The 72,089-nt window shown below is 35.7% G+C and overlaps 1 protein-coding gene and 3 long non-coding RNA genes across 4 annotated transcripts; all 4 read right to left on the reverse strand.

The window, feature by feature from the left end:
* Positions 1-9,078: 9,078 nt before the first annotated feature.
* Positions 9,079-19,343, reverse strand: LOC126827554 (uncharacterized). Its single transcript, XM_050557025.2, has 6 exons — positions 18,620-19,343; positions 16,802-16,831; positions 15,843-16,208; positions 14,369-14,671; positions 13,825-13,894; positions 9,079-12,062 (listed from the first exon to the last, which is right to left on the reverse strand). The coding sequence occupies exons 1-6, from the start codon at positions 18,687-18,689 to the stop codon at positions 11,633-11,635; spliced, it is 1,269 nt and encodes a 422-aa protein (XP_050412982.2). The 5' UTR covers positions 18,690-19,343; the 3' UTR covers positions 9,079-11,632.
* Positions 19,344-23,821: 4,478 nt separating this feature from the next.
* Positions 23,822-28,877, reverse strand: LOC130013694 (uncharacterized). Its single transcript, XR_008788922.1, has 4 exons — positions 28,455-28,877; positions 26,465-26,488; positions 24,790-25,158; positions 23,822-23,998 (listed from the first exon to the last, which is right to left on the reverse strand). It is a non-coding gene; the product is annotated as an uncharacterized LOC130013694 (long non-coding RNA).
* Positions 28,878-30,391: 1,514 nt separating this feature from the next.
* LOC126827624 (uncharacterized) lies at positions 30,392-34,384 on the reverse strand. The gene is made up of 4 exons (XR_008788923.1): positions 34,058-34,384; positions 33,191-33,400; positions 31,471-31,540; positions 30,392-31,022 (listed from the first exon to the last, which is right to left on the reverse strand). It is a non-coding gene; the product is annotated as an uncharacterized LOC126827624 (long non-coding RNA).
* Positions 34,385-56,112: 21,728 nt separating this feature from the next.
* Positions 56,113-61,579, reverse strand: LOC130013623 (uncharacterized). Its single transcript, XR_008788823.1, has 6 exons — positions 61,516-61,579; positions 61,007-61,030; positions 60,403-60,756; positions 59,603-59,809; positions 58,958-59,027; positions 56,113-57,392 (listed from the first exon to the last, which is right to left on the reverse strand). It is a non-coding gene; the product is annotated as an uncharacterized LOC130013623 (long non-coding RNA).
* Between the last annotated feature and the right edge of the window lie 10,510 nt (positions 61,580-72,089).

Below are 72,089 nucleotides of genomic sequence, written 5' to 3' on the forward strand. Positions count from 1 at the left end.
TATCCAATGTACTCCAAATCTGATTTTCTAGACCCACAGGTTCACCCACAAGCATGCAAACAATTGACCTGTTTGGCTTAAGAAATGAAATGAAATGAAATGAGGTTTAAAGTCCTACTGTTCTGCTCCGACTGGGTTAATGAAGACGGGTATTTTGCCGGGGCAGCGGCACTATGGCCTACTCTGATATCGAATTCCAACTGTCAAGGGATCTTTTACGTGCACGCCAATTTATACACGGGGCCTCGGTTTTTCGTCCCATCCGACCTAGAAATTGATACAAATGTTGTATGAATGTATATACACCGATTTACATTCAATCGTTTCCGTTTTTACTGTAATTTCAAACCAGTTATGTTCAGCAAAATACGCCAGAAGTCTCAATCAAATTGCAACCTCTAGCGCCTGGTTATTTAGTCCATACCGGTTTGCGCATACTCTCCAGATAAGAATACGGCGTCACAGTTTGACATGACTTGTGGCATATGTCTAGCCTCGTTCTTCGAGTCCCTTATTACAATTGGCGCTCAAACGCATTATGGTACACGATTCGTGTACCAGTGGTAAAATGTTTATTTTGTCATAAATATTGGATATTAGAAGCCCATCTTTTCCCGGTAAGATCACAACATCAATGTTGATTTAAATAATTCGTGTTTTCAATGTCGAAGACTTTGGATAATATTGAGTTAGAGACTTAGCTACTTTAAAGCGGTCCAATGGGTAAAATGACCCTTTACTCTGATAGGCGTAGACACGGCACTGCACCATAATTTCCTGACATGGTTTAAGAATTTTAAACTTTTATTTAATCTCAATAATGTAACATATTTAACACCTAATGGCGATATTGTACAAAGCTAGGATATAGTGTACAATATAGTCAAAGTTAGAAAAAGTATGCTTAGCAAAAACTTCCGGAAATCACCCTTTTCATTAAGCCTTAATTAGTTTAATTGCTCACTTGGTTTTGATTAACGTACTCGGTTTGATATGCTAATGACGTATATGTTTTATCTACGTCATCAGTAAATGACAAAGATTTATATTGGTTTACATGATCAGCATTCTGGTTGTCATGGTTAACATATTTGTGAGAGAGATTATCATGCCATTCAAGGTTACCATGGTTATTGATATGGTTTCCAAAGTTAATGTATTGATCGCCATGGATACTGGTATGGTTGTCAAGGTTACTATATTGGACACCATGGTTATTTATATGATTGGCAATGTTATATCGTTGGTTACTATGGTTCTGATTAACATAATCTCCACACATGAAATCTTGTATTTTAAGTGATTGATAATAAGTGTTCCCAGTTGGTGAAAGCGATGAATAAGTATTGTCGTTATTATCGCCATGCTGCGTTTGGTTTCTATCAATTGTAGTGGAAGTGACGTAATTTTTCTTGTTGTTGGGTATATTGACGTCGAAACGTAGTGCAGTGGTCAAAACATTGGGATTGGAAATTCCCCCACTTTGTTTGGGGAGTCTGGAACGATTTGGATTTCTTTTCAGATACCAGCTTCTTGCTGTATACCTACAAATACACGTGAATGTTTGACTGCAAATGTAACCATAACATATGACGCATCAGAAATGTGAAATGAAGTGAGGTGTTGAAGGTCCTCAATCAATTCTTTTAAAGTTATATCAAAAATTGGCATATATTTCTCTCTTGGTTATTTATTTAGCCTAGCCTCCATTAATATGAAGGGTAGGGCCATGGGGGGGGGGGGCAGCGAGTGTTTGATTCTTCCCACCCAAGACAATAATACCCCCACCTACTCTATTGCAGGTCTTCCTTGTAACTTTACATCTTATATAAACTAATATTTAGTCATTTATTCACATGATACGACAATAATCAACTCTCTACATCATCAGAGAGCAGTGATTTTGAGCAAACTGAAACACGACCTCCATTTAATTATTTAATGTTAAAATGGATAAATAAGGAGACTTTATTTATTATGACAACGGTAGCTATGCCAAATCGAAACTGCGCTTTTCTTCAAACATTCACTACTCAAGAAATTATTTGATTGAAATTTTCAATGTATTCATTTTGCATTGTCTGTTTTCAAACTATAATAGCTAGAGCGAGAACTATCAACTCTTTATTTAAATCTTACATGATATACATCTTAAAGTATTTAAATAACTTGCCAGGGTCACAAGGAGTATGACCATAGATTCTCCTCTCGATGGTGTTACCAATCTGTTATTTTATAAAGAAAGATTATTGGGTGACATCTTACATCCTATAGAAGTTCAATGCGTACCTTATTATTCTGGTGATTATTACGAGAACCAACAACACTGCTATACATCCACCAATCCCAGTGATTACTGAAACAATACAACAATAATAATAAACACAAAAACATAATATGGAACATAATTACTATTTTAATTAAAGCAAAGTTTCGTTGACGGTTCTCTTAACGTTTTCAAGCAAATTAAAAGAGTAATTGTGTTCCATATTATATGTTTGTGTTTATAACCGGTGTCAATTGCTACATACCGGAGGGGGGTGGGTGGTGGTGGATGGCCGAATGGTTAGCGCTGCGTCTTAAGATGTGTCATTAAGTCAACTGGCGTGGTTTTGATTCCCCGGTTGAACGTGACAAGGAGTAGGGTCGCTTGTCCAACCTCGTCGGTTTTCTTCGGGTTCTCCGGTTTCCTTCCACTGCTAAAGACCCCTACATGCAAGAGAATTATTGAAATACAATTGAACCATATGCTGGTCCCGAAATGACCTAGTTTGCGTCGAGTGGACGTTAAACCCCATTTCTCTGTCTCTCATTTCTCGCTACATGCCGGTCAAAGAGCAATACAAATAGTGAACATATACTAATCATGATACCAATATATGAGAAATAATTTCTAAAATACACACCAAGCGATATCGAGTGTCCTTAAACCATAACAAGATAAACCATAAAAAGACGATTTTGCTGCATTTTCATAGATCGAAAACGATATTTTCAACAAGAATTGAATACCACATCTGTAAAAGTCATCTTAATAAAACTACATATCCAAAACAAAATTTATTTTTCTACCGAGAAGAACACGTTTAATTTGTGTTGTAGATTAATGCAGCGTTTAGGCGACAACGGTAACAATGAATGAATGAAATAAGGTTTAAAGGACAATATTGGTGTCAGTCATTATCACATAAAATTTCAACACAGAGATCATTGCTACGAAAGCTGAGTAATACAGGTTTCCTGAATCGGAAGTGACGAACGCCAAAGGAAAACACAAGTAATCCCTCTATATAACTGACTGATGTGACGAGAGATAACAGATACACGACCGAATTTCTGCTCACTAATAATTCCCTCGAAGACCATACTACTTCCAGTTTGTGTGTATCAGGACTTATATAGAATTGTTGCTCATTCAGTACTACTTAGATAGTGTCCAGCCAAACGAGAATTCGGGAGCAATCTAGAGCCGGCCTTAGAACCGAGAATTAACATTTAAGTTAATGCGAATATACAGTTTTAAAATGCACTGCGATACCATCGACTAACGCCAATGATAATGCTATCCATCCAAGCTGACTAATTCTACATTACGTGACTGAAAAGATCAAGAACACTATAAATGATACATGTTTATGTTACTTACATTCAGTGAAGTCATTGGATGTTTGTTTTGAGTTCATGGGTAATTCAGGGGACGTGCCATCAACATTACTAGTATTTTGTTGAGAAGACGATGGCTGCGAAGACGATGATGAGCCATTTGGTGATGAGGATACTGAAGATTCTGTTGTTCTTGAAGATACTACTGTAGATGGGGGTGGTGGCATAGATGCGGGTGTTGGTATCGACCCACATCTAAGATTCAGTAAAACCTCTTCTGTTTCATGGAAAATTAAAACGATTATTGTTAAAATTTAGTGATCACCAACTGCCAACGGTCTATGTATATATGTGTGTGACTGTGGTTTGCCTGTTACGGGTTAATTGATTCGCTTTTCTGAGGCTGGAATTTGGGGTAATATCGAAGCTCATGTCGAGGAGTGGCACGGGTCCGGTTTCCGACTTGTACTATTTCCGGTCCAGGGCTCTACCCGTGCAACGCCATAAAAACAGCTAGTAAACTATTTAACAAAAATATCTTACCTGAAGTTGCAAACATATGTAGACAAAATGTCAGCGAGGGTACCTTTAACTGGAGTTAAATGATATTTAAATGTAAACGTCTGCAAATTATTACATCCAACAGATTTCGGACCACTTTCTGTGTTGAATATCCATGTGAAATTACAGTTACCAGGTGGGAATAGAGAACTCAGACGAATATTAACTGGTGTATCTGGAGCATTCTCTAAACTCAAGTAACATTTACAGTTTTCAACAGCATCGTTTGGTCTAACACCAGATAAATATACTTGATTTCCTCTTTTAAATGAGTTTCCACACACAGCTGGAAATACCGAATAAATTTGAACATTATTAATATGGGAACCTATTAAATCAGACTTCCGCCCCTAAGATGATTTGCCGAATTATTGGCTTATGAATTTCTAAAATAATGCAATGTATTATTGCCGTCGCAATAGACATACTTTATAATGAACGAACGAATGGGTGGGGGTTTAACGTCCTACCTTTAGCTGTCTGGCATTCATTTACGTGCATGCCAAAATGTAATCGGTACCTCAGGCTTTCGTCCTATCTGAGCAACTAGACAGTGTTCTTGCCATGCCGTCCATCCTGTATAACTGACAATTAAGAGAAAACAAAGTTGTAAAATCTCGGTGGACGTTCTCCTCTAACACCGGGATCCAACTAGCGCCTTACCTACTGACCCACCGTGGCTTCTAACACTTTATAACTATTGCATGAAACGTACCTGTAGCTGAAGTCGAATCCGGGCAGTTAAAACAATCTAAAAGAAAACATAAAATACTAAACAATGGACTGTTACATAATTTGTGTATTTTCTAACATTAGTCACGGGGACTTGCTTTTCATTTTCCTGACTTGCGATCCAAAGAATAGTTATCCTTATAAAGACAATGTGTATGAGTAATATTATAATATTATGGATTTAAATAACCGTTTTTAATAAGCACAACGTGTGTTTACTAGTTTTTGCTAAATTTATGGCTTTCGTTTATGCATACATTAAATAATTAATTTAGAAACATAGAATAAAAACATATTTTATAAAGAAGAACTACCTATATATTGTGCACTGAGGAACAACGGTAACATAATCAGTATTCGTCCTTTTAGGTGACCCATGGCCAAGTTGACAATACAGGATAACGGTACAGCAAAACACGTACAGAATATACAACACTGAAAAATACAACATAGGATCACAGTATAATTAGATACACGATTTTATACTCTAGTAAGCCATACTGGATAACTGGTGAACAAATTACAGACATAACATACATACACAGGATTACAGTAACATACCCTTACCCCAGGATAATTGATAACAAAACAGAACCAACATCGAATGGACACATTAGGCGGCCTACTATTAGATAATATGCATATCCAGACTCTAGTCTAGAAGAGGAACAAACACGTACACAAAAACACCACCTAAATACAGTACAATTAAATATTGTGGATAACACAGGATAAAAGATGAAACAAAAACAGATACAGTATCCTTACATATACAACAGATTACTTTTACGGATGGACAAAACGGGTTAAAACCGTGTCTTAATCAAATATCTCATAAAAAAACGTGCTTTTTGTACACGATAATATATGAGCTTTAAATATAGAAAGAGCGTATGAATATTTTCTAACATGCAGAAAGCAAACATCCTGAATGTAGTAAAGATCCACCCTGTATCAACACATCGTGTGTTAAATACCCTGGTCAATGGATCGCTTCACACAAACACGTAGCCTTTTAATAAATATTAGATAATATATTAAATATATTTCTGACAAATACCACGAACGTCTTCCAACTAAATATTGTCTTACAAGTAGGAAACAAATAACGTATCCATCCTCCCTTTGTAAAGTATAATTGTTATGGCGTCTGCAAATTTCAAAACTACAATCATGGCAAATATCGCAGTTCAGCTGCATTTTCTTTTCATTGCTTCTCAGTATCTATATAAATAACATCAAAGATGTCCGTGTGTATCTATGTATGTATTGATTCTAAATGCCATTTGTTTAATAATATATCATAGGCATACAGGAGTTATGTCCCTTTGATATTTGGTTTAATAATCTGACATGCATTTATTTTATGAACATCACTTAGAGTTATCTTTCTTCAGTATGGAAAATACATACGACTGATCGACATTAAATAATTTTGTGTTATAGTAATAGTAAAAGGGCCAAACGTATCTGTAAGCATATATATTTATGTACCAAGATCGATTTTTGTGAAGCTGAATGTCGTAGTAGTAATTTTTTAAGGATACTTCCAAGTGAAGACCGCATGGTGTTTGTATATTCTGCATGTCATGTTTGTCATGACCATTCACAAGTGGTAAACATAAAGTTTATTTATATTTTTAGAAATCAGACAGCTCAAGAATTATTAAAGGCTATCGATTTTCGTCATCGAATACTGTATAATGATATTTATGTCCAAGAACTATAAAGATGTTTTGTAGTAATGGTCAAGACGTATTGTATTTGTGACAATTCCCAATGAGTTTGTATTTAGACTTAAACCCCTGTACGCAATCACAGTCATCTGGCTGTTACAACATATGTGGTATCAAATTAATCAGCATGACACTGTGAATGTTTTAGGCTATGATTCGGTTCAATTGTGGTACTATCGAACTTCTTTTATTGCTTTGTTTGTTTCTTCGTGATCGTAACAAGACTACAGTATCAATGGTATTACAACTTTATTGCTAAGCTGTACTGGCTTTGTAGGTTCCTCGTTCTCAATAATAATGGGTGCTAGGAATTTCTGAATGAGCTCTGATCCAACTCGCTCTGCACCCTAATTTATACCCCCTAATTTCTGCCAGGTCTTCGATAACCTTGACGTTAATTTTCATCCCATGGAATAAACCTCTTTATTTCACACGACTAATGGAGGGGACATTACCTTATTTGGTCTACCAACCATAGGTTAATTAGTAGGAGACTAATCATCGTAGTGCTTTATCTTAGGCCATGGGTGAATTTGTAATCTTGAAGTTACGGAATACGATAATACTGTTAAATATAAACGCCCACCAATTTGATTAAAATACAGATCTATGTTTTGTTTCGTTTTTTTTTTATATTTTCGATGGCCTACACTACATGAAGATCTGGCATGTTGTAGCGATAGGTCGCGTCAGAGGTCATACGAGAGACTTTTGAACCTATGACGTCAGACATTTGATTAATCAATCGGCATTGATGTTACTACTGGATTACCCACGGTTCCGTGCAAAACACGCCTAAAGCTCGCCGAAACAGACCGTTCCATTGGCTAATTCCTCACACCATTCAGAACACGTTAAATTTTGAACTATAAAAACGAAACGAAATAGGATTCGTGTTTTAATCCGATTGAAACGCCCACCAGTAGATTTAGTTACTGGATGCATCATGGGCGACATTAGCGCCGTTATTCGTTCAAAAGCTCTGAGAATTGGAACATGAACGAAGTGTCAGTAACATGAGACGGAATTCGATGTGTGGCCTATAGTTACTAATTATGCGTGATTTAGAAGCTTTCCGGTAGAGCAATGATACAGGCAATACATCTGGTTTGCTTCCTTATAACTACCAAAATTCCTGGAAGTACAACACAATCTCAAATCAGGGGTCTGTTTAACGAAATTTTTAACCAAGATAAAATCCAAATTTTAGTAATTTTATTGGATAATATAGATTGATTTTAGTGCTTAGCCAATCAAAATTGAAGTATTTACTAAAATTTGGATTTTATCTTTAGTTAAGTTTTCTAGAAACAGGACGATTTGTGGACTGATAGATGGACGCCATGATCTCTCAACAAAAATGACTGATACTTTGTTACAACCCGTAGACGACCATATTTACTTGAACAGTTCAGAAATATATTCCGATTTAAAATCATGATCATGAAGTCTGAACAATCAATCGTATAGAAAATGTTAATAGATCATACGCATATAACAGATCATAATGTCTATATACTCTATGTATACATTAGTCAAAATATGTCTATGTACTCTATGTATACAATTAGTCAAAATGTATAAATACTATGTGATTATAAATAAGGCATACTTTTAGAAAAAAAGGGGGCCATTTGGTTTCGCGTTCACACCTTATAGAATTATAAATATTGTCGATATTAGTTAGTTTGAATAAATGTTAAAGGAACACTGGCTTCCAGATAACTATACAACAAAACACGTGAGACGTTAGCTTGTCAACCTTGAGGTTCCGTTTGTATTCCTTTGTTGGCCGAGAAAGTTCATCGGGAGCCCCCGGGTGTGTCCCCCTGCAGGACAGTTGGCCTGGCTTAAGGGACAATGTGTAGTCGTTCGGATTGGACGAATACCTGAGGTCCCGTGTACACATTGGCGTGCACGTAAAAGCCCTGGCTCTTGGAATTCGCTATAAGAGTAGACCATAGTGCCGCTGTCCGGGCAAAATTTCCCCTCATAGCACACTGTATGGCATACGCCTGTCTTCGTTAGCCAAGTCGGAGCAGTACAGCAGGACGTTAAACCTCATTTCATTTCATTTTAGTTCATTTCAAACCACATCCGTGATTCTGATCAGAAGTTGCACTGGCTGAACTGAAACCAGATCCATGTCAACGCCATTTTGTTGTCTCGACATTACCAAGTTTGACAATGACTATTATGCATCTTATAGAATATCTGACAGAAGTTATTTTCAGCTATCACGACCATTCACGACTTGCCGTGGTTCTATTTTCTTACCCCCTTACGTTTAATGAAAAGGTATTTTATATGTTTCAATGGAACACACGACTTTCAAATACGGTATCTAGAAAACCTTGTTTTATTACATTAAAATGAAAATCAGAATAATATTATGTTATATTATAATAATATCATGTTATATTATAACAAAAAATAAAATCCATATAAACAAGTGATATTTATAAGCATATTTATGCTTGTGTTTATATCCCACATATTGGTATATATTTAAATAACTGTAAACATTATATAATAATCCATATAATAAATCAATTCATACTGACATAATTATATCATGTGAACGTGTATACACAATAATTATATCATGTTAACGTTTATACACAATTATTAAAAGAGGAATGCGCGTAGGAAAGCGTGCTCTAATTGTATTCGGGACAGTTTCCTCATTTGCCTATCCTTCTTTGAGTATTTTGTAATTTATTTCATAAAGAATTAACAACATGAAATTTTGAGGGTTTGTTTGAATCTTTTAAGACTCTTAATCCTGAATAATGACATTTTGTGAAGATAATGACATTTTACTTTTCATTATATATTTATATAGCGCGATAAACATGCCCAGATGTACTTTACAATAACATATAACACTATATGAACAGTATCAATATAGCATATAAAATTTCTTTTTTTTTAAAAATCAAATAACAAAAGTAAAATGTGTAGGGAAGTGATTTCGAGACAGCTTCCTTAGGAGCATTGTCACCAAATTTTAATGTGGACAAGATATATGTGCAAAATATCCATAGTTAATAGTTCGTCTCATCTTAAAGTGTAGGCTTATACCTTATGTTTATATATCAGGGATTGGATTTCACATCAATATATATCAAGTTTTATATCCATTAAGATTAACTATATATAAAAGAAGAATGGTAGCGTTAAACAATGGCAGGGGCGGATTCAGGGGGGGGGGGCCCAGCTACATAATTTTTTTTGTAAATCAACACTTTTTATGTGAAAATTTTCTCGGTGTGCTTTTATAGTAGTGTGAATTTGGATTCAATAGTAAATGTTTAATACGTCGTGCTAATCCGCACAGTATTACTTAATTCAGTAAACTATATTTAATGGATCTTAATCCACCTTAATTCCCCAACATTTATATCTACTTCATATTGTCTTATATATTTCATTAATCACCCGTCTCCAGTATTCTTTGTTTTAAACATTAAATTGAGCTTATAAATTATAATTAACGTCTACGGGCTATAGCGTTTAGTTACCGGGGTATATTGTTTGTATAGACGATAGATTTATAGAATTAATGCCCTAGGCGATACATGGGGATATATAGACCCAAATGAGAGAATTAGAAGAAAGCTTGCTACACACGTGTCTTGGGAGATCAACTTAGATCACATACCTAAGTACAGACCTTATTTACCTGTATTTGGATATTTGGAGACATAAGTTTATGTCAATTCCCATATCTACATTGGAGCTTATTTACTAATAAGCAGTGAACCAATAATTGTTATATTAATTGTCTGCTGTAAATTTTGTTGATTAATTGTTAACCAAAAAAATATAGAGGAATATCAACAGCCAACAACAGTCTTGTCTTCATTTAATCAACAACGAGAACCACAGAAGATACACAAGAAGTGCACTTGTACACTTTATCCTTTATCGTCAGATGTGGAACAGGATGGGCGCCCAAAACACGAGATAATGATATAGACATTATGTGATATCACAATTAATGCTTTGCATCCATGAAATTGAATCACAATGTCATTGTATTAATTCATAATAAAAATTGACGTCAAACGAAGTGTTTCTCTGTTTAAAAAGCTCAATGTGTATGTATATACGCCAAAATGACGATAGAGACCATGCGTGAGGCGGGGGGGATACATTGTCTCAGGAACCTGACAAACCCGATCCTGCAAAAATTCCTGGATCCGCCCCTGAATGGGCCAGTATAAATGTTAAGCCTCTATTTAAAATATTGCTAATATATAATATATATAATGTTAATATCTACTACAAAAAGCATAACACTGTTAAAGATTTTATTTTCAAATTCAGAAATCCACCTGTTCTTATTAATCTCGGATTAAATGATGAGATAAGCATTGATTTTAAAGCAAATTAAAAAAAATTGGGTTTTATATACGCACTTTTCACACCCTCTTTAACCAATTCGTGGTGTTATTTATTAATGTATATATGATTGAATCGTGATGTAAATATGATAATGTATTTGAATTTTGTGAATAAATATTTTACAAGAAAAAAGAGCGATGGATCAAACAAGTGTTCAATATCACGCATATGGATGATGTAGAGAATAATTAAACTACGTACTTCTAACAGTCAATATATCAATATACTTCTAATATATCAATTATATCTACACACCACTGGAAAATAATTATACTACACAACTCTAGAAGATGATAAAAGAAGTCAGTCCACGCATACCTATACAAAGCAATAGTATGGATCAGAGAATCAAATGATCAGTGCTGTAGAGGTCAACTGAACTACATGAATTTAATAATCATTGTAAAACAGACGTGGAACGAACACACTACTGGGAAATATACTACACTACCCTCTCAGATGGTAAACGCCAGGCCTATGCATGTCTCTTTGTACCATGTATACTTAATTGAGGAAGAATTAAATACGTAATTGATTGGAGCATATAATATCTTTCTTATAAGTTATTTGTTTAATTTGACATTTTATATCTATTTTTTCTGTACAAACGTGTATACGTCACCATGCGGTCCAACAGTATGACCCGTTGATGCGCCATTACTAGAACTACTTTTCTTGGCAGTTTTATTAACCACAGCATATTCAACAGGTTGATGAGGAACTGAGTTTTCTTCATCTTGGTGAACGTTATCAGTTTCACTGCTTGAAATATAAAGATCATTTTCCAGATATATCATGCCTTCGTGGTTACCTCCCTTTCTTCCCACCGGCTCGTCGTCATCAATACTTTTATAAAGATCGTTTTCTAAATAGATCATTCCCCGATTACCGACTTGCGTATTTTGGTTGTTGTGACCGTTGGCGTTGTTGTTGGGTGTTACAGCTGCATTTACATGATTATCTTGTGGTTCCAGTGGAGTCTCACATGGAGGCTTTTTCTTTCGTCGTCTTTTCACCAAGCTAAAACAAATAAATACTAGTATGATTTAAAGTATATTGTTGTCCTTAGAGTTAAATGTCCGCTTCCACCGAAGATGATATCGCAGACAAGTCTTATTTTTCATTTTTATTATCTTAGCGCACGCGCAGGGGTCTTTCCTATGGGAGGAAACCGGAGTAGCCGAAGTAAACTCACGAGGTTGAGAAGGCACCCCTATCTTCAAGCCACATACGCTCACACCAAGGTGACCGGCCAGGTAGAGGTCGATGCGCAGCACTCTAGACCATCCCGAACCCCCCACTAAAGTATACGGCCCGTGGTTGATATATTACGAGTATAAAATGTTTTTTGTTTGGTTTTTTTTTTTGGGGGGGGGGTCTGAGTGGTCTTGGTCCGAGTGTCCTTTGGTCCGAATAGTCTGGATACCGTATTTACAATAAGTGATTGATGCATTCCAATCCCGTAGGAGTTAGTACACTGTATGGCGTCAGTCGTTCTTCACTCGCCCAGTCATTACAGAAAAGTAGGAAGTTAATTCCCATTCCATTTCTAATTATTTAATTATTTTTTCATCAAGAGATATAAATGCGATATCAAGGAATAGGCAACATTACTATTTATATTACAAGTGAAATGGGGTTTTACGTCCTACTGTTCACTCCGACTGGACTGATGAACACGGGCATATGCCATACAGTGTGAGGGTAATTTTGCGGCACTACGGCCTACTCTTATATCGAATTCCAACTGCCAAGGCAGCTGTTACGTGCAAGCCAATGTGTACACGGGTCCATGGTATTCACTCCCATCCGAATGACTATACGTTGTTCCTTGGCAGGCTCTGGACCACTGACAAGGAGGAACCACGTCGGAAAATCCAGATGAACTTTCTCGGCCAACGCAGGAATCAAACAAGGGACCTCCGGGTTAGTGAGCCGAGGTCTGACCCCCTGAATCACCGTGGCTCCCCATTTACAATACAAAATATGATAATCATGAAACTTGGGTTGACTATAAACTGAAACAAGTCATAATCTGAAAGTTCATTCTGTGAATTGAGAATACTACATTCATATAATCAAATATCCGCGTGGTCTACTTGCTGTTGACAGACCTACCCCACCTCTAACAAAAACGTAGATCCATAATTGCTAGATTCGATCCGTTAATAACGTGATCAGTGGATTGTTTACATTCACTCAGACGAGTTTATGAAGACAATTATGGGTATAACCTTTTTCTTTGTGGGAGTATTTTGTTGTGAAATCCATTTTAAGCAACCGCAGATGACACAAAGTTTTGTGGTGGTGAGGAGTTTAGAAGTGTATATTGCTCAGTGTTGGAATAAACTGAAATCACCGGATTGTTACTGTTCAAGGTTTACAAAATGTAATAGCACCACTGAGTATCACATTGCGGTATCGACGCTCGATCTAGAGAGAGGGAGAGAGAGAGAGGGAGAGAGAGAGAGGTTTAACGTCCACTCGACACAAACTAGGTCATTTCGGGACTAACATAATATTCAATTTTATTTCAAAAATTCGCTTGCGTGTAGAGGGTCATTAGAAGTGGGAGGAAACCTGGGGACCCGGAGAGAACCCACGAGGTTGTTACGTACGTCTGGGGAAATCAAAACCACCATTTTGACTCAATGACAGCCCTTATGATATAGCGCGCACGCGGTAACCATTCGGCCATCCAAACCCCTTCTATAAACTGATAACATTAACATAAGAAATTAAACATAAAAGAATGTGGATATAAAACTGTTTGTATACTGACCAGATAATTACAATAACTAAAGCTACCAGAACCAGAACAGCTAGAATAGATCCAATTATTATACCAATCACTGTAAATAGATTACAACAAAATTAAAATAGAAGAATACATCGATAGTTATTTAAATATTATGGGAAAGATTCAGATTAAAGGGAATCAGGGTTTTCGCCTATTTCCATGGGATATTTTACGTACAATACCAATTTGTGAACACGAGGCGCCTTTTTATACTAACAACTGCAAACCAGAATGTTCTGTGCCGACATCGGGGTCGAACGCGGGATTCACCGAGTCACAGTTGGTGACTACCAATGTGTACCAAAAAGCTTTCTGTATTGTCACATTTGCCCCGCCAGAATACAGAATAATACCAGTCGCATTAGGGATTATGATATTGTCAATTCTTATCATAACATTCTATAACGCCATTGTTATATTTTTAATCCCTAAAAATTGGATTCCCACGAAGTTGCAGAAAACGACATCTTTTAATCTGTTACGGTCAATAACTGCGCCTTCCTGGGAATAAACCATATTTACTTACATGGATTAGAATCATCATTATTGGGTTGTTGTTCAGTTGTTGGAGGAAAGGCACCACTGATGTTAGATTTAACCGTCGTGTAACTCGTTCCATCATTTCCCCCGGTTCTAGAGTTTAGAGTGGTTGAAAGTGTGGCAATTGTATCATCATTTCTCCCGGTACTGGAAGTTGGTATGTTATTGCTGTTAGAAATTGTCGACAAGAAATGGTTTGTGCTTGTCGATTTCATGTATGTTAATGATGTAGGTGACGCTGTGGTTGTTGTTGACTTAGATGTGCATTCTAGGTGAATACTAGAACCCGCTAAAATATTAATTAAATCAATTAAAGCCCAAGAATCGCGGTCTGGAATAAATAGGAAACATTCCAGATTGTCCACAGATACTTGAATGTAAAATCTATAAAGTCTCCATTTTAGGCACAACTTAGGTTTTTTTATAGAAATATATATGTTAGTTATATTGACTTCAAACGAAATCAATTAATACCCAGAATATGGCATACTTCTGGTTTCATTCGTTTTTACCAGGTTAAAAATATATAACCATAAATTATCATTATAGGTAACTGACTGAAGGAAAATTATTTGTGTTTTCATATTGGTTATTAAAGGTACTATCCCGATTTGAACAGAGTCTCAAAAATCCGTGTGCGTATGACATTTAAGCCCTCAAATAATATAGAGGAATGGTGTATTTACCTTGTCTCAAAATTTCACCTTAAAATATTAAGTCGTTTGGACGTGACCGTAAAAACTGCTTATCCGGACAGTAACCCTTTTAATATTTCGGGTACACATTATTTTTATAAACAAAATGTCTGGTTTTATTCAGACACCGCATAATACACCTTGGTACACCGGTGTCCATTTCCATATGACGATTGGCGGGTTTAAGTAGTTTGAAAACGTATCACAAATATTAGGTTAGTTGCCAGGCCCGTAGGTAGAGGATGTTAAGGGATTTTAAAACAAAATTTAGAAGTTTTATTCTCCAAAAGATTAACGTTTTTATTATGATTTTATTTATGACTTGAAAACGATAATCTTTCACTACACTTACCTAACCATGGAAAGTCTGTCAAATAAAACTTGTACTTTCATCGACAGGTAAATATGAATAATGTTTTACCGATATATATTATGAGGATTGTTTGAATTTATAACAAATGGACTAGCCTCGTATGGTGTCTAGGATTCATTATTATAAGTAAATATTCTGATGTGGAAAGGTAAATACTTGCTTACAAGGTCGTACTTGGCTGGGTTATGTTAAGAATGGATACTCGGTTTGATCGATCTGTTCCTTTCTTAATGATGTTTGGTATGTATGCTACCCGGAATACGAAACAACAAAGAACCACCGAGTAGTGTAATATGGATATACGGTGCTAAACAACACTGGAGAAATGTTTACAATAATTCCAGAATAAATATAAAACTACTGATTTAATAGAATAGATGGATAATATTTACCTTGATCACTATACAGTTGGAGACAAAATGGAAATCCAACACCATTGTCAGACCATTTCTCCATATGCAATCTCAAAGTTTCAATAGGTTTCAAATAAAAACTAGCTTTAGTTACATTTTCATTACACGCATACAGTCTTGTACTATAATTTCTATATACAGAATATAATGAATAGGCACACAGTTTGGTAGTAGTAGTTACATTCTTTATATCAATTTTCAATGTGTAATCCTCATCAGGAATTTTAGTAATAGTAATGGAACAATTACACCCGATACCATTTATACCATTATGTACTCCAGATAAATAAATCTCCCTTCCGCTAACTGTCTGGTTTTTACAAAACGGGGCTATAGGTTTCGACCCTTAAAAATAATAGCCACGTACACTGAATAAATCAAGAACTGCGAAAATGCAAGTGGAACATATATAAAATTGAAAATGTGAACAAAGAAACTATACGGATTACGATAGTATTGTTTCAATTTGAAATCAAGTGTACATAGTTGAAGAAAATGAATATAAAATAACGTCTGATTTTTTAATTTGGAGCTGTGGAGGCTCGTTGAAATAAGGTGTTGGCATCCCGTGTTCGATCCCGGTGTTGGCCGTGAAAGTTCCTTGGGATTTATTGGCGTAGTTAGCACGCGCTAACCATTCGGCCACCCCACCCCACTCCACCAGAATTTGAAATAAAAGTAGGCCGTAGTGCCGCTGTCCGGGCAAAATTTGCCTCATAGCACACTTCATTAGCCCAGTCGATACAGGACAGTATATTTAAACCCCTTTAATTCCATATTGTTTTAAGGTATGCCATTATACCACACGTGAATTAATCGTGTAATATGTTCCTCAAAAAACAAAACATAAGATTTCAATGTTTTAGTAGTGTACAGTAATGCTCACTAGAATTTTTGTGCGTGTAAATGTAAATATTGCTTTAGTTAAATTTACTTACCCGAAACTGAACTATCACAGTTCATAGTGGCTGACAAAAAATAAAAACAACCAAACAAAATTACCAAACTGATTAGCAGTAGATATTCGAGCGGGATGACATCAGTGCGAGTTAATTAGTTCTCAATATTAACTGCACGTGACATTAAAGGCCACTCATCTTGAACAGAGTTAAAGCGAGAATTTCATATTTTCTAAGAAAGTCTAAACATAATTATTTCTATGTCTTTTGCTCAATAGGTTATCAACCCACTATTATACGATCATGGGCATTATTTCCCACTCTTAAAAATCATTGACACAGGAAATAATAACACAATTACCTCCCTTGTTTTCCTATAACCTCCATGGAATACCTATGTTCAAACGTTTGAATTTGAAGCTGAAAATGATATTTTTGCCAATTTCTCAGCTGGCAATAGTGAATTATAGGATTAATAGGATTATTCTTTAACTGTTTATGGATACCATCTATTTTAAGGCTTTATTTCAATAAATTTTAAAAATATAACTTAAAAATATGAAATTGTAGCTTTAAAAGAAGACTTTCGCATTATCGCTGTAAAACAGATATCAAATAAACTAGTAGAAATTAAAGAATTATTGAAAGAGAATAACTGACACATGTTAGTAGGGACGGATCAGCCCCCTTTGTAGAACACACGATATAATTTTGCTCACATATAATACTATAATCATAACAATTATTTTAATTAATTTAAAATGTGAAAATACAGCGTATGCAGCACACTGTAACGTCCAATTAAAATGTTATTAGGAATTAAATTGGCCTTTTTTTAAAACTAAGAATTAAGTACATATTTATAAAATAAACGCTCCCATAAAAATCTGTACTGATTAACTGTTGATTAAAATGGTACTCCCGATGCAAACGACGGTTCTGCTAATACTGGTGTACATCTTATGGGCCAGGAAACAGGACCCCTATCGCAACTTATTATGTTGTACTTAGGGGCGAAAAAGTCCCAAAGTTTCCGCCAATTTAAACACGATTGACCAAAACTGGGAAGCGACAATTCCATGATGGCTGCGATGATATCATTCTGTTTCCCCGGTCCATAGTTACTCGTACAGATGTTTTGACAACGATCCAAGATCAAAATTTGCGGTATCATATATGTTGATGAGATCGGACAAGTAATTTAGACTACCTGGATCATATAAACAAATATGTTTGACAAAACATACGTAGCGTAAAAGGAAACAAATGCTATTCTCTAAATATTGAGGTATTGTGTTCTCTGCTGAGGATTTTGAAAACAAAACCGGCTCATGTGTTTGTATCTTGTAAGAAGATTTATGTATTTCGCTTATACGAATGGCATGTAATTAAAACTACATTCTTCGAACGAATAGTCAAAGATGATTCAAACCATATGGTAGAATGAATGAAATGTTGTTTAATGGCACGTCATCTCCAACCGGGCTATATTGCGCCAAACATATGGTACATCTAACGAGACAAATTAAAACAATATCACATAAATGAAGTTATATATGTAAATAAAACAAATATCACAGAAAATATAATTAAAAATAAATATATCAAGTCTTTTACATATTTAAATATTTAAAACGATATACATGATGAAATATATACAATTAAAATTGAGAATAAAAGTTTGTCTCATTTAAAAATGTTAGCACTTTATCATAAAGCTAACATTTTTACAAGCTAGCGTACTGACTAGCAACTGGGTATTTCAGATCTATTGTACCATATACCGGTGTTATTTATGAATTTATTTACGATTGTAACTATGACATTTCAGAGAGATATACTGAATAATTTACTTACCTACAACACCAATATATAAAACTATAACGGCCACGACGAAACTAAATACTTCTCTATGTGACCTGGCCATGATTCACGGGTGTTCATGTGACCATTTCACTGTTAAACTTATGCTCTGAAACTAGTTTCAAAATTACACAAGCAATATTATTTAACACACTTCACTGTAAAGCTTATGAGATGAAAGTACTAGTGAAATTACACAACCGATATTATTGAACATATTTCTGATTTATATCTTGTTCTTGTGGATTTATACATTTATAAAGCGATCAAACATTTTTCACAATAAATATGCATACGTTGAACTTTATATCCATACAATAATAATATACTTCCTTTAGGGTATATTTATGATATATAACTAGCAATTGGTAACTCTATTCAATGGCCCCTTTCAGTCGTAAACTTCGGGCATATTTGTACAACACATGCATTTAATACATAAAGGATACATTGTGCAAGTTTCAAAATAAAGCAACACAACCTCTTCAAGTTCAGCAGCTTATAAACAACTAATATGTTATCTATTTAAATTATTCTCACCATAAGAGAATACACAAGCCAAGGTTAAGACAGGTCTTGTTGTATTTTGAAATATTTACATTCACTGAGTCACGTATCATCAAATACAATATCACATATAAAATAAATGATTTATACGATAAGATCCAATACGATATATCTCATCACATATAGCAAATCATGTTATACGCTGACATTCAGTAAGATATCACATATAAAAACCCATGTTATACACTGACATCCAGTACGATATCACAAGTCACATATAAAAACTCAACAACTTAAAGCGGACGTTAAATAAAGCTGAACGTATTCCGTTATCCGATTCCATTACCCCATCTTAAATCATACATCCAGTACGAAATCACATACAACAATCCATGTTGATACACAGAAAACTAACCAAATTAACACAGTAGATGATGTAACAAAGTTGTATTTAATAAATGATAGAAACTCAAGTTAGTGTGGTCACACACCGTTACTAAAGTATGCATTTATAAAGCAGACGACGTATTATTTATAAAGAATAGGTTACTCACAGTAGTATGAGTATTTTACTTCCTCGTTTCACAACCCAATAACTATAACTAAACGAGGGGCTATTTTGAGTAGAATATTATTGGTGAGTTTTAATAGAAGTTGACAATAACCAATCTAACTATAGCAATAATACAGACACACCCAAGTCAGTGAATGCCTGTCACATAGTACAGTTAAACATACATTATGCAAGAGCTAAATCTGCCAATTGCAGGTCTTTCTTAAGGCCTGAAATATTTTCTAAATTATTAATTAGACATTAATTAACTTATCCAGGCCATAACCAACTCTCGGTGGCATCGGATTTCTCCGATATTAAATAGATTAGAACAGTTCAGCCATATTTTGGTTTAAACTAAAAATGGAGGAGCGAGACTTAGCTTCGAACAACTAGTACAGTGGTTGAAATTATTGCACACGTCTTATCAAACCTTCAAAGGCTAATATCCTCGCTCGCAATAGAGTAATTTGAATGAAATTTTCAATTTGTTCATTTTACATTATCTATTTTCGAACTATTATAGCAAGAATGGTTAGCTCTTTTATCTAAATCTTACATTATGTATCTTTAATAAAGATTTTAAAGCAGCAATATTGTTATTAATTATAAAAATTCTTGAACCACGAAGTTAGAACGAACATGCCATGTTATTTATAACTAAAAGTAGTAATATTGCTATTAATTTATAAAATCGTTGCATGAAGTTAAAGAATGTTATGGTATGGTCATCTACAAACTAGTTAAATCTTACAAACCTCCGCGTTTGTCAATTACAACGTTTGAAAAGTCGAGAGATCTAGAATTAGTGAATGTGAGACGTCTAGAAGTCGAGGGACGAAATGGCGAGGATTGTGGAACGCTATAAAGTGAGAAGACGCGGAACGAGGTAGTGGCCGGAACAGGCTCCCATAAACAACTGCCTTATGCACATTATAACATTTACAAAATACTGCAGCTATTATTATTACAATAAATTTGGTTGGTTGAAATCCATTAGTCCCAAATTCACAAAGCATTCTCAGACTTAAGTTAAGATCTTACTCAAAATTGCTCGCCTTATTTTAACTAAAATATAGTCCTTTATAAACTTTTGTTGTTTTGATGTATCAAATACATCAACAAGAATCTATGTGCAAAGTCTTGTGTTTCTGGATTAAAGATATTTCTAATCTCATAAACAGTGATTGAGAGTTGAGTAAAATATGAACTTAAACCTGATAATGCTTTGTGAACTCGGAGCCAGATGTTCGAAAATGTTACATGTTTTATTACGGACAGACTGACGGGTGCAGTGTAAAAGTATAGTAACGATATCTAAAACTCTAAACATAATTAAAATGTCTACATTGATTAAAATGTCTACTTATTGCTAAACGGGTTTCTGGATTAAACTCTTACAGATATGGTTATAGCCCCCACCCCCTCCCCAATTAAATGACATTACGTATCTAAATTCCAGGTAATTCTGTATAAAAAATTAGACCAAGGCGTAATCCACGACAGACAGGGTTGGTAAAATGTTTTTTTTTTATGTGTTTATCGTTTTCACACTTTTATTTTATACACTTATTTTTGCTGTTCAAGCCGTTTGTGTTTCAAAACACATCGGGAAGACTGGCTAGTGTAAGACCGGAGTGTTTTGGTTCTGTGACACAGGGTAGTCTTACACAAAACATAATACGTATATAACCGCAACTTGTTTTGACTTGTTTTTTTCAATTTGCTTATTTCTAGTGAACCATGGCCACGTCCGCCCATGGTGGATACCCTTTTAGATGTCTATCAAAGAACGAAATAATTCAGATAGGGTTTGTTGTATAATACTCCCGCCACACTTAATTAGAGTTATGGATTCTCACCCGGGCAATGGGAAGCGAATAAAGAGCGGGACCATTGTTCTTGTATTCATGTCAATGCTTATCTAACCTAGTGTATTCAAGTAGATACGGTTACAAAGTATCAACAGAGTTTAAATAAAAGATTTAAAAAAATATATATTGAAATAACACAATTAAGACACACATTTTAATTTATTAACTAACAGAGTTCAAAACAATCACACGAATAAACTGGCGTATAATATGACACTGCCTCCTTGCCACATGGTAATAATCTTTTCATCACGTGCACCTAATCGTGTATGGAACACTGCGGTCACTAAGATTTACTAGTTACTTAAGACCGAAATCGTTCTGTGACTTCACGTTGTTTCAATATGGTAACTTTAGAATCATTAAGCACCGTACACAGGGAAAACTACAATTTCCATTTTGTTTACATGTCAATCGGGTCAATTCATCATACTTCGTAAATTAGCGAGTGAGTAGTGATATGACCTTATTTTAAATGTTAAAAACAAGTAACATAGCTAGTTACACATCAGTTAAATACATAGAATGTAAACAAGCCTGGTACTAGAGATTCTGAAAAGTCTCCCATCAATTTTACACATGATTGTCTATTAGACTAGATAGATTTGAACAGTTTACAAGTCTTCCAGATGACACCATATTTCATTAGTTGTTATCATAGATATTTTGGGATGATCTATGACAAAGCAATGCAGCCTTTTATTGTGTGACAAACGTTGCCTTGAAAGACCGTTTCTGGGTTTGTCATGCGACTATTAGTCCCCCGAATTCCTATATATTAAATGTCAACAGAAGTCAGAACTGTATAGAGTCAATATTTATTTTTAAATCACCCCTTCATTGCCGACATTCATATTTTCGTTATGTTGTGGGGTTCCATTCTTAACGGGTGCATCATGTAAATCTATATAGATATGTGAACTCTGTTGTGGTTGTCGTGGCTTCTCATATATGAGATCTTTCTTTCGTCTTTTCATCAAGCTAAAAAGTATAAATACTACTTTTAATAAGGCATTTAAACTAATCTATGTGTCTACATTAAGGCGAGAACTGCTGTGTGAATATATATAACACTTCCTTGCCCCACCCCCACCCCAAGCTAGTGAGACAGATTATTATTGCGAATGGTTGATGGAATGAAGTCTAGTGGACTGTGGCCACACCTTTCTTTGCCAGTGTGTTTCTGTCCTTTGTCTATTATATGTACTGATTTTGATAATCACGCTTACGAACATGAACGTGACAAACTTCAGACATAATACTTAGTCACAGCTTCATGTTATTTTTGAAAAATATTGTCCACGTTACAAGAGTGGTTGTACGCTTTATAAAATATATGGAACCAGTGAACAGCTCTGCGATTTGATATCAATTGTTTAATAACATTAACACAGGATTTTAACAGTGGGTATAAAACGGTTATTTATACTGACCAGACAATTACAATAACTAAAGCTACCACAACTAGAACACCAACAATAGATCCAATTATTATACCAATTACTGAAAATATAATACTACAAAATTAGAATAGAAAAATACGCCGATAGTTATTTAAATATTATGGGAAAGATTGTTGTAGAACGTTATCTAAAAACCTTTTGCTCACCTGTCCTTCATTAACGTTACCCTAACCGTAACCAAAGATTATGATTAACAGGAATCAGGGTTTTAGTTTATTTGTTCCATGTGATGTTTTACGCGCAATACCAATTTGAGACAATGGGACGCTATTTTTACTAACAAAAAGTATCCAGACTGAAAATTCCCGGATCAAATCCACGATTCGCCAAGCCACCGTGACTGATCACCCATTTGTACAAAGAGGCTTGTTGTATTGTCACATTTTGCCTGCCAGAATAATACCAGGACCTTCACGTTCTACCCAGTGATGAACATAGTTGGCCTATAATCTTGCTTTAACATTATCAAGTCTATAGAGAGTATTTACCACCAACCATTGCATTTTTAAATTACATTGTAAGTAATTTTCTAATTAATGTCCCGATTGCCTAATTTCATGGTTTTATTTTTACATATTATATACAAGATTCCCCCCCCCCCAGAAAAAAAACCCCAAAAAAACAAAACAAAATTGTCAATGTATATTTTAAAAGAATTGTCTTCAGACAATTATTTATTATGCAAACAACTCAAGAAAACGTTTTGTTTCATTCTATGCGGCTCCATCGTTTTCACATTTTGATTTATAAAGCAAACTTTGGTAGTACATGTAGAAACCAATATACTTACATTGACCAGAATCATCATTAGGTGGGTCTTCAGTTGTAGAAGGCATGGCAGGTTTATCCGTTCTATAATTAGTGGCACATGTATCACCATTTCTCCTGGTACTGTCAGAAATTGTCGACATACCATTGTTGGTGCTTGACGTTGTTGTTGTTGACTTGGACGTGCATCTTAATTGTATTTCGGAACCTACAAGAGTTTAAATAAACAGCAGTCTCAACGGTCCAACTAACTGATTGAGTCCTGTGTTTAAAATTAAGTTATTAACACATTTATTCTGGTTTTATTTATGATTTAAAATCCACGCTCTGTCGCACTAATTACCCAACACTGTCAAGTTATTAATCGAACTTGGGCTTTTCTTGGGCCGCCAAATACGTACAGATGTCTTTGTGTGTATATATATATATAGAAATTATTTATGAATAGTCCCAAGACGGACGAAAAGTACTTTAAAATGTTAAAATGTTATTAAACCAGTGTTGAAATCAGTTTGTGTCGGCATACCTTTTTTTATCTTTTCATCATTTACCGTGAAGCAAAGTAGTGCAGCTTTGTGGTTGTGCTAATAATTTTGGATATATATATATATATATGTGTGTGTGTGTGTGTGTGTGTGTGTTAAGTAGCTTTATGTGATGTCCGCTTCTACCGACGTGATTCACCATTGTGAATTGTCTAAATTTATATCAAATCACAACATAGGCCTACAAGAGCAACAACACTTAATTGACACGGTGGGGAATAGCGTATTCTCTACTAACCGGCCGATGAAAAATGAATACAAATTGTTAAAAAAAAACAAACTTCACAACAAGCAATAGTTTAATATAGCCAAGTGGAATACAATGACAGTAAAATATAAATTGTTTATTTGAAATCGGATCCTAGAAATATCAGAATATAATCAAAATTGGCGATATGTTTAGAATCACATCCAGACATTATTGATTTAATTACATAGAGTGAGAAATATTTACCTGGTTTACTAACTAGTTCAAGACAAAAGGGAAACCCAAAACCATTAATAGTTCCTTTCTGTATAAACAATTCCACAGTTTCCATGATTCCCAATTCAAAACTCGTTTTATGTACATTTTCACCACACGAATACAGTGTTGTACTAATATTTCTATATCCAGAATATAATAAATAATCACACCAGTTAGTTGCGGTAGTTACATTCCTTACTTCAATTGTCACTGGTAGCTGCGTAGATGCATTTAAACTACATAAACTAAAGTAACAATTACAGCCGACACCGTTTGCACCATTGTCTATTCCTGATAAATACACGGTCCTTCCGCTAACAGACACGTCACTACAAACTGGCGCTTCAGGTTTCAAATCTGTAAACAGTCAAGAACACTGATTAACTCAATAAAAGAAAATGTGAATAAAGAAACTATATGTATACTCCTTACGATTACATTTGTTCTAATTTGAAATAATGAATGAGTAGGTAAATAAAAAAAAACTAAGATTTACTTATGTCCGTGTAAGGGCAGAGATTCTAATTTAAAATACAAATTTAAAACCAAGTACGAACAATCCAAATCATTAGACAAACTTCGAAGTTCTTAAAAAACGGTACAGGCAAAATGGTGTAATCAGCAAATGGATTGTTCACCGTGTACAAAATACACGACAAACAATGGTTACAGGTGTCCGGAGGAGTAAGCTTACCCTGCCTGGCGCCACACCCGCCATAGCTGCATTCAAATCTCGGCAAAATGGACTACAAATACAAAAGGCCACGAGGACAAAATGACGTCTGATTTTTGTTTTATTTTAAAGCGAGAATTTCATATTTTCTAAGAAAGTCAAAACAAAATTATTTCTATATCTTTTGCTCAATAGGTTATCAACTCACTATTATGCGACCATGGGCATTATTTCCCACCCTTAAAAATCATTGACACAGGAAATAATAACACAATTACCATGGAATAGCTATGTTTGAATTTGAAGCTGAAAATGATATTTTTGCCAATTTCTCAGCTGGCAATAGTGAATTATAGGATTAATAGGATTATTCTTTAACAAGGTAGGACTGTTTCTGGATACCATCTATTTTAAGGCTTTATTTTAATAAATTTTGAAAATATAATTTAAAAATATGAAATTGTAGCTTTAAGTATGTTAATTTACCACACCGTGTTCTATTCTATATTATAAAAATGAGTGAATCGTGAAAAACAAACCAAATCTAAATATTAGAATGTAAATATAAACATAGGTCAATATCAATAGTAGGTTTAATGTTGCACAGTGATAGTCCTTAGGATTTAGTTTGTGAATTATTGTGGAAAATACAAGTGTTAACCTTCTCTAATCAAATAAAATTAAATGAAATGGGGTTTAACGTACTACTGTTCTGCTCCTAAACTGGGCAAATGAAGACGGACATACGCCATACAGTGTGCTATGAGAGAAATTTTGCCCGGGCAGCGGCGCTACGGCCTACTCTTATATCGAATTCCAACTGCCAAGGGATCTTTTACTGACATCACTGACAAGAGGAAACCACGCCCGAAAATCTGGATGAACGTTCTCGGCCAATGCAGTGATCGAACACTCGACCTCCAGGCTAGCGAGCCAGTACCTTACCCACTTAGCCACCGTGATCCCCCTTCCCTAATCAAATATACTTACTTAATCTATCACAGTTCATACTGACTGAAAATAAAAACAACCAAACATTATTACTGATACAGCTGGGCGCATATTGATTAAAATAAACATAAACAAATTGTATTTAACCTTTCCTGTTCACTATGTACTAACCACAAATTAGTAACCGCATATTACCAAATAAATACATATAATAAACACTACGTATGGGTAATTACATCACAGAAATTTCACACCATTCCAAAATGGCGGCGTACAGTAAATTTCTCCAGTTCTTTTAATTTTAAACACGTGACGTCCTTCGGCCCATACATCACGTGATGCTGAACTCTTCAATATAAATGATCCAATGCAGTCTCGTTTAGATAAACCAGTGTTTTCCAAACTTTCCGTGGTTGCGACCCCATTCCAGAAACCATATTCTGATCGCGATCCCTCCAAGAACAAAGTCACCTTTCACTATGAAACATTAGTTTTGTTTATACCCATCAAAATGTAATGAGAACCTGACGAAAGAAATCCTGAGCGTGAGAGAGGAAAGACGGTTGGCAATGTGGCAAAAGTTGTGTACGAGGGCTGGCAAAAATTCTAAGACGGCAAGTTTCACATGCTGGACCTGCTATAATTATTCGGAGTTTCAAATCCTAAGGATGATTCAATCCCATATATGTCGAATTTTGGTTTGCACATGCTGTGTTTATTCCTTTACATTTGTGGATCTGAGGTAAACCATGAAAATTGTTGGTTTTCACGTCAAACTCTGTGGGTATTTGGTGTCTTTCTCCGTCAAGCAGGAACAATTTGTCCATAATAGACAGCGTAGAACGGTCATATTTCTGGATAGTGGCGGAGAGTTTAATTTTTGGGGAGAGAGAGAGAGAGAGAGAGAGAGGGGGGGGGTAACGTCCACTCGACACAAACTAGGTCATTTCGCGACTAACATATGGTTCATTTCTTTTTCAATAATGCGCTTGTGGGTCTTTAGCACTCCTTGTCACGTACAGCCGGGGAATCGAAATCGCGCCAGCTGACTCAATATCAGATCTTATGATGCAACGCATACGCGCTAACCACTCGTCACCCCTCCCCAATACAACTAGTATACTATAAGTGCAGGGTAATTTATGATAGTGTTTCGCGTAATGTGTCTAATTCCATTCACTTGTAGTACTCCGATTTCAAACTGACTGTTCCACTACCTTTATGCGCATGTTTTATCACTATGGAGTCATCTCATTCCAATGTTTTTTAGCTGTACTTTTACGCATCTTTATGTGATCCCTTAGTATTATCATCTAGTGTTTAAGTCTTACAATGAATCTATCTTTATTTTCACTGCCATTGAAATATTCTAAATTTAAACCCAAATTAAACATTTCAAAATTTTTACAATATTATGCCATATACATATATACTTCATTGTTATTATATTATTGTATTAACATTCTTCCATGATGTCACGATATTGTTAATGTATGTCTTGACATGTTCAGGCGAAACGTGTAGACAATTAAACAATAGTATTTTCTTTAAGCATTTTTAACCTTTATTTATTATATAGACATACGATTTAAATAATTTGATTAAAATTAAAATACGGATCTATATTTCGTTTCGTTTTTTATACTTTCGATTGCCTACACTACATGAAGATCTGACCGGTTGTAGCGATAGGTCGTGTCAGAGGTCACATGAGCAGCTTTTGGCCGTATGACGTCAGACATTTGATTAACCAATTAGCAATGATGTTACTTGTGGATTACCCACAGTTCCGTGCAAAACACGCCTAAAGCTCGCCGTAACAGACCGTTTCATTGGCTAATCCCTCACATCGTTCAGAACATGTCAATGATAAGAACTCTTCCAGATCCTAGTGTAGTAAAGACAAGTAAAACGAAATTTTGAAATATCAAAACGAAACGAAATAGGATCTGTGTTTTTAAAATCAGATTGTTGATTGAAACTATGAAATTATACATATATATGTACATTTGAAACTTTGTTTACTTACCCACAACAATAGTATGTAACATTGTAATGACCGCAACGAAACTAAATATTTCCCTATAGCTACGTGACCTGTCCATGATTCACCGCTGTTCATATGACCATTGTACTGTAACACATTGAGTTAAACAGTCATAATGCGTTTAACCATCTTTACTTCACAAATATGTATACGCTGAGCTTGACATTTATACAACACATGTATAATATATATCTATTACTTGACAAATCTGTACAATGGCCCCTTTTGTTGTAAACTTCAGGCAGATTTGTACAAACCATAAATGTAATACATTGAGAAATCAATTGTGTTACTTTCAAAATAAACGTCTCACATAACTTATTCAATTGTAACAGTTTATAAATCACTATTTAATTTATTGTTAACATAAGATAGTTGACACACACACGACAAGGATATGACATGCCTGATTGCATTTTGAAATATGTACATTCACTAGCCAAATATCATTGAATAAAATAAATAAGATCAGAATCTACACTAACATTTAGTAAGAAATCACATATAACATGTGTATACACTGACATCCAGTACGATATCACAAATCACATATAACAACCCATGTTATACACTGACATCCAGTACGATATCACAAATCACATATAACAACCAATGTTATACTCTGATATCGCATATCTCAGATACAACACCTTGTTATGAAGAGGGAAGTGTGGTTAACGTCCACTCGACACAAACTAAGTCATTTCGAGACTAACATATGGTTCAACTTTATTTCAATAATTCGCTAGCGCGGGGTCATTAGCTGTGGGAGGAAACCGGAGCACCCGGAGAAAACCTACGGGGTTGGACAGGCGACCCTACTCCTTGTCACGTACAATCGGGGAATTGAAACCACACCAGTTGACTTATTGACAGACCTTATGATGCAACGCGCACCCCTTCACCCCCCCCCCCACCATGTATAAACAGGCGATTAACTAAACTAATATTGGAGTTGATATAACAGGTTTTTTTAAGATTTATGTTTGAAAGTAACGTTGTCGCGACCATATACCTCTTGCTACTAAAATATGAATTTATAAAGCAGACGATGTATTATTTATAGAGAACGATTTACACTTCCTCGTTTCATAACCCAATAACTAACTAAACAGAGTAGCTATTTGGAGTAGAACATTATTTGTGGGTTGGTATAGGACAATAACCTACTAATTGAGAGGCTATTTTGAGTATAATATTATTTTTAGGTTATTATAGAACGTGGCAATAAGAAATCTTACTATCGCAATAACAATTGTACGCCTATTAAACCTCAAGGAATGTCTACCGTAGTGGAGTTAATAAAGATTTGAAAGAATAGCAGTATTAATTGATAAAATCGTTGCACGAAGTTAAAAAAAATGTTATGTCATGGTTATCTACAAACTCGTTGAATCTTACAAACCTCAAGATTTCAAGTATCACGTTTGAAAACTCTAATTCTTAAAGTCGAGAAAACCAGGGTAATAATTTAAGAATGTCAGACGTCTTGAAGTTAAGGTGGAAAGCAGAATTACATTCAAACTTCTGTGCATAGCTTACAACATTCAGAAAGGTGAAACAACGGACTACCCGTCATTCTTGTTTCCTATGTTCCTCAAAGAAGTCTTCGGTTTCCAGCTTTAGACGTGACGTATTTCATTGAAATGCACATGCTGGATAGTGAGTGCTTAAGACATTGCGTAAATATATTGAAAGAAGACTCAGTCTGACGCCATTGTGCAGTAATAAGATATTACTTGATGTCTCGATCTCGACACCACCTTGTTGCAAATTAGTCTGGATTACCAACAAGGTTGAAATCTGGTCATAATGGAAGCCTTTCTTCAGGCATCTCGTGAAGAACGACAATGAATCAATAGGGTTCAAATAAAGCATTTATTACAAATATTGAAATAAAATAAAGAAGAGACATTTTAATTAAAAACATTCGTTCGGATGGGGCGAAAAACCGAGGTCCCGTGTACACATTGGCGTGCACGTAAAAGATCCCTTGACAGTTGGAATTCGATATAAGAGTAAGCCGTAGTGCCGCTGTTCGGGCAAAATTTCCCTCATAGCACACTGTATGGCGCATGCCCGTCTTCATTAGCCCAGTTCGGAGCAAAACAGTAGGACGTTAAACCCCATTTCATTTCATTTTTGTGAACGCATCTGAAAAGTCGCCATTCAGTTTTACACATCGTTGTAATGAGAGTACATAGAGGATTTAATGGTTTGTGAATCAGCACGATTACGCCATATTTCATTAGTTTCTGTCATAGAGAACACATGCTTTGCGTAGTCATTTTAAAAGCAATACATCACTTTTTGAGTGACAAGTTGTTGAAACCTGTAATATTATCCTGGTGAAGACTTAGTCCCAATTATTCCCATCTACTAAAAGTCAATATATATATTTTTTAAATCACCACGCTGTTCACATAAATGTTGTTTTGTTTCGTTCCACTGTTACCGGGTTCAACATTTAAATCCATATAGATATGTGAACTCTGTTGTGGTTGTCGTGGCGTTTCATATATGACATCTTTCTTTCGTCTTTTCACCAAACTAATGAGAATAAATAATATCATTTAATAAGGTATCTAAGCAAACCTATGTGCATGCATTATTGCGAAAAGTAGCGACAATTGGTTTGTATTGCGACTGGTTGGTGAAAGGAAGGCTAGTAGACTTTAATCCCACCTTTTGTTGTCAGTGTGTTTCTTACCTTTGTATATATCTACTGATATAAAATAGTTATCAGATGAGTTATCTGAACCTGATTTTGATAATTGCGCTTACGAACATCCACATAATAGACTTCAGACATACTATTTAGTAACAGCTTAAATGTATTTATGAACGTTTGTCCAGGTTACACAGGGTACAGGGGTCTATTTGTTTAAATTGTTGCTGACGGTTACTTGCTGTAAGTTTTGGAAAACGCAATAGACCCATTGAACATCGTTTCGATGTTGTTTCAATTGATTAAGATTTAAATGTTTTGTATACTGACCAGACAATTATAATAACTAAAGCTACCACAATCAGAACAGCTAGAATTGAACCAATTATTATAGCAATCACTGAAAATATAATACAAAAATTGGATAGGTCCAATGATTATAGCAATCACTGTAGACACAATTCAAAATATAATACAAACACCGAATTAGAAGTAATTACACATCAAGAATAACTTAAATAATAAGGGAATATTCTTTAAAAACGTTCTAGACACATGTCCTCATTAAGAACCTGTCCTTAGAACTTGAAATAGAATAGTGTTAGAGGTATCGTGGATACTTTAAATATGTCATATTGAGACTAACATACCAGCCATATATGCCAAGCGAAGTGGGTTTCAAATAGTCTTTTTCCATGGAATCGTTAACATGCACTAGCTATTTATACACGGAATCGTTAACATGCACTAGATATTTATACATGCACTAGATATTTATACATGGAATCGTTAACATGCACTAGATATTTATACATGGAATCGTTAACATGCACTAGATATTTATACATGCACTAGATATTTATACATGGAATCGTTAACATGCACTAGATATTTATACACGGAATCGTTAACATGCACTAGATATTTATACGCGGAATCGTTAACATGCGCTAGATATTTATACACGGAACTGTGTTTTTGTTATAACCCTGTTTTAAGTGGTAACCTTGTTTGATAAATTTCCGGGTTTTCTCGGCGCTAGGATGAACCTTATCGGTCTAGACTCTTGACTTACGATTATCCTGGTCAAACAAACTATATTTAAGGGAGTATTTTACAAAAAAAACTTGTTTTTAATTTATGTAATTAAACATGCAATATGTGAGAGCTACATCTGCCTATTGCAGGTCTTTCTTTAGGCCTGAAATGTTTTCTAAAGTATTAATTAGACATTAACTAGCAGGATACCCGGCTTCGCTCGGGGGTCATAACTCCGAAACCGGAAGTGGTAGACAAACGCCACCTGGCCTATGTTACTCCCCGGTCCGAGCTACCCCTATACCCCAAATTTCAGACTCGGGGCAGATGTAGCCGCCAACCCCGAACAGACATCCAGACAGACAGACATTAAATAGATTAGAATGGTTCAGCGATACGTTGATTTAATCAAATATGGAGAACCGAGACAGCTTCGATCAACCAGTACGGTGGTTGAAATTATTGCACACGTCTGTCAAACCTTCAAAGGCTAATATCTTCGCTTGCAATAGAGTAATTTGAATGAAATTTTCAAATTATTCATTTTACAGAATCTACTTTCGAACTATTATAGCAAGAATGGCTAGTTATTTATCTAAATCTTACATAATGTATCTTTAATATATTTTCTAATCTATTACCCGATTTTTAAATTATTACAGATATATAAAAATGTTATCTATCTATACTAATATTTGTGACTGTCGTTTGTCAGTCTGTCTGTTCGGGGTTGGCGGCTACACTAGGTCTGCCCCGAGTCTGAAATTTGGGGTATAGGGGTATCTCGGACCGGGAAGTAACATAGGCCAGGTGGCGTTAGTCTACCACTTCCGGTTTCGGGGTTATGACCCCCGAGCGAAGCCGGGCATTCTTCTAGTTTTCAATAAAATTGAATTGTTAAATACACCATTAATTTCAGACACTTCTTTAATAACAAAATAACAAACGACAACTGTGTGTATAATTTAATAAACCGATCTTGAGATAGGCAACAGATGACCAATATACTTACATCGATCAGAATCACTATCGTGTGGTTGTGGTTCAGTCGTATCTTCATTTCTCCTTGTACTGGAGATTGGTATATTTTGAGTGTCATAACTTGTCGTCATGAAATATTTTGTGCTGGAAGATTTCATGGATGTTGATGTTGTTGGTGACGTATTGGTTGTTGTTGTTGTTGACTGTGGTGTAGTCCTACACTCTAGTTTTATTTCAGAACCTACAAAGGTATTAATAGTTTTAAAGCCCACTAAGCACCGTCTGGATTACATACCCACATTCCAGAGGATCCTTAAGATTGTCCCAAATCGTGATTGGACGGTTGATTAGGAGCATGCCATGACGAATTGCTAAATGTCTGGGGATTGGTGGAGCAATCACTCATTATTATAAGACAAAAATCAAAGACGTCCATTTTCACTTTGGACGATGTATCTCTTAGCGAGTGAAATGGTGCCGTCAGATTAAGCCGCCCATATGAACTGTTTATATTTATGTGTAGGCAATTGACCTGTTATTAACATACACTGGTTACCTCTATTTAAAAACACCAGTGCATTTCCGCAGTTTTGTATTATTTCTGAATAACCCCAACTCTTTTGGAAGAGTATATATACATTTGAGATTTTTTATTTTAACCAGTCTTCATTTGCCCAGTCGGAGCAGAATAGTAGAACGTTAAACTCTCTTTTATTTCATTTCTTTTTTTTAAACATTTGTAGCCCTATGACTTCAGGATTCTGACATCTTTACCTTGTAATGTTATAAATAAGACTGGTTTAATGAAAATATGAGTCGTCGTTGAGAAACGTTTACAATCATAATTCTGCAACAAATATACCTACTGATTTAATCAATGAGATTCAGAAATATATACCTCTATCACTAAACAGAAGACAAAAAGGAAATCCAGCACCATTATAAGTACCTGCCCCCATATGTAATCTCACAGTTTCCATAGGTTTCAAATCAAATCTATGTCCATTTAAATTATCACCACACGAATACAACCTTTTACTACTATTTCTATATACAGAATATAATGAATAGTCACACAGGTTGGAGGTAGTGGTTATATTCCTTATTTCAATGTCCCCTTGTTCCTGATTATAAGGAACTAAACTAACGGAACAAATACATCCGATACCATTTGTACCATTATCTATTCCAGATAAATAAACATCCCTTCCGCTAGCTGACAGGCCACTACAAAATGGCACTACAGGTGACGACAAATCTATAAAAGAAAATTAATTATTCACGTAATTACCGAAACTGAGATAACGAAGATTACTATGCAAAAAAGAAAACCAATTCATATTTTTTGTTGCCAAAGACTTGCAGTGCTTTTGCATTGTCTATAATATGAAAACAATATTAGCATTTCCAGAACACAAAGATAAAATGTCGGATTTATTGCTTCGTGTTTATAACCTTCCGTCGCCACACTTTGACTTTTATTGATTGTACCCCGACGACTTCCATTCCTTATTATCAAGGCACGAGGTATAAATTTTGTAAAATATGTCTCATTAAAACAACCTAAACATTAAGAATGCCTTCAATAAAGAATAACCTTCAATATTGTGTAGTTATGGTCATTAGAATGTAGTTTGTGTAATATTATCTCAAATCAAAATGTAAACATTGTCTTGGTAAAATTTACTTACTTGGGTTACAGTTCATACTGACTGAAAATAAAAACAACCAAACAAAATTACTAGCAGATATTTATTGTACGAATATAACGGAGGCGTGCTAGTAAGAACAAGTGTATGGATGGGTGTGAGAATGTGAACGAGAACATAATTATTTAGAGTATAATTATCGGTAGCTACTTATAATGCGAAAGATCAGTAAACTAGGGTCTAAACCACTTCAACGCATACTATAATTCGATATATCAAATCTATATATCACACAGTTAACGTTTTACTAGTAAATTTCATGTATATATATATACTCTTCAAAAATAAAGAAGAAGAAAAAAACAAGAAACGCACAGCCAATTTTTTATCATTGAACGGGATCGTTGTTTCAATAAATCTTACTTGTTTTTATGTCATTATGTAACGATAAACGAAATTCACTATTGGTTTTAAATGTACGGTCACTAATTGTGACTGATCATACTTTTTGCCGAAATTTGTTTTCGCTTGATTGCACCAAGATACGAGTTTAACACCTTTTCGCATAAAACCCAAATCTAAGGTCTTTAGAATCCCGGGGTTCTCGGTTTCAAAATCAGTTGCACGTGTAAACACTCAACGAGCCAAGTGATGCCACATCTGAACGAAGTCCAACGCAACAACGCTAAAGGTCGGTTACAAGCAGGTGAATTCCATACAGTTGTATCCAGGTTGCTGAATGTTTCAGGCTGCTGAATGTTTCCCAGAGTACCATTTGGGATAGGTACCGACAGCGCAGTTCAACACCTGACCGCCAAAGCTCAAACACCACCTGCCCTGGATCGTCATATCCGCTCACGTCATTTGCGGAAACGGTTCACAACAGCGACCTCTACTGCAACAGCAATTCTTGGGCGGCGTAGGATCTCGGACCAGACAGTCCATAAACGCCTACGTAAAACCGGATTACGAGCTAAACGTCCCGTTAGAGTTGTTATTTTGAAATACGCCGACATTGTCAAATCAGAATTTATTGGGTTCAGACACTTAGGGTATGGCCATAGCAACGCTGGAGAACAGTTTGGTTCACCGACAAGTCGCGGTTCCTGTTACAACGAGGCGATGGTAGAGCGAGGGTATACCGACAACGAAATGTCACTATGCGTTTCTTCTTTTGACGAGTATGCATACATTAGTATTCTAGCTGTGTAGAGCGGTTAAATTCAGTCCCATTCATTTATAAACCAAACTAGTATTAATAATTTTTACTTACTCACAGCCCTAATATGTAATATTACAACGGCTGAGACCAAACTAAATACTGCCGTGAGTGATCTAACCATGATACCTATGTCTTCACTATAAAGCTTGTGAGATGAAACTATAATAATGAAATAATAATACTTGACACTCTTCTTTCAATATATATATATATATATATATATATATGTTGAGCTAGACATTTATACAATAATAATATACTTCCTTGTTACAGGTATATTTATAATAAACAGGTAGGGCGAGGTAACTTGTTCAATGGCCCCCTTTTTTCGTACAGTTTAGGTAGAGGTGTGCAGCTAATTATACAAAACATTGTTCGTTATTTACAGGTAGATGTATATTACATCACATTTAATAAACCTGAAATGAAATGAAATGAAATGGGGTTTAACTTCCTACTGTTCTGCTCCTATGCTGGGCTAATGAAGACGGGCATACGCCATACAGTGTGCCATGAGGGAAATTTTGCCCGGGCAGCGGCACTATCGCCTACACTGTAAGCCTTTTCTGTAATTTTTACAGACCGGTTTCTGTAAAACGCCTACAGAACAGTTCTGTTATCCTGATAACAGAACCAAGTCTGTAAATATTTGAGAAATACAGAATTCCTTCTGTAAATATGACATACGGGTGATTAAATTAGCCTGACGTCATCGGTCTTCCTAGGCGCCATTACTTCAATTTAAAGAGTCAACGTTAACGACTATGATGAATCCATCAGCATCGAACACAGTGGCGAATATAATCATGTTTTGAAGTATTGTATGGCTGTCCGCATTGCTCTTTAAAGACTTTATCTATTCAGCTGTATGTGTATCAATAAAAGTTCCATGAAAATTGATTAAATTATGCTGACGTCGTAAGTCTATCTGGGTGCCATTACTTCAATTTAAGAGTCAACGTTATAGTTTATAGGCAAAGATGAATCCATCAGCAACGAACACAGTGGCGAATATAATCATATTTTGAAGTAATGTATGGTTGTGCGCATTGCTCTTTTAAGACTTTATCTATTCAGCAATATGTGTATCACTATAAGTTCCATGCAAATGTACCACATATTCAATTTTCGTGTTGCGATTTAGATTGTAAACGATCTTTTCATACATATTCAGCCTTTAAATCGCATGTTGTAAGAAACCATATTAATAATGATAATAGTAAACAAATACACCCAAACGTCTTTAACTCTTCAGATGTTAGGTTTAGGTGTTTCAATCAAATATGTGAACAAAACATTGATTCATACCCGGAATTAATTTCTCATCTAAAAGGCCACATTTCAGTTAATGAACATGTTAAGTGTCCATTTAATGCATGTCAGGGCATATTTAAAATAAAATCGTCATTTTCTTCACATTTATCACGTTGTCACCGATCAAAACATTGGAAGAACTTGGCCCCATGCTACATTGTTGAATCAAATGAAAATTGTGAAGACACAAATTTAACTGTAGGCCTTGATCAAGGCCTAGATATTGGTCAACAGCCACATGAGGTCATTGATGATCGTGGTGTGAGTGATGTGGAAGCCCAATTACATTTAGATGATCTAGAAATTGATAATGAAACACAGGAGAATTACTTAAAAAACTTGGCCCTTTTTTACCTAAAATTGCAAGGTAAATATTTAATGCCAGCATCGCTCATACAAAATATAATAACTGAAATACAGCAGTTACATGGCATGAATCAATTAATTGTAAAAAACAAGTTATTTGAAACATTACAAAATTTGGATCTGTCTGATGAGGTGAAAGATCGTTTACAGAATGATTTGTTTGCAGATGTTTTTTCAGAGTGCCCCAAGAGAAATTGTTTTAGGATATGATAACAATAATAAACTCCAAAAGATGCACATTGTCTCGATCAAAGAAAGCTTGAAAATGCTTTTTAAGCATTTTCCTGAAAAAATAAAATTAGATAACAGAAAGGAGATCAATTTTGAGGGAAATGACAAAACATATACAGATGTCACACATGGGGGTTTATTTCGGAATAACCATCTTATTAATAAAGAGTCTGAAAGTTTTCAATTGATATTATATCAAGACGCATTTGAGCTGGTCAATCCTTTGGGCTCTGCCAAGAAAAAACATAAATTAATTGGTGTTTATTTCACACTTGCAAATTTCCCAAGTCACCACAGGTCTATCATAGATCATATGCAGTTAGTAATGCTTGTAAAAGAAAGCCATTTAAAACAGTTTGGCAAGGATTTTACTTTTAGTTTTATAGTAGATGAATTGAAAGATCTTGAAAATAATGGGTTAAATCTAGGAAATGATAGAGTAGTTAAAGCTTTCCTCCATTGTATTGTAGGAGCTAATCTTGGCTCTCATATGATTGGGGGATTCATAGAGAGTTTTTCTGGCGCATACTTTTGTAGGTTTTGTTGCTTAACAAGAGAGGATTTTCTTAAGGCTGAGATACCAATTCTGGGTGAAAAAAGAACTGTTGAGAATTATGAAGAACATCTCGGAATATTAAGTCAAAATCCTGATCTTTGTCATTATATGGGAATTAAATCCAACTCAGTATTCAACAACTTGTCAAATTTCCACGTGGTAACCAGCTTACCACCATGTATCGGACATGATTTATTTGAGGGAGTTGTTTCATATGACCTTCATCTCATAATAAAATTTCTAATAAAAGAGGTCAAATGGTTTACTGTTGATCAATTCAATAGAAAACTTTCAAATTTCAAATTTCTCGGTGCAGACGCATTGGATAAACCAGCTCCATTCAGTCTCACAGCAGACAGAATAGGTGGCCACGCCGTTCAAAATTGGGTTTTAGTTAGAACACTACCCCTTATTATGGGAACATATATCATCGATACTAATAAAAAAGTTTGGTGTCTATATATTAAACTAAAAGTATTAATTCAGCTTATTTGTACTCCAAAAATAACAGAGAGACAAATAGCCATTTTAAATGAAACTGCAATCGAATATTTGCAAGACCGAAAGTCCTGTTTTCCCGAGAATAACTTGAAACCAAAACACCATTATTTATTACACTATGCTCAACTTATCATCCACTTTGGACCACTAATTCGCTTATGGACTATGAGATTTGAGAGCAAGCACAGCTACTTTAAAGAATGTGCTAGAAAAATGAAAAATTATAAAAACTTGTCCATGACACTTTCTACCAGGCATCAATTGCTTCAGTCATATTATTCTGTTGGAAACTTGTTTCCCGACAGTTTGATAGATGACTGGAGTGTACCATACGATGAAAGTTTGGTTAATGATTGCATTAACAACTGTGTAAAACAATTGGATTTGTGTGATAATTCAAACATCAGAATTTCTACTAAAGTTATATTCAAAAGTACTGAATATAATCAGGGTATGATTCTGATTGTTTCCAAAAATGAAAAGGGTCTCATGTTTGGAAAAATCAAATCTTTTGTTATATGTAGATTGTTACCTTATGCAATTGTTGATATTTTTCAGGGAATTTCAGAACAAGTGTATGGTGTATTTTCCGTTTCTGACAAGAATAGTTCACAGACACATTTTATTTCACTAAATGATACACTAGACCGTTTTCCAGTCTGTATGTACAGAGTGAATGACTGTAATTTCATCTCTATCAAACACGATGTCTAATGTTATTAATGAAATAAAAGAGAAAATTTTATATGAAAGCCAGTTAAGTGGAGTGGTTTTGGATACAACAACACTGGATACATTTATAGGCAAACTCTGTGAACTAGATTTGCAGTCAGTGGATGACTTAATATACATAAAAGAAACAGATTTTGAGGGAATATCTCTCATTCAGAGAAGAAAATTATTTTCAATTTTGCCAAGGCTAACAGCCAGTGCTAGTAAGCATATTATATGTGAGTATTTTTCATAAATCTTTTTGAAAAAAAAGGACATTATACGGGTGGCATGTAGAATAACTGACATTTTAGGTCTTGACAGTATTAATAACAGTTTGTAGTCTCGATTAGGCTACAGGAGTACAGTGTACGGAAGTGGCTGCATGTTAAATGTCGACTCGTGTTTCTTAATTACAGCAGGTTTAATCTAGTACCCGTTGTCATTGTCATTATTGTACCAAAATGATAGAGTGTTGTTCAATAAGTTGGTTAAATAATTTGATATTGGTAATGCGTTGCATGAAGTATAAAGCCAAGAGTAGCCTTGAATTGAGTAAGCTAGATTTAACCGAGGTCCGAGCCTTTTCCCTGATCCCTTTTCATAAATTTGAAATAAAATAGTGTTTACAAAAAAAACCTGTAGGTACTGCCTTAGCTACGAGAACGTAGCTAAAAACGTTGAGATATAATGATGTCAGAGAGTGTTGAGAGATTAAGGTTTGTTATCTGTACTGCCTGTGATCAAGTCTATTCCGCATTTTTGCTCTAGTTCACAGGTGACCATAGAATACTTTGCAACAAAAATTAAAAAGAGAAATGGGGTTTAATGTCTACTTGACACAGACTAGGTCATTTCTGGACTAACATATGGTTTAATTTTATTTCAATAATTCGCTTAATAGGGGTCTTTAGCAGTGGGAGGAAACCGAAGGCGAAGGACCCGGAGAAAATCCTAAAGAGGCTGGACAAGCAACCAGACTCCTTGTCACATACAACCGGTTTTTTGACTCAATGACAGGCCAAATGATACAGCTCGCACGTGCTAACTATTCAGCCATCTAACCCCCCAAGAAAAATGATATCAAATTGCCAAGTTGATCACTTACGGTGTGGGCAAATTTTTCTCCCTGAGCGTCACAGGAACATGTACATGTTTAGTAATCAGCGGGCCAATGTGACTTGCGGCAAATAGCCGTTTTTTTCAGGCGGGCATTGACCCCCCCCCCTCGTTTTGCATCCCATCCAAACAACCAGACAACTGTCCTTGTCAAGTCCTCCATCTACTGACATAGGGAAAACCATGCTGGAAAATCCCAATGAACTTTCTCAGGTGAATGCCTGGAGCAAACCCACAACCGCCAGGCTAGTGAGCCAGCGTCTTTCTCAGTTAGCCACTGTGGCTCCCAATAATATACAAATCACAGAGTATAGATTTTAAAAAAAAACTTTAAAGTTTAAAATATTGCCCATCATTCACTTCTAAAGACTTAATAAAAATAATTCCCATCATTCAACTTTACGACATACTATACGACATAGGGCCTACACTGTGTGTATACATACATTACTCATTAGGCTAATTGTTGTATTTTTTATTCTTTTTCAGCACAATTTCAAGCATTAAGCCGAAATGGTGATGAAGTTTTTGATTCTTGCACATCTTTTACAAGGACATCCTCTTCAAGCAGCAGTGACAGTGTTTTCATAAATCCAAGTCCTAGGCCTTCTTCCTCAAGTTCCGGTACTGACATTGTTATCACGCATCAAAATGCTAGTGATTGTGTTTCAGTTAATAAAAATCCCGGTTGTGCACAGCAAATTGAAATTCCGTTTGGGAAACTACCTAGTGACATTTTGGTCCCCCTAAATGCAAATAAACCACTTAGTGCAGAAAAAAAAGGAAAATGGTTAGGATACTTGTGGATGAATTCAGAAAAACAAGTCGACATATAACGTGCAGCCAGTTTCGTACCCTAGCCCATCGTATCACATCAAGGTACAGTATTCTACAGGATAAAATAGACAATCAGATTGTGGGACTTGGATTTGAAAGTTTTTCTAGTAAATTAATAATACGTAATGATAATCTCAACAGGGGTAGCTCGCCTTTTGCTAAACAAAAACGTCAAACTGATACTGGTACAAATAGCGATACAACTACAGAGAAAGATACAGAAGTTTCATCAACTTTAAAGAAAAAAGACTCGTACGGATGCATAAGTTGGAGTCCAGTTATTGAAAACATTGATGCCTTAGAACAGTGTAGAAATGAAATGGTGGATATCTTTAGGGAACATCATGACGTTGTCAACTGGAATGACGTAGAACCCAAATTATCTTTTACATTTGCTTTGCAGCGAAAGGAAATAAATGAGAGTGCTCCTATTAGTGACCTTTTGGAAAGGTGGCCATTCCTTTTTCAGCTGCAGGGAATAATCAACCATTTTAGACACCTCACCGATATTGACCTATTAAATACCATGACAAATAAAGTAAATGGAAGAGCAAGTCGTATACTATCTTTTTTTAAAGAGAGCAAGACTGACTATTTAGATGATATTCCAGCTACCCTAAGACAATTAACGATTTTATTGTTGAAATATTTTAAAGAAAAAGAAGAAGATTTGTTTGTATATTTTGATGTGAGTACTTATTGATTACTTTTTTGGCGTGGTCCCCCCTTGTCAGTGATGCAGGACAGAGGGCCTGACAAGGACAGCTGTCTAGTCATTCGGATGGGACAAAAAAATGAGGTCCTGTCCATGTAAACATTGGCATGTACGTAAAAGATCCCTTGACAGTTGGAATTCGATATAAGAGTAGGCCGTAGTGCTGCTGTCCGCGCAAAATTTCCCTCATAGCACCATGGCATATGCCCGTCTTCATTAGCCCAGTATAGGACGTTATACCCCATTTCATTTATTGATATCTTAGAAATGAAGATAAACAAAATTAGATATTTTATTTCCTGCAAATAAAGTTAAAGAACTTTAATCTATGTGAACGGAACTGTTGTGATATTGCTCATAAAATCTCAGTTCAAAGGCAGTAAAACAACCCTGTAAGCTCTCTATAAAGGGCTTACCAAATATCTCTTGTCCAATTTATTAATCTGTAAACTATATTTGCTAATTCTATGTTATTTGCCAGACTTTTGATCTGAAATTTTACATGCACATGCCATGGTAATAATGCTTGGTTGAAGTTGTGGCCTTTATTTATTATTTCAGGAAACTAGAACAAAACAAGAGGTTCAAAATAAAGTTAAAGATATGCATGAACCAAAAATTGCAGTTTTAGGTAAGTAATGTTTATATAGTAGTAGGCATACATCTTGGTTTGATACAGATTGATTCTTGACGTCTTCAAAATGTAACAGATTTTTGACATAGTAACTGGACATCATGGCATAATATTGTGTTGGAGCCTTGACAGTGCTCACACTGGGTCCTATTTTTTTTTTCATCAATTTTTCATTTGAATTTATTAACCATATATATTTTTTCGGCCAGAGAAAAAAAAAAATATGTATTAATTTTTTTCCAATAATTTTTATTACATTTTTACTTTCAAAATAAATACAAAAAATTACGATGTTACAATTTACAAAATACTTGTCTGCTTTTCAGAGGCAATTGTTTGAAAGCTTTTTAAGTACACTACAACAATGTAACAAAATTTGTAACAAAACATTGTGTTGGTAGCTGCATCATACCTTAATCAAGGATTTGAAAATTTCCATTCATCCGATCTAGGGGAGACTGGGACACGTTGACCATATGTTCACATTGAGCTACCCATGATATGTTTTTATTGCATTATGTGGACCCAGCTACAGATACTGGGAGTTGTTCCCCTTTAAGTCTGCCTTGATATAAATAAATGTATGAAGGAAATGAAATGAAATGGGGTTTAGCATCCTACTGTTCTGCTCCGAACTTGGCTAATGAAGACGGGCATACGCCATACAGTGTGCTATGAGGATAATATTGCCCGGACAGCGGCACTACGGCCTACTCTTATATCGAATTCCAACTGTCAAGGGATCTTTTATGTGCACGCCAATGTGTACACGGGACCTCGCTTTTTCCTCCCATCCGTACGACTAGACAGCTGTCCTTGTCAGGCCCTCCGTCCTGCATCATTGACAAGGGGGAACCACGCCGGAAAATCTGGATGAACTTTCTCGGCCAATGCAGGGATCGAACACCCAACCTCCAGGCTAGCGAGCCAGCGTCTTACCCACTTAGCCACGTGATCCCCAATGAAGGGCTAACATTTGTAACTGAAAACCATTAAGAATTTATTGACTGTATAATAAGATATTTTTTATGTTTTATTTTAGGCACAACTATTGCGGATAGTGACATATTTTATTTAGTGGTTGATGGTATAATTATTCTTAAAACATCATCATTTTTGAGTGCCTTTTCGTCGTACTTTGCATCATTCTATATCATTAACATTGAGTACCCAGAGTCTCTCTCTGGGTTGCTGGAGTTTTTTCAAAGGTAAAAGAAAAATTTTAAGATAATAAAACTGTTGGGAATTGGGCATTGTCAGTAAAAGTCAGCACTTTCTGTCCTCTGCCTGGACCTTGAGGGGTTGATTGGCTGAATGATATGACCTGTGTGCTTTAGATCATAAGGTCTGTCATCCAAGACTTGTATTTGACGAGGAGTAGGGTTGCCTGTCTAACCTTGTGCGTTTTCTCCAGGTCTTCCTCCCATTGCATGTAAAGAACTACATACTCTCAAGCAAATTATTGAAATAAAATTGTACCATATGCAAGTCCAGAGATGACCTAGTTTGTGTTATGTGGATGTTAAACCCCATTTCTCTCTCCCTGATTGGACCTTGTGGTATTAGCAAAAGGTGAATCCCATTATAATCTGCTTGTACAATAAAAATAGTAACCAATTATACATTGAGCAACACTTTGGTTTTGAGAGTGACTACCATGGTTTTAATGACAGTGATGTGTGCATATTCTCATTCAAACCTTTGGCAGTGGCCCACAACACCAATCTGTTGCGCAAAATAACTGCATGTCAGCATCAGCCCTCATTATTTGTTTGTGGACTGTTTTCTGAAATTTTATATTAATAACAATATTTGTTTTGTAGGTGCATTTTTGGTATTAATCCCGATAATGGTCAGAAATCCAAAAAAAGAAGAAAGACACAAGTATGCCAGAAAGTGTTAAAATTGATAAATGAACTGTCTAACTTTGAGTGGATGGAGTAATTTTGAGGGATATTGGGTTTATTTATCCTTCTCAAAACATTTTTTCCCGAGGGAATACTCCTGCTATAGAAAATCTATTAAAAAAAGTCATGTTTGTGTCACATGACTTGGCTGACACGATGCCTAGCAATGGGATGGGTGCGAAGCTGAAGGAGAATTCATTGTATACACAAGACGAAGTTGTCTTCAATCACTGTCCATTTATCATAAATGTCAAAGCCTAATTAAATTCGTGGAATATCCACTGCCATGACCTTTTCTGTGTTTTTACATCAGAAACAGTTTTACGTTTAAGCTAACCATCAAGTTTATCAACATATACATCAAGCCCCCACTAACGCTGAGAGATCAGACAATCTTAGTGTGCAACCTAATCCCTAATCATCGGGTTGCTTGTTAGGGAAACCCTTACATTTTTGCCCTAGATGCGCTCCGTTGGTACTTTTGGGGGAATTCAGTATTTTTCTAGTAAGATTGGAGGTTTCTACTTTTCATATATACCTAAATTGCCATACTTTTATTGAAATAAGCATCTGATAATACTTTCCTTGGAACCCATCTTTATATGTTGTCAGTAGTAAAGTTCCATCAGCCAGACTGAATCAAATTATGCTATTCTCACTAAAGAATGTACATGCTTAATATTAATATGCAACATGATAGGATGTGTAAAATTTAAAATAGAGATTACGCTCAGCTAATAATATTAAAACAAGTTGGAATGATTGGAAATCTTTTTCATGCTGTTGTTTTAAAATTTTGATACTTTTGGAGTGTAATTGTTAGTTTTTATATTGTCAATTTAAAATTCAAATTTGTTAATCTCCCAAATTTTGAATGATTTCATTATCAGATCAAGTTTTACAGTTATAATTTACTGATAGTTTTAGTTTTATTTTCATGTTGTTAATATGTTAAATTTTGCTAGATAGATTTGAGGTGAATATTACAACACTATTGTAACACACTGACTATATTTCTAGAACAGATTCAGAATGTTATTGTTAGAAATTAAAAAGTTCATTTAAATATTATAATGTAAATATTTTACATGTACAAGTATTATAATAGATAATACTATTTTGTTGCTACCCATTATATGGCACATTCCTGGAAATTTTCACATATTTGTTATTTACTGGGTATTTTTGTTTGCCTGCCTTGAGACAAGTTGATAAATATTTTGGGGAGTTATTTCCCTTGTTAATGGGGGCAACAGATTTTTTTTTTTTTTTTCAAGTCTTATTATTCCATGTACAAATTATTCCATGTATAAATGTATCTTATTATTAATGAAGAATTGTGCATGGAGCCTTGTCTTTAAATAGGTTACCAAACTGCTTGAAAACCAAAGAATTTGTCCAATCTCCACACATTCTCAATATTGTCATAGAAAATTTGTTCTTGATCCACTGTGTTAAAAAATATGGATTTGTGGTTGATAGGTTAAAAAAAAACAACCAGTTGTTAGCTTTACTTTCTGACAAATCTCAAATTTTCAGTTTATATGGATTTTGTCATCTTTTATTATATTTTAAACTATCATCATGTAATTGCATATTTGAGATTTTGTATCTTATTTTGTTTTGAATAATTAAATTCTATTTTAAATCTTAAATAATGTCTTTTTTGATGCTTATCATACCATAGTTTTTTTACAGCTGTAAAATATTTTCCGTAAAATTTACGAACAAATGGCTGGCAGCTAGGTTGCCAATCTTTGGTCGTAATTTTTACGACATGTTCGTAAAAATTTATTTACGGTGTGTCGTAATTTTTACGTACATTGGTTGGCAACCTAGCTGCCAGCCATTTGTCCGTAAATTTTACGGAAAAAGTTTTACAGTGTACTCTTATATCGAATTCCAACTGCCAGGGGATCTTTTACGTGCATTCCAATGTATACACGGGACCTCGGTTTTTCGTCTCATCCGAAGGACTAGACAGATGTCCTTGTCAGGCCCTCCGACCTGCATCACTGACAAGGGGAAACCACGCCGGAAAATCTGGATGAACTTTCTCGGCCAATGCAGGGATCGAACACCCGACCTCTAGCACCTATTATCTGACTACAACTTTCACAATAAACCAGAACAAGGTAGTGATATACATTTATTTTTAACATGAACTGTACTGGTTATTCCTATCTTTATTTTGTTTATCCAGTTGTTACTAAAATTAAGTCTCGTTAATACAATTTGATTGATGATGCACGGATTAGGGTTTTCTCCGGGTTGTCCAATTTCCTCCCACTGCTAAAGATCCCTACACACAAGCTAATTATTCAAATAAAATTGTACAACGTGTTGAGTGGATGTAAACTCCATTTATCTATATAAGAGTTTTAACTTACATAACTATAATGCACAACAAGTAATGTGTATACATTAAATATTACCATTTCCTAAAATCATCGTCTCCATGCATTTGAATATGAAATTATATTGGCTTGTAGGGGTTGAGTGGAAAAGGTCACAAAGTAATATAGATTTTGTATACATGTTCCATTTACCAATTTTGCTATAATTTACACAGGTCACTATTCTTTGGAATACAATAACCGTTTCTTAATGAGCGACGCGATGATAGAGTAGCTTAGTCGAAACGTCGCACATTAATATTACCAGTAATTGTATTTCATAGAATTGTGACCTGTATTGTATTTTATTTGATCACATGTGCACCAACTAATACTACCAAACCACATCTAGCGACCACTGCTATTTTCCGCGCGGCTCATCGCTCGTCGCAGATGAAAGCAGGTTTTTTTTTAAAGGATAGGCCCGGCCTTTGTAGTTACTTTTTCTCCTACAACAGGGTAGGCTCTGTATGTTCATGTAATTTATAATTTGTAATCTGTAATAATAATAATGACTTTGTCTGTAGAAAATGGGGTCACTTTTGGTTTTGAGTTCATATTATTATGTTACATGTTATATTAGTCATACCACATATGATGAGTTTTGTCTTGCCCAATCACATTTGTTCTCTTTCATTTTTATATGGTTGTCTTTCAAGTGATGACAAAGAATAGGTCGATTTTTTAAACGCCCACATTTTCATGTGGACGTATATTTTGGACATTCTACAATTTTTATTCGATTTTGACGAAACGTGCAATATAGGTCTATCTTCCAAAGATCTCGGTTCCTTTCTATATTGGCATGTATCGGACCATAACTTCATGGATTTTGGCCACTGATTGTACGAAAAATCACGTTTTTAGCTTGTGGACACTCTAGAGGTCCGATTTTGATGAAACTTGAAATGCATTTTTATAACCCAAAGATCTTGGTTCCTTTCGATATTCGCGCATATAGGATCCTAACTTCATGAATTATGACCCCTGATTGTACGAAAAATCGTGTTTCTAGCTTGTGGTTTCCTCTAGGGGTCACAATTTTTATCCGTTTAAAAAACCGTTTTAGTATATCACCGTTGAATTCGAATTTTGTAAAAATTGGACAAAACTGCCGGATAAAATAGCACCCCTTGTACGCAAATATTGTAAAATATGGTATATCAAGGTTGTGGACCAACTAGAGGTTACAATTTTGATCCGATTTTGATGAAACTTGGAATGCATTTTTATATCCCACAGATCTTGGTTCCTTTCGATATTCGCGCATATCGGATAGTAACTTCCTGAATTATGGCCCTTGACTGTACGAAAAATCGCGTTTTGAGCTTGTGGCCCCGATTAAAAAAACCCAAAAAACATGTGAATATATCGCAGTTATACACTAATGATGGTCGAGTTCAAGTTTCGTGAAAATCGGACAACAACTGACGGACAAAATGGGCGCCCCTTGTACATGGTATATATGGTTGTGGACCCTCTAGAGGCCACAGTTGTTACCCGATTTGGATGAAACTTTAAATAATTTTATATGTTTTTATCATAAATCTCTTGGTTCCTGTTGATAATCACACATATCCGAACGTAACTTCCTGGATTATGGCCCCTGATTGGTCGAAAAATCGCATTTTCAGCTTGTGGATTCTCTAGAGGTCACATTTTGTTGCGATTTTAAAAACCGTTTAGATATATCACCATTCCACCATAATGAAGGTTGAATTGGAATTTCAGGAAAATCGAAATGAAACTGTCCGCCAAAATGGCCGCTTTTTGTACGCAAATTGTATGTAATACAGAGGTTATGGACCTTCGAGAGGTCACAATTTTTATCCGATTTTGGGGAAACTTAAAACCTTTCTTTATATTCCAAAAATCTCAGTCCCATTTGATATTTGCGCATTTTAGACGATAACTTTCTGGACTATGGCCCCGATTGTACAAAAAATCGTTTTTTGTTTTTAGCTTGTTCTCTACACATCTCTTGCAAAATGTGGGCGTATCCTGCCTGGTGGCCGCTGGTTTTCGTACCCAAGATATACGTTAGAATCCAAAAATGGCATTTATTTTTCAAAATGTTCTGTAAAAGGTCTCCCTGGCTCCCCGCCAGCGCGGTTCGCGCGCACGCGGGTGGCGCGCTACGCCCGTCGCACTGGAATCTCACTATTATTCATTGGATAGGGCCTACCTTCTTTTTAATTTTGGGAAACACCCCTAGATGAAAGTGGTGACAGCAAATCGGAACGTAATCGAGTAAACATCGCAGGCTAGCGATGCCATCGAGAGTTGATTATGGTCTTGATATGTTAATTAATGTCTAATTAATAATTTAGATAACATTTCAGGCCTAATAAACGACCTACAATAGGCCGATTTAGCTCGTGCATAATGTAACTATGTTTAAGCATTTTTAACCTTTATTTATTATATATATACATTAACTCTTGAATGAAATATATATATGGTTCTCCATCTTTTTTTTACCAACTGCACACCTTGGAACACATGAAAAAAAACCCCAGCACACTGGTTGATAATCACTGATATATATGTACATTTGAGACAATGTTTACTTACCCACAACACTACTATGTAACATTATAATGATCACAAAGAAACTAAATATTTCCGTAAGTGTCCTCTCCATGATTCACCGGTGTTCCTATCACCATTTCACTGTAACACATTGAGTTAAACATTCATAATGCGTTTAACCATCTTTACTTCACAAATATGTATACGCTGAGCGTGACATTTATACAACACATGTATAATATATATCTATTACTTGACAAATATGTACAATGGCCCTTTTTGTTGTAAACTTCAGGCAGATTTGTAAGAACCATAAATGTAATTCATTAAGAAATTCATTGTGTAACTTTTAAAAAAACCCAAAGCAACACATAATTTATTCAATTGCCACAGCTTATAAATCACTAATACGTGGTCTATTTAATTTATTGTTAACATAAGATAGTTAACACACACGACAAGGATAAGACATGCCTGATTGTATTTTGAAATACATTCACTAGTCAAATATCATTGAATAAAATAAATAAGATCTGCTAACATTTAGTGCGATATCACAAATCACATATTATAACATATTATATTATTGTTATATTATAACAACCCATGTTGTACACTGATATCGCATATTTCAGACACAACACCATGTTTTAAAAAGGGAAATGGGGTTTAACGTACATTCGTCACAAACTAAGTCATTTCGAGACTAACATATGGTTCAACTTTATTTCAATAATTCGCTAGCGCGGTGTCTTTGGCAGTGGGAGGAAACCGGAGCACCCGGAGAAAAACACGGGGTTGGACAGGGGACCCTACTCCTTGTCACGTACAATCGGGGAATTGAAACCACGCCAGCTGACTTATTGACAGACCTTATGATGCAACGCGCACGCGCTAACCATTCGGCCACCCCTTCACCCACCCCCACCATGTATTAACGGGCGATTAACTAAACTAATATTGGAGTTGATATAACATTTTGTTTTTAAGATTTATGTTTGAAAGTAACGTTGACGCGACCATATACCCCTTGCTGCTAAAATATGCATTAATAACCCAATAACTAACTAAACGGAGTAGCTATTTGGAGTGGAACATTATTTGTGGGTTGAAAAGGACAATAACCAACTAAATGAGAGGCTATTTTGAGTATAATATTATTTTTAGGTTATTATAGAACGTGACAATAAGAAATCTTACTATCGCAATAACAATTGTACACCTATTAAACCTCAAGGAATGTCTACCGTAGTGGAGTTAATAAAGATTTGAAAGAATAGCAGTATTAATTGATAAAAATCGTTGCATGAAGTTAAAAAATGCTATGTTATGGTTATCTACAAACTCGTTGAATCTTACAAACCTCAAGATTTCGTACCACGTTTGAAAACTCTAATTGTTAATGTCGAGAAAACCAGGGTAATAATTTGAGAATGTCAGACGTCTTGAAGTTGAGGTGGAAAGTAGAATTACATTCAAACTTCTGTGCATAGCTTACAATTTTCAGAAAGATGAAACACCGGACTACTTGTCCCCAATTCTTGTTTCCTATGTTCATTGTAGATATCTTCGGTTCCCAGCTATAGACGTGACGTATTTCATTGAAATGCACATGCTGGATTATGCGTGCTTAAGACATTACGTAAATATATTGAAAGAAGACTCATGCTGACGCCACTGTGCAGTATTAAAGTCTCAATACCACTCTTGTTGTAACTGAATAATATGTCCCAATCTTTATTCTGGTCAACAAATTGTACTATTTTAGAATATTTCAATTAATTGATGATACAAATTTCATCTTAACACACCTTATTTAAAAATTTTGAAAAATTCAACATAATGGATTGAAACGTCTAACGTAAACCTTTTCAAATGAAACTTGGATTTAAAAATATTTTCGAACCCTCTGGACAAGTAAAATAGGATGTAATGGATAATTTACACAACAGGTAGGACACTTAAACATCTAGTACTTAGATAGAGATATTATTTATTTTCTGGAGCTTTCAAGCCAGCAAGAGTGTTATTGTCCCTTTAAGATATTACTTGATAGCCCGTTCTCGACACCACTGAAAACTAGTCTGGACACCAACAAGACTGAAATCTGGCCATAATGGAAGCCTTTCTTCGGGCATCTCGTGAAGAACGACAATAAATCAAATGGGGTTCAAACAAAGAATTTATTACAAATATTGAAATAAAATAAAGAAGAGACATTTTAATTAATAACATTTACACATGAAATACCACGAAAAAGAAACACATTTTAATTTATGAACAAATGAAATGAAATGGGGTTTAACGTCATACTGTTCTGCTCCGAACAGTGCTAATGAAGACGGGCATACGCCATATAGTGTGCTATGAGGGAAATTTTGCCTACTTTTATATCGAATTCCAACTGTCAAGGGATCTTGTACGTGCACGGTAATGTGTACACAAATTTATGAACAAAGTTGAAAACAATGACAGAGATAATATGTATGAACTGACGTGTACAACATGTATAACAGTTCATCTTTATTACAGGTTTATATGAAATGAAATGAAATGGGGTTTAACGTCCTACTGTTCTGCTCCAAACCTGGGCTAATGAAGACGGGCATACGCCATACAGTGTGCTATGAGGGAAATTTTGCCCGGACAGCGGCGCTACGGCCTACCCTTATATCGAATTCCAATTACTAGGGGATCTTTTACGTGCTCGCCAATGTGTACACGGGACCTTGGTTTTTCGTCCCATCCGAACGACTAGACAGCTGTCTTTGTCAGGTCCTCCATCCTGCATCACTGACAAGGGGAAACCACGTCGGAAAATCTGAATGAACTTTCTCCGCCAATGCAGGGATCGAACACCCGACCTCCAGGCTAGCGAGCCAGCGTCTTACCCACTTAGCCACGTGATCCCCGTTACAAGTTAATATGTAAATTATAGTGTGGGTAGCTTAACTATAATAGTAGATTCAAGCGTATGTTTTCATTGTTACAAACAAGTAATTTAGCTAGTTGCTCATTACGTAGATACAAAGCTGGTAATTAGCTAGACTAGCATGTGAACGCATCTGAAAAGTCGCCATTCAGTTTTACACATAGTACATATAGGGTTTAATAGTTTGTGAATCAGCACGATTACACCATATTCCATTAGTTTCTGTCATAAAGAACACATGCTTTGCGGGTCATTTAAAAAGCAATACATCACTTTTTGTGTGACAAGTTGTTGAAACCTGTAAAATTTTTCTGGTGAAGACTTAGTCCCAATTATTCCCATCTACTAAATGTCAATATATATATATTTTTTTAAATCACCACGCTGTTCACATAAATGTTGTTTTGTTGCGTTCCAGTGTTAACGGGTTCAACATGTAAATCCATATAAATATGTGAACTCTGCTGTGGTTGTCGTGGCGTTTCATATATGACATCTTTCTTTCGTCTTTTCACCAAACTAAAACGAACAAGTATTATCATTTAATAAGATATCTAAACAAACTTAACTGACGACATTATTGCAAAAACTAGTAAGAACTTGTGAGTATTGCGACTAACTGGTGGACGGAAGCCTAATGGACTTTTGTTGTCAGCGTGTTTCTTAGCTTTGTATATTATACTCTTCAAAAAAAGTAGGGGATATTGAAATGCAAATACAATGTACCTATGCAGGCTGCGATATGACAAATAGTCATGGACATTTGAAATGCTTTGAGAGTATGTTCACAGATGAAGACTTATCGCCCCAACAGAACCACTGAGCTGCACATGCGACAGGCAATAGCGCCATACACCATCGAGAGTTGATTATGGTCTGGATATGTTAAATGTTTAATTAATAATTTAAATAACATTTCAGGCCTGCAATAGGCCGATTTAGCTCGTGCATAATGTATGTTTAAGCATTTTTAACCTTTATTTATTATATATATAAACTATGAAATTATACATTAACTCTTCAATGAAATGTATATGTGGTTCTCCATCTTTTTTTTACCAACTGCACACCTTGGAACCACTGAAAAAAAAAACAGCAGCACACTGATTGAGATCACTGATATATATGTACATTTGAGACAATGTTTACTTACCCACAACACTACTATGTAACATTATAATGACCGCAACGAAACTAAATATTTCCGTAAGTGGCCTCTCCATGATTCACCGGTGTTCCTATCACCATTTTACTGTAACACATTGAGTTAAACAGTCATAATGCGTTTAACCATCTTTACTTCACAAATATGTATACGTTGAGCTTAACATTTATACACCACATGTATAATATATATCTATTACTTGACAAATCTGTACAATGGCCCCTTTTGTTGTAAACTTGCGGCAAATTTGTAAGAACCATAAATGTAATACATTGAGAAATCCATTGTGTAACTTTCAAAAAAAAAAACCAACAAAGCAACGCATAATTTATTCAATTGCCACAGCTTATAAATCACTAATGTGGTCTATTTAATTTATTGTTAACATAAGATAGTTAACACACACACGACAAGGATAAGACATGCTTGATTGTATTTTGAAATACATTCACTAGTCAAATATCATTGAATAAAATAAATGATCTGCACTAACATTTAGTACGATATCACAAATCACATATAACAACCCATGTTGTACACTGATATCGCATATTTCAGATACAACACACTGTTATAAAGAGGGAAATTGGGTTTAACGTCCACTCGACACAAACTAAGTCATTTCGGGACTAACATATGGTTAACTTTATTTCAATAATTCGCTAGCGCGGGGTCATTAGCTGTGGGAGGAAACCGGAGCACCCGGAGAAAACCCACGGGGTTGGACAGGCGACCCTACTCCTTGTCACGTACAATCGGGAAATTGAAAACACGCCGGTTGACTTATTGACAGACCTTATGATGCAACGCGCACGCGCTAACCATTCGGTCACCCCTTCACCCACCCCCACCATGTATTAACGGGCGATTAACTAAACTAATATTGGAGTTGATATAACATTTTTTTTAAGATTTATGTTTAAAAGTAACGTTGACGCGACCATATACCTCTTGTTACTAAAATATGCATTAATAAAGCCGACGTATTATTTATAGAGAACGCTTTACACACCAGTGGTATGCGTAATTTACTTCCTCATTTCATAACCCAATAACTTACAAAACGGAGTAGCTATTTGGAGTAGAACATTATTTGTGGGTTGGTATAGGACAATAACCAACTAAATGAGAGGCTATTTTGAGTATAATATTATTTTTAGGTTATTATAGAAAGTGACAATAAGAAATCTTACTATCGCAATAACAATTGTACGCCTATTAAACCTCAAGGAATGTCTACCGTAGTGGAATTAATAAAGATTTGAAAGAATAGCAGTATTAATTGATAAAATCGTTGCATGAAGTTCAAAAATGCTATGTTATGGTTATCTACAAACTCGTTGAATCTTACAAACCTCAAGATTTCGTACCACGTTTGAAAACTCTAATTGTTAATTTCGAGAAAACCAGGGTAATAATTTGAGAATGTCAGACGTCTTGAAGTTGAGGTGGAAAGTAGAATTACATTCAAACTTCTGTGCATAGCTTACAATTTTCAGAAAGATGAAACACCGGACTACTTGTCCCCAATTCTTGTTTCCTATGTTCCTTGTAGATATCTTCGGTTCCCAGCTATAGACGTGACGTATTTCATTGAAATGCACATGCTGGATTATGCGTGCTTAAGACATTACGTAAATATATTGAAAGAAGACTCATGCTGACGCCACTGTGCAGTATTAAAGTCTCAATACCACTCTTGTTGTAACTGAATAATATGTCCCAATCTTTATTCTGGTCAACAAATTGTACTATTTTAGAATATTTCAATTAATTGATGATACAAATTTCATCTTAACACACCTTATTTAAAAATTTTGAAAAATTCAACATAATGGATTGAAACGTCTAACGTAAACCTTTTCAAATGAAACTTGGATTTAAAAATATTTTCGAACCCTCTGGACAAGTAAAATAGGATGTAATGGATAATTTACACAACAGGTAGGACACTTAAACATCTAGTACTTAGATAGAGATATTATTTATTTTCTGGAGCTTTCAAGCCAGCAAGAGTGTTATTGTCCCTTTAAGATATTACTTGATAGCCCGTTCTCGACACCATTGAAAACTAGTCTGGACACCAACAAGACTGAAATCTGGCCATAATGGAAGCCTTTCTTCGGGCATCTCGTGAAGAACGACAATAAATCAAATGGGGTTCAAACAAAGAATTTATTACAAATATTGAAATAAAATAAAGAAGAGACATTTTAATTAATAACATTTACACATGAAATACCACGAAAAAGAAACACATTTTAATTTATGAACAAATGAAATGAAATGGGGTTTAACGTCATACTGTTCTGCTCCGAACAGTGCTAATGAAGACGGGCATACGCCATATAGTGTGCTATGAGGGAAATTTTGCCTACTTTTATATCGAATTCCAACTGTCAAGGGATCTTGTACGTGCACGGTAATGTGTACACAAATTTATGAACAAAGTTGAAAACAATGACAGAGATAATATGTATGAACTGACGTGTACAACATGTATAACAGTTCATCTTTATTACAGGTTTATATGAAATGAAATGAAATGGGGTTTAACTTCCTACTGTTCTGCTCCAAACCTGGGCTAATGAAGACGGGCATACGCCATACAGTGTGCTATGAGGGAAATTTTGCCCGGACAGCGGCGCTACGGCCTACCCTTATATCGAATTCCAATTACTAGGGGATCTTTTACGTGCTCGCCAATGTGTACACGGGACCTTGGTTTTTCGTCCCATCCGAACGACTAGACAGCTGTCTTTGTCAGGTCCTCTATCCTGCATCACTGACAAGGGGAAACCACGTCGGAAAATCTGAATGAACTTTCTCCGCCAATGCAGGGATCGAACACCCGACCTCCAAGCTAGCGAGCCAGCGTCTTACCCACTTAGCCACGTGATCCCCGTTACAAGTTAATATGTAAATTATAGTGTGGGTAGCTTAACAATACATTAGTAGATTCAAGCGTATGTTTTCATTGTTACAAACAAGTAATTTAGCTAGTTGCTCATTACGTAGATACAAAGCTGGTAATTAGCTAGACTAGCATGTGAACGCATCTGAAAAGTCGCCATTCAGTTTTACACATAGTACATATAGGGTTTAATAGTTTGTGAATCAGCACGATTACACCATATTCCATTAGTTTCTGTCATAAAGAACACATTCTTTGCGGGTCATTTAAAAAGCAATACATCACTTTTTGTGTGACAAGTTGTTGAAACCTGTAAAATTTTTCTGGTGAAGACTTAGTCCCAATTATTCCCATCTACTAAATGTCAATATATATATTTTTTTTTTAAATCACCACGCTGTTCACATAAATGTTGTTTTGTTGCGTTCCAGTGTTAACGGGTTCAACATGTAAATCCATATAAATATGTGAACTCTGCTGTGGTTGTCGTGGCGTTTCATATATGACATCTTTCTTTCGTCTTTTCACCAAACTAAAACGAACAAGTATTATCATTTAATAAGATATCTAAACAAACTTAACTGACGACATTATTGCAAAAACTAGTAAGAACTTGTGAGTATTGCGACTAACTGGTGGACGGAGGCCTAATGGACTTTTGTTGTCAGCGTGTTTCTTAGCTTTGTATATTATACTCTTCAAAAAAAAGTAGGGGATATTGAAATGCAAATACAATGTACCTATGCAGGCTGCGATATGATAAATAGTCATGGACATTTGACATGCTTTGAGAGTATGTTCACAGATGAAGACTTATCGCCCCAACAGAACCACTGAGCTGCACATGCGACACGCAATAGCGCCATACACGTGGGAGGGGTTCATTGTCAAATCTGACACTTCAAGGAAGGGTTGATGAAAACTGCCGCGTGCTGGTTTATCTATCCATGTTTGCTTTCCTATCGGTTTTTGCATAAGATTTACTGTTTAGCATATCTTTGCTTTAGTGTGTTGCGTTTAATTTGATCAGGAGACGTGTTCGTCGACGTCAACGTCAACCAACAACACTGCAAGAATTGGCCGTGGCACTGCAAGAGGAGTGGGTCAGATTGCTCCAAATCGTGATTGGAAGGTTGATTATTAGCATGCCACGACGAATTGCTGAATGTCTGAGGATTGGTGGAGCAATTACTCATTATTAAGACAAAAATCAAAAACGTCTATTTTCACTTTTGACGGTGTATCTCTTTGCGAGTGAAATGGGGGGTTAGATAAGCCTCCCATATGAACTGTTTATGTTCATGTGTAGGCAATTGGCCTGTTATTAACATACACTGGTTACTTCTAATAAAAACAGCAGTGCATTTCCGCAGTTTTGTATTGTTTCTGAATATCCCCTACTTTTTTTTGAAGAGTATATATCTACTGTTATAAAATAGTTATCAGATGAGTTATCTTCCCCTGATTTTGATAATCGCCCCTACGAACTTGGACGTAATAGACTTCAGACATACTATTTAGTAACCGCTTAAATGTATTTATGAAAGCGATTGTCCAGGTTACACAGGGTACATGCGTCTATTTGTTTAAGTTGTTGCTGATGGCTACTTGCTGTACGTTTTGGAAAATGCAATAGCCCCATTGACTTCACTTCGCAATCTGTTTCACAGAGAATTACGAGTCTAGTGATATATCTCTGTCAAAGATGACTGCCTTAACACGTGCTGTCACAGCACGCGGCATCATTCATTGGCTGAATGGCGCGTGCATTGTTTACATAAGACGTTACTGCTTCGGAGAGAATGCTGCATTTTAGTCATTTTAATACCCATTTACACTAAATAGGATATAATTTTTACCTACAAATACGTCAAACGCCTTTATTTATTTTTCCAATACATAAAAAAAATATTTTAGAATTTAATTTGTCGCAGGAAAAAAGTTAATATTTCTGGCTCATTAAGCCGCATCGATGTCATCCTTATCAGTGATTGTAGCGACCTAGCAAATATTCACTGCGGATCAGTGTGTTCACTTCGATGTTGTTTCAATTGATTAATAACATTAACATAAGATTTAAATGTTTTGTATACTGACCAGACAATTATAATAACTAAAGCTACCCCGACCAGAACAGCTAGAATTGAACCAATTATTATACCAATCACTGAAAATATGATACAAATATTGGATAGATCTAATTATTTTACCAATCACTGTAAACACAATTCAAAATATAATACAAACACCGGATTAGAAGCAAATACACATAAGAATAATTTGTATATTAAAGGAATATTCCCTTAAAAACGTTCTAGGCACATTTGCTCATTAAGTACCCGCCCCTATAACCTGAAATGGAGTAGTGACAGAGGTCTCGTCGATACTTTAAATATGGGGTCTTGAGACTAACATACCATTAATATATGCCAAGTGAAGTGGGTTTCGAATAGCATTTTTCTATGGAATTTATACACGGGGCCTTGTTTGATAAATGCCAGGGTCTTCTCGGTCAACGCCAGGATGAACCTTATTGGTCTAGACTCTTGACTTATGATTATCCTGGTCAAACAAACTATTTAAGAGGGAATATTACAAGAAAACTTGTTTTTAAATTATATAATCAATATATTTTCTAATTTATTAGTACACTTCTTTAATAAAAAAAATAACGCACGATAATTGTCTGTATAATTTAATAAACCGATCATGAGATAGGCAACAGATGACCAATATACTTACATCGATCAGAATCATCATCGTTTGGTTGTGGTTCAGTCATATCTTCATTTCTCCATGTACTGGAGATTGGTATATTTTGGATGTCATCAATTGTCGTCATGAAATTGTTTGTGCTTGGAGATTTCGTGGATGGTAATGTTGTTGGTGACGTATTGGTTGTTGTTGTTGTCTGTGGTGTAGTCCTACATTTTAGTCTTATCTGAGAACCTACAAAATTATTAATAGTATTAAAGCACACTAAACACAGCCTGGACTACATAGTCAACATTCCTGAGGATCCTTAAAGATCAGAAAAGTAAAATATGCTGTGTTATGTAAACTACCTATAACAAATGTTATTGTTCTTCTCATGGACTACCTAACTCTAACTTCATAAAACAAAGCATGATGACAATGTGCTGTCCAGAGTAATTAAAATATATTTTGAGAATCACTTAATATTCCAATCTGCTGTGGACGTCACAACATACTTGAGGTGACTGAATTCAACTAAATTCAATGACAAGTAAAGTCTAGATTCGACATTTTTTTAAATGTTCTCGTATGAAGGTAACAGAAGTTGGGTGGGTACGGGAATTTGCTTGTCTTCTAACGGTGACACAAAATTGAAAGCGGAATATGTGGCTATGTTGTATGTTTTATTTCAAATCGGACCCGAGGTACATCTATAGCCTTTGCCTGTCTTAGATCAGGTTTACGTCTCATAGACCATTGTGCTAAATATAATTGGAGAAACGTTTAGTCACGATTCCGCAACATAACATTTAATGATTTAATCAAATAGATTCAGAAATAGTTACCTAGATCACTTATTAGTTGAAGACAGAAGGGAAATCCAACACCATTATAAGTCCCTTTCTCCATATGTAATCTCACAGTTTCCCAAGGGTTCAAATAAAAACTCTCTTTATTTAAATTGCCACCACACGAATACAGTCGTGTACTTCTATTTCTATATACAAAGTATAAGTTATAGTCACACAGGTGGGAGGTAGTTGTAACATTCTTTATTTCAATTTCCACAGGATCCTGATTAAATGAACTAATGGAACAATTACATCCGATACCATTTGTTCTATTATCTATACCAGACAAATGAAAGAACCTTCCGGTATATCCGAAGTTACTACAAAACGGCAGTACAGGTGACACACCTTTAAAAGAAATTATTTACACATAATTACCGAAACTGAGATAATGAAGATATAACAATTACTTTGAAAAAAGAAACACATTGTAAAATGTGTCCCAATTAAACAACCTGTAAAGATCTAAACATAAAACTTGATCATCATTAAGAATAATTTTAGTTGTGTATTGTAATCGTTATTACGTGTAGAACTTATTTTGATTAATATTATCCCAAATAAAAAAGATAACATCGTCTTAGTAAAATTTACTTACTCGTGCTATCACAGTTCATAGTGACTGAAAATAAAAACAAACAATTACTGAATATTATCGATAATTACTTTTAAAAAAGATGCATCGTGTAAGAATTAGATATAATACTATATCTAGTTTAAATCTAGATAATGGACAATGAATATATTGAACATTTCTGTCAAATTACATTATTCTGAGTGAAGATATGAACGTATGAAATTTATACAAGAAATATCATAATTAGTCTCGAATATCACGTCCCAAGCAGGCAAGCACATGCATTGTATTATCCATTCAATAACTGTAATGGGTAGATTTAGGTTTTACATAGGAATAACCACTTCAAAGAACACTACTATATACCAAATTAATATACTGGTTTATTGTATTACATATACCGCGTTTGGACGAAGAAAAACTACAAAACAGCCATAATCTATATGCATTATTCATGCCGTCACACAGTGAACATTTTACTATTAAATTTCAGTAATATGGATACACTAGTATTAATAATCTATACTTACTCACAGCATCAATATGTAATATTACTATAGCCGCGACAAAACTCAACCTGACCATGCTACCCATACGTGTTATTTATACATATAAGTACGCGAATTCATATCATCACACAGTTAACATTTTACTATTAAATATGCATACACCAGTATTCTCGAAGTACGCTTGAATTCATACTTACTCACAATCCTAATATGTAATATGATAATGGTTGCGACAAAACTAAATACTGCCGTTTGTAAGCTGGCCATGTTCACTATAAGGCTTGTGAGATGTAACTAGTAGTGAAATAACATAACCAATATTAGTCAACACTCTTCGATATGTTGAGCTTGACATGCATACAATAATAATACACTTCCTTGTTACAGGTATATTTATAATATACAGGTAGAGCGAGGCGACTTGTTCAATATCCAATGCAACAGGTAAATTTATAATATATAACTAGGAATTGGTTACTCTATTCAATGGCCTCTTTTTGTCACTAATTTTGGGTAGATGTGTACAGCTAATACGTTGTTCGTAAATTACAGATACTACGTGGCGCTATTTGACACACGTAATATTATCTGAAGGGACTTACAGCACAAGATTTTAAAATCGGCAGTATACGTTATATACTAAGCAGCAAAAGAAACGTCAGGGTGGTATGTTACTCTGAATAGACGGATTGCATAAGACTTGCCAAATTTTTTTATTGTATATTTGTGACCACATCTCCAACTTGACCTGAGCAATAAGGCTCCTTCCCAGACACAGAATTGAACCCAGGAAATGTTCTCAAAAACGCAACCTGATCTCTGAGATGGTAATGTGTTCTCCATGATTTTCATGTAACTCATGCTGCACGTGCTGTTCACCGGGACGATTGAACATCTTTCGGATGAATTTCAGAGGAGACTTAATAGCGTCGTACCGAGACCAAACACAGCCGATGGATTGCGCCAGGCTTTTCTGAGAGTGTGGTGCCAGGTTCCAATGGCGTTCATCAATCGTCTGTTTTGTTCCACTTCATGTACAGACGCTGCACTGCTGTTATTGACATTCGCGGTGGACACACCAGATACTGATGTATAGACTGTGTTAAGACTCTAAACCTCCTGGTAATGCCTTGGAATTGTGATTTATTGTTCACAAAAAATTGCTTTGATCCATTTAGTTAGTCGTTTTCTAGCATGATTTGATTAAAGTGTTTCTCTGATTTTGAAATCTTACTGACGTTTTATTTTTTTGTTTAGTATATATATCGTCTCCTAAGAAATGATATTGGTTTGTTGGGGTTATGTGGATAGGGTCAAACACAGTAGTGTGACGTCAAACTAATTTTGCGTCATTTACCAATTTTGTTGTAATTTACACAGGTCATAATTCTATGGAATACAGACGCTGGCTCGCTAGCCCGGTGATCGGGTGTTCCATCCTTGTCAGTGATGCAGGACGGAGGGTCTGACAAGGACGAAAACCAATGTCCCGTGTACACATTGCCCTGCACGTAAAAGATCCCTTGACAGTTGGAATTCGATATAAGAGTAGGCCCGTAGTGCCGGTGTCCGGCAAAATTTCCCTCATCTGTAGCACACTGTATGGCGTATGCCCGCCTTGGTTAGCCCAGTTCGGAGCAGAACAATAGGAGGTTAAGCCCCATTTCATTTCATTTTAATGGAATAAAATTACTGTTTATTACTGAGCGACCACTGCGATTTTCCACTCGAATCACCGTTCGTACTGAAAGCTAATAATAAGAGCGGACATCCAAAGAAGAAGTGGATTTATGATTTGATCCCCTATTCGAAATGGCTATTGAAAAGCATTTGCGCAAGATACCCGGATGTTCGCCCTGGAGGCAATCACATGCGTTCATCGCGGTCAGCACACACAGAAATTCAACTCAGAACATCAATATTATCCGCAATTTTACTGTTCAATGTCACGATTGGTGGCATAAACTTTAATTATGACAACTTAACGAATGAATGAATGAAATGGAGTGATATGACAAGTGAACTCCAACCGGGCTATATTGCACCAAACATATGGTGATTACATGGAGGCTAATTAAAAAACTATCACATTCAAATATCCTTATACACAACTGAAAACATTCTTCGCAGACTATTTAATGAAATAATAACAATAATCATATAGCTTTATGTATATAAATATTACAATTTTAAAATAAAAACACGATTATATATATAATTTAAAATTTATAATAATAATTTGTCTCCTTTAAAGATATTAGCACTTTATTAATATAGTTCCTGTATTGACTGGCAACTGTAATATTTAGATCTGATATGCTTGAGATGATTTTGCTCAATCAATTATGGCAACTTTCAGAAACATTCAAACGACCGCATTTGTTTAGTATGTGAACTCCTCAAAAGAGACAGACGTGGTATTCGGGATGTTCTATGATAGAAATAAGTAGAACCTGCCACGTCCACAACACCAGTCACTAAATGGATCAATGGTCACGACCTAGTTTTATATGATATCTCAATAGTTACCATTCGCAGTTTTGGAACCGTCAAATTGCTACTCTTTGTAAGAAACAGTGAATCATATTGTAAGAAACAGTGAATCATAGAAAAAGACTTGCAATATATTAAAGGAGCTAAATCGCTAACATTTGAGACCTAGAAATTGACAAAAGTGGGTCGCAACGCATATAATACTGTAATATGAATGTATATAAACTGATTTACATTCAATGGTTTCCGTTTTTACTCCAATTTCAAATCAGTTATGTTCGGCGAACTAAGCCAGCAGTCTCAAGCGAGTGCAAATTTCTAGCGTCTGGTTATTCCAGTCGACATACGCCGTTTGATTTGGTGCAATGTGTCTAGCCTCGTCCCTCGAGTCTCTTGATACAACTGGGGCTGAAGCGCATTATGGTACACGATTCGTGTACCAATGGTAAAATGTTTATTTTGTCTTAAATATTGGATATCAAAAGCCCATCTTTTTTCCGGTAAGATCACAACATGAATGTTGATTTAATTTGACAAATAATTTGTGTTTTCAATGTTGAAGATTTTGGATGATATTGAGTTAGAGACTTAGCTACTTTAATATCAGAGCTGATCACATTTGTTAAATTCGTAGAAAACATACAATTTAATATTACAATATAATATCACAATTGGATTTGTGGTTATTATTCATAATAAAACAAAAACACTTGTAGACTGTTTTGTTATCAGAATCCAGAAGATATTCTATTTAAAAGAGTGAACTTCGGCTTCCTTGTTATTTTTCATTTATACAAGAATATCCTGACTGGACCTGACTGCAATTCACCACACATAAGACGTGGTTTTGATTTTATATGTTTGTACATGCATATCTAACTATATAAGACATAACTGAATATGCAATTGGTTTGAGCATATTCTGTCTGTCATGGACCATCCGTTTTTGTAGGTTATTTGTTCAATTTGATGTTCTATAGCTATTTTTTCTGTACAAAAGTGTATACGTCACCATGCGGTCCAACAGTGTGACCCGCTGATGCGCCATTACCAGAACTACTTTTCTTGGCGGTTTTATTAACCACAGCATATTCAACAGGAACTGCGTTTTCTGCATCTTGGTGAACGTTATCAGTTTCATTGCTTGAAATATAAAGATCATTTTCAAGATATATCATGCCTTCGTGGTTACCTCCCTTTCTCCCTACCGGCTCGTCGTCATCAATACTTTTATAAAGATCGTTTTCTAAATAGATCATTCCCTGGTTACCAACTTGCGTATTTTGGTTGTTGTGACCGTTGGCGTTGTTGTTGGGTGTTACAGCTGCATTTACATGATTAACTTGTGGTTCCAGTGGAGTCTCATTTGGAGGCTTTGTCTTTCGTCTTTTCACGAGGCTAAAACAAATAAGTATACGGTGTGTGGTTGATATATTACGTTAATAATGTTTAAGTATAAAATGTTTTTTTTTATTTTGGTCCGAGTGGTCTTTGGTCCGAGTAGTCTGGGTACCGTATTTACAATAAGGGATTGATGCATTCCAATCCCGTAGGAGTTAGCACACTGTATGAAGTCAGTCGTTCTTCACTCGTCCAGTCTGTACAGAAAAGTAGGACGTTAATTCCCAATCCATTTCTAATTATTTTTTCATCAAGAGATATAAATGCGATATCGGGGAATAGGCATATTCTCTATTTATATTACAAGTGAAATGGGCTTTTACGTCCTACTGTTCACTCCAACTGGGCTAATGAACACGGGCATGTGTCATACAGTGTGATGTGAGAGTAATTTTGCGGCCCTACGGCCTACTCTTGTATCAAACGCCAACTGCCAAGGGACCATTAACGTGCACCTCAACATGTACACGGGACCTCGGTATTAAGTCTCATTCTAACGACTGACTATACGTTGTCCTTTGGCAGACTCTCGCTCCTGAACTACTGACAAGGAGGAACATGTCGGAAAATCCCGATGAACTTTCTGGACCAACGTAGGGATCAACCAGGGACCTCAGGGTTAGCGAGCCAAAGTCTGACCCGCTGAACCATCGTGGCTCCCTATTTACAATACCACGTTTGACAATAATAAAACGTGGGTTGACTATAAACTGAAACAAGTCATAAACTGAAAGTTCATTCTGTGAATTGAGGATACTATATTCATGTATAAATGTTCGCGTGGTTGTCTACTTGCTCTTGAGAGACCCACCCCACCTCTAACAGAAACGTAGATCCAAAATTACTAAAACCCTTTTCACGCGCCTACCGACAACTAGTTCCGATTCGCCAATGACGTGATCACTTGATTGTTTTCAATCACCCGGACGAATTTATGACGACAATTATTGTTATAACATTTTTCTTCGTGGTAATATTATATTGTGAAATCAATCTTAAGGAACCGCACATCACACAAAGTGTTATAGTGGTGAGTAGTTTATAAGTGTGTACTGATCAGTGTTGGAATAAACTGAAATCTCCGGATTGTTACTGTAAAAGATTTACAAAATGTAATAACACCACTGAGCATCACATAAATAGATAACATTAACATAATAATTTTAACATAAAAAGAACGTGGATATAAAGCTGTTTTGTATACTGACCAGATAATTATAATAACGAAAGCTATCACAATCAGAACTGCTAGGACAGATCCAATTATTATACCAATTACTGAAAATATAATAAAACAAAATTAGAAGAGAAGAATAAACCGATAGTTATTTAAATATTATGGGAATGGTTGTTGTAGAATATCATCTAAAAATCTTTTACTCACCTGTCCTCATTTCAAAAGACTTGATTAACATTGCCCTAACCGTCCCCACAGATTCTGATAAAAAGGAATCAGGATTTTCGCCAATTTCCATGGGACTTTTTACGTACGATACCATTTCGTGACAATGGGGCGCTTTTTGACTAACAAAAGAAAACTAGGCTGAAAATTCCAGGAAACGTTCTAGGCAAACACCGGGATCGAACCCGGCATTTCACCGAGCCACCATGGGTGACTACCAATTTGTACAAAGAACCTTGTTGTATAATTATCTTTCCCTGCCAGAATAATTCCAGGACCTTCCCATTAAACGCATGGATGAACCTAGTTGGTCTGCAGTATTATCTCTTGTGGGTAAAAATTCGTATTCCACAACGCCATTTCTATTCTAAAAAAAATTTTAAATATACTATTCAAAAAAAGTAGGGGATATTTGATTTTTAAGTGTTATTAAAGTCACCTAATGAAACTGACGAAGAAACAAATGACAAAATGAAATGAAGTTCACATTCATCGATTTATTCCAAATGATCGTTAGACTAAGTAACGCACAGACTGACCATTATAAGGGTAAAATGATACCCGGGGTCAAACAGCAAAGTTACCACAGCATCACAACCAAGTCAGTAACGGGTAAATCCTCCTCTGTTTGCCAAACAAGCATTGATCCGACGTGGCATACTCCTAATGAGACGTCTAAGGTCATTTTGGTCCAGATTGTCCCATTCCTGTTGCAACGCAGCAGCAAGTTCTTGGACATTGGCAGGACGTTGTTGACGTTGACGTAACCTCTGTCCAAGCATGTCCCAGACATGCTCGATGGGGGAGAGGTCGGGACTCAGTGCTTGCAAGGTAATGTGGTGATGTTCTGTTGTTGGAGGTAACCTGTAACGATCCTGGCCCTGTGACATCTTGCATTGTCATCCTGGAAGATGAAACGGCGGCCATGACGTCGTGCGAACGGCACAACATGGACTGCCAAGATGTTGTCCCGGTAGTACTGGCCTGTAACACGCCCTGCAACAACATGTAAAGCCGTTCTTCCAGCAACAGTGATGCCTCCCCACACCATAACAGAACCACCCCCAAATCGATCATGTCTGATGACGTTAACGTCTTGGAAGCGCTCGTTTCGACGACGCCACACCCTCCTACGTCTGTCCAAAAAATCAACAGTGAACCTTGACTCATCTGAAAACATCACATTGCTCCAGCGTCGATTATCCCAGTGTTGACGATCCCTACACCAACGAACTCTTGCCTGAATGTGATGATCTCTCAAACAAGGGATCACGCGAGGACGTCGGGCGCGAAGGTGACACCTATGCAGTCGATTCCGAATCGTCTGGCCACTCACTCTCACACCAGTGTCTGTTTGAAGACGAGCGCTGATCTGATTTGCTGTGATGACACGATTTCTCAAGGCCAAGGTACGGATAAATCGATCCTGGGCTTGAGTTGTCGCCCTTGGTCGACCTGAGCGTGGTCTGTCCTGTACAGATTGTGTATCACGGTATCTGGACCATAGCCTGCTTATGACAGACTGAGAAACATTCATCGTCCGCGCCACAACCGCCTGTGTTGTGCCGATCTGTAGCATGCCAAGGGCACGTAACCTTTCATTTTGGGTAAGCCGACGCATATCAAAATTTGTTTTCTGGTCACTAAAACAATTAAACTGTAACATTCAAAGTCAGAGTCGTGCAAATCTTGGGTTCGACCCAAATGATGATCCCAAGCATCACCTGCATTCCATGCGGTAGCTATTGGTGCGTTTGGGCGTCACATGTAACTGGAAATGTTTCTTCTGTTAGGTTCTATAGTGACTTTTTTCGTAGTCATTTGCATATTTTAGTATTATGCCCCCAAAATCAAATATCCCCTACTTTTTTTGAATAGTATAATAACTAGCTTTTCTATTATTAAATTCCCGATTGCGTAAACTTACGGTTTTATGTTGAGATTCATATACAAAATGCTCCTTATAATATTATCAATATATGTTGTAAAAAAGTACTCAGACAGTTATTTGTATAAACCACGACAATTTTTTGTTTCATTTTAAGCCTCATTGATTTTACATTTTGATTTGAAACAGATGAATACTTACATCGACCAGAATCATCATTGGTTGGTTGTGGTTCAGTTGTTGAATGAATAACACCACTGGAGTCTAGAGTTGTTGAATAAGCGGCACTGGTGTTAAATTTAAAGGTCGTGTAAACCGTACCTGGTCTGGAGTTTTGAGTTGTTGACTGAGCGGCAATTGCACCATCATTTACCCCGGTACTTGAAGTTGATACATGTTTGTTGTCAGAAATTGTTGACATGAAATTGTTTGTGCTTGTTGTTTTCATGGATGTTAATGGTGTTGGTAACGATGATGTTGTTGTTGCCTTTGTGGTACAACCAAGTTTCATTTTAGAACCTACACATATATTAATTGATTGCATTAGACCCCAGTCTGGAGTAAATAAACAGCAATCCTTGTGATTCAGAAAATATTTGGAAAGAAACATTTGTAAAATCAAATTAAACCCACCAGAGTTTTGTGTTGAAAAATAGCAATACCCGTTTGAATTTATTTGTTATCACTAGTTTCCACTAGTTTCCATTTTTAACTGACTAATCTGATTACAGTACAGATCTATATTTCGTTTCGTCACTAACCGGCTGTAGTGATAGTTCTGGTCATACGAGCTTCGTTTGTCCCAATGACGTCAGGAAACAAGCAATAATTAACCAATCAGCCTTGATGTTCCAAGTTACAGACAATCCCGTACACCGCACACCAAGAACACGCCGTAACAGACCATTTCATTGGCTAATCCGTCATATCAATCAGAACACCAGTTATATAACAACCCTTTCAGCTTCTAAAGTTGTAATTTTGAACTATTGAAACGAAATAGGAATTGTGTTTTAATCAGATTGTTAACTGACAGGAGCGAAATTTCTTTGTTTTTCCATATTCGTTATTAAACATACATTATGCAAGTTAAGAGCTACATCTGCCTATTGCAGGTCTTTCTTAAGGCCTGGAATTTAATGTAAACTATTAAAGATACATTATGTAAGATTTAGATAAAGAGCGAGCCATTCTTGCTATAATAGCTCAAAATAGATAATGTAAAATGAATAATTTGAAAATTTCATTCAAATTACTCTATTAGCCTTTAAAGGTTTGACAAGACCATACTAGTTGTTCGAAGCTAAGCCTCGTTCCTCTATTAGCCTTTAAAGGTTTGACAAGACCATACTAGTTGTTCGAAGCTAAGCCTCGTTCCTCCATTTTTAAATTAAATTAAAATATGGCTGAACCGATCCTCGGTTTTCAAAGTAGTCTCATTCCGTTGGACTCCACTAACTTAGAACGGAATGAGACCACTGGGAAAACCGTGGATGGGCTGAACCGTTCTAATCTATTAAATATCCCCCGGTTGTACGTGGCAAAGAGTAGGGTCGCCTGTCCAACTTCGTGGGTTTTCTCCGGGGCCTCCGGTTTCCTCCCACTGCTAAAGACCCCTACGCGCAAGCGAATTATGTAAATAAAATCAAACCATATGTTAGTCCCGAAATGACCTAGTTTGTGTCGAGTGAACGTTAAACCCCATTTCTCTCTCTATCTCTATTAAATATCGGAGACATGCCATCGAGAGTTGATTATGACCTGGATCAGTTAATTAGTGTCTAATAGAAAACATTTCAGGCCCAAAGAAAGATTTGCAATTGACAGATTTAGCTCTTGCATAATGTAAATATAATTAGACTTTTATTAACTTGACAAGACCATAATCTCCGAAATTAAGTAGGTTAGCTTCGAACACTTCGAACAACCATGGAGTGCGGTGGTGACAAATAATGCACACATCTTGCCAAACCCTCAAATTCTAATATCTACGCTCCCAATGGAGCAACTGGAATGATATTTTCAATAAATTCATTTGCGAACTATTATAGTAAGAATGGCCAGATCTTTATCTAGATTTTACATAATGTATCTTTAACGTTTTTCTTGGAGTTTTATTTCGTAATAATTACATTACTTAGCACTGAAAAGTTCATAATGAAAACCTATGCTTTTCTTCGGTAGCCAAATATGAATAACTCTTGTTTGAATTGATAACAAATCACCACATACAAGAGCAACAACTCTTCATTGACTCAGCATAATCCTGCCTAAAATTTCTCGATTTTAGCTGGAAATAGAAGTGGCGATTCGCGTATCCTCTACTAAGCAAACGATGAAAAAGTGAATACTGTTACACAATGACATATGTCAAGGGTACGTTATCGTGCCATCTCGACACATGAAAGCGGAACTGATTTACCCCCCTGTCTGCTATCAACACCAATGTTGCCCAGATGGCACTCATTAGTCATTATCATAATACACACTTATGGCTGGCCTGAGCTATCTATTGACCTAACGCATGATTTCATATAGCCACCTACATAATTTCTTCGATGATTCTTTGTCTAGAAATGGATTATAGACAGGAATCAAACTGAGATTATTGAATGAAGGCGAGGACGTCTAGAGGAAAACTTAGGACCGGTAAGTTAGTCGGGAGTTGGCACCCTGTGCCAAGCCAAGCTAGGACCATGGCTAACTCAATAGAATCTAATTCCGGAGCCTTTACCTATAACAAGTTTTGTACTTGATATGTTTGAAGAATAATAAAAGTAACGTTTGAAATTAAACCAGTGTTGTCATCCAGAACCGATTCAAAAATCTAAACGTGTACAATACGAAATAACAAACTAACAATAATGGATAGTGTAATATATGCATTGGGGACACTGCACTGTAAATACTTTTTGTGTATTTTTACCGTAAATTTACTGGCAACTTTCTGCCAGTAAAATGATTGTATTTTAACATTGACTTGTAAATTTACACCTAAGCGGTAGATTTAGATTTACAAACACCATGTAAATTTACAGTGAGTGTAAAATAACTTCGATGTAAATTTACATAGTGCTTGTAAATTTACACTGTGGTTGTAAATTTACCTCAAAGTTATCTTACACCCACTGTAAATTTACACTGTGGTAGTAAATTTACCTCAGAGTTATTTTACACTCACTATAAATTTACGTGGTGTTTGTAAATATAAATCTACCGCTTAGGGGTACATTTACAAGCCAGTGTTAAAATACAGCGATTTTACTGGCAACTTTCTGCCAGTCATTTTACGGTTAAAATACAATTTAAAGTGTATATTTACTTGAAATATACTCTAAAAAGGTGACATTTTTATAGGAAATGTGTTTTTCCCCACTCGGCTAAGTAGCCCTAGGTTCGATCCTGGCAAAC

This window comes from Patella vulgata, chromosome 7 (assembly GCF_932274485.2).
Source record: "Patella vulgata chromosome 7, xgPatVulg1.2, whole genome shotgun sequence".
NCBI lineage: Eukaryota > Metazoa > Mollusca > Gastropoda > Patellidae > Patella > Patella vulgata.

Excerpts from the sequence above, each read along its gene's own strand:
- LOC126827554 (XM_050557025.2), bottom strand. The coding sequence starts at position 18,689 with ATGGCCAGGTCACATAGAGAAGTATTTAGTTTCGTCGTGGCCGTTATA. Across the intron at positions 16,832-18,619 it reads TTTATATATTGGTGTTGTAG|CCACTATGAACTGTGATAGT; the intron begins GTAAGTAAATTA and ends ATTTTTTGTCAG. Across the intron at positions 13,895-14,368 it reads TAATGATGATTCTAATCCAT|TGATTGGTATAATAATTGGA; the intron begins GTAAGTAAATAT and ends ATCTATTTACAG.